Source organism: Henckelia pumila, chromosome 4, assembly GCF_033568475.1.
Source record: "Henckelia pumila isolate YLH828 chromosome 4, ASM3356847v2, whole genome shotgun sequence".
In the NCBI taxonomy this organism is placed as follows: domain Eukaryota; kingdom Viridiplantae; phylum Streptophyta; class Magnoliopsida; order Lamiales; family Gesneriaceae; genus Henckelia; species Henckelia pumila.
The window spans coordinates 140213985-140285438 of record NC_133123.1 but is presented as its reverse complement, the minus strand read 5'-3'; the positions used below and the strand labels follow the sequence as shown (position 1 = coordinate 140285438).

Below are 71454 nucleotides of genomic sequence, written 5' to 3'. Positions count from 1 at the left end.
CTTTATGCAAAGCGTGACATGATTGTGGAAAATTAATCTATTTTTTTGTGTCTTTTTTTCCGAATTTGCAGCCAAGAAAAGCAGAAGAGAAGTAGCAATAAAGAGATTCTGGGCCTTAAATCAGCTACTGAATTGGCTAGAGATTCGGATGATATATAAAGAGATGCAATTTCAAGGTCTACTCCTTCGAGTTTGAGTTTATTATTTACTTAATAAAGCTTTCATTTTTTACCTGTCATGGGCAGATTATTGGAGTCTTGCAATATGATCTTCATTTGGTCCCTATTTTCAGAGAAATGTTATCTGGTTGGAGTATTCATACTCCATATGGATTATTTCTTCTTCTTCTTCTTTTTTTCTTCTTGCTGATATGTTTTAGTGCATTGGATTCAAAAGTTTGTTCCAATGACCAAAGCAATTAAGAATATTATGATTGATGTGATGTTAATCTTGAAGACTTGAACAAATTTCTACTCTGATAACCAAGACAACGCATGCCATTATACATACTAGCTGCTGAAACAAAGGGATTTTTCATTCATTTTGTTGATGTGAAAAGTGAAATGATCTTAGTACACGACATTAATGGTTTTAAACATTATTACTTAATGTGATATCATGAATTAAAGATGGCTGTATATAGCAAGTTAGTTCTTGTAAAATGTATTTCAGTAAATTGGAAAAGAAAAAAAAAAAAAAATTGTACCAAGAGACCAAAATAAGTTATGTTGCATATTGTCGTTATAAAAATGGTAGATTTGAAGCTATATTCGATAGGTTTTAAGACAACTTCTTCGTGAGGTTCGCAGATTCGAGTGTACGTAACATAATAAACGATATTTTGATGATCCTTAATTGGAAGGCCATAAAATTGCAATGATCTATATATCAGCACAACAAATGTGCGAATGATTTATTGAATATGTGATCAAACTGAGTAGTGAGTACTATAAGTATTATTAACACAACAGTGAAAATATACACAACGCTGGATGATTATTTTTGACAACATTATCACGATCGAGAAGTTCATTCATCGTTCTTCCCTCTTGACTGCGTGAGGATTCGACATCATGTCCATCATCAACTTCTCTGGTGAATCTTCCCAGTTGGCAAATGTTTTCAGGTCCACCTGCCAAAATTTCGATCAAAGTATGGTCAAATGTCACCAAAATCTCGCACGTTGTTAATTCAGATTATTGACCTCTCTGATGTAATAGTTTACCTTCCGCCTTTGCTGTGTAAAGAGATTTTCTCTGTTTTTGTATGAATCTTGAATTTGTCTGGCTGTCGTGCCCCCTAATCCCCATACCTCTACTTCAAAAACTGTACCTTCAACCGGCAAGAACCCCTGAGCGTTCACAAATTTATATTCCACGGGTAAGTTTTCCCTCTTTAGTAATCACTAGTAGAGTAATCATAAACCATTGACCTAATTGTAAGTATATGATCGAGTGTTTGCAGCTGTATCAAAAATTATAACGGGATGTAATTCAAAACATTGTACAAAAATAAGCAACCACACAAAACAGCAGGACAACCATTACTACCAAGAAATTATATAAACATTCATTGCACAAGAACATGGGGAGGCTGCCAGCAGGGATGAACATTATTTTTTGAAACTTGTTCCATCAATCAAATTCCTGATAAATTATACCTGATCTGGAAATAGTGCACCGTGTTGATAAGTTTTATCAACAGCATGGTGGCGTATAGTAACTCTAGCAAAATCCTCATCCATGAATATTCTTTCGTTTCCAATGGATCCGCCAAATGCAATTCCCACCGGTTTTGGATGAGCATCATACATTCTACCAGTCGGATGCAAATGGCTATAGACCAAATTTTTCTCCTTTCCTGTGAAAAATAGTGATATACTTGTCTTAATCTGATGAACCCAAAGAATCTAAATTCCAAGACATGTAATAGTATCATCAAACTAATTTGCAGCTCTCTGACTCACCGGAAGATGTTAATGAATGAAAGACTGGACTTAAAGTGTACAAACTTCCAGAATTTCCATAAAATAATTCCTTGTTTTCAAAACCCTGATGAGTAAGTGCACCGATGATCCATCTCCTAGCGCTGCATGCATCCTCACAAGCAGAAATCAGCACTAGTAATGGACCATTGTAGCCTTCGACATTTGACCAAAACCGGTTCAGCCCTTTTCCATGTAGAGACGATCTGAATGTTGTTTACAAAAGACATCCATATTAAAATGTCTGGTGAACTCTGGATCACCGGCTTAAAAAATACATCAGTAATATCACAAGCCAACTAGTCAAGACATAGAGGGGTAATATTTTTATGCATATTCACATAAGAAACCAGACTTCATATATAAATACAATATCTTTTTCTGTTAAAACTGGATTTATTAATAAATTTAAGGATATGATGCACAGACCAAAAACGCATTAATTTTTTTGAAATGTTTCTACGCTAGAAGTACTGACGGAGTACTGACAGAATGTTATGCAAGATCAAAAATGATAGTGGACAAACCTATATATGGGGTTCTCGTTCTTCACATCGGTATCATCACTGGGAAAGCAAGCTTTTGATATTTCTTCATATACAGGACTTCTCACGGTAAGGGAGATTGCCCAAGCCCTTCCAGAAGTTAAAAGGCTAGTCTCGGAACTTGTTGATGACGGGTTATCTTCAGCAGAAGAGCAAGATGACTCTGATTTGTCCTACAATCGGTAAAATTACAACAAATTTATTGTCGAAAACAAAATCCCAAGTGAATGTAAAACTAGAGAAACAAATATATAATAAAGATGCCGGGATAAAAATTTCGTCCTCACAACGATTATAAAGTGCACGAATCCAATACAAGAAAGGAACCACTAATACTATTTGTTTGGGGAAGTAAATGGTGGGGTGACAAGGGATGGTCGTCCTCCTGAAGCGAAAACAAATGTCAAAATTTTACGTATACTTTTTCTATAAGTTCAAAAATCCCCCTAATCACATTAAGGAAATCCAGTCTTCCTTGATCTCACCCCCACTTACCAATTGGATCCTCTCCTAATAATAACAAACGAATAAGAAGAAACAGTTTGACATAATTAGTTGTAGGCAGGGGAATCAGAAAAAAAACTAGATTATACAAATATGTTTCTTGGAAATATCGAGAACGCTATGTAACATATCTGTAATTTAGGCAACGTGATTACCTCATGGGTGACACGGTAGCAAAGTCTTGAATGGACAAACTGTGCTAAGCAATCTGCGAGATTTGGTACAGTCTTCAAAGCCCATGCTTGAATTTTTGTAGCCATAAGCTGAATATCCAGGTCAGAAACATCGGAATCCCAAAAATCCAACTTATGATCACCCTCCACACATGATTCAACAGCTGATAATAACAAGTGAGAAATATCCGGAAGACTGCATCCCCTTTTACTCTTCCCCATATTCAACTTCAATGTCCTAGAATCCCATGAGAATATCCAACAAAGCAAAAGAAGCCTTAGAACCTCACGGGGCGATAATGAACCCCCAATCTTACAATCATCGTCGCTCTGCTCAAATTGCAAAGTCACTGGAAATCCAGCCTCGGAACATGTCTTACAAAAAATTCGTAATAAATTGTTGAAATATGTCGAAGCAACTGTTCTTCCACAACATTTTGTGTAACCTCTCAAGAAGTCAATCCAATTCACTCCATTTTCATCCGTAGGAAAAAACAAGTCAACTATTGCCGAGCCCGGATGACTAAACAGAATGGATAACTCCTTAGATGCTACCGTATAGTCAGATTCCAAGTTATCAAGACTCAACTCAAAACATTTCTGAAATAAATTTGGTAACACCTCAGTTAGGTAAATATATGAGGTGAATGAAACAAACCAGCGTTGCTTGGGCAAAGTATGAAACTTGCAAACATTCAGCATTCATGCATGATACTTGCAAACATTCAGCATTCATTGATCTTTTTACAATACACTTAATCAGTAGAATCATCTTTTCAAAATCATCCGATAATTAAACAATAAACGATCATCTTAATGTAAACTCAAAATATTCACCCTCTACCCAAAAATAATAAAAAAGATGTAAACTTTTTATTCAAGAAACACAACTTCCCATATAAAGTTTAATCAGTTTGCTAAATGGAATTTACTGTCATCCATTCCGCACAACTACGGAATGACATTCTAGAATGTCAGCAGGAAAAATAAAAAGAAAAAGTCCACCAATTAACGAGATATATCTCTTGTCGTGGAAATACCTAGTAACATAAAGAACTTTCAAGAATAAAAATCTCATCTTTGCAATAATCACCTTCAGAGAGTGAATTGGCACCAATTTAGTCTGAGGATCAGAAAGAAGAGAGAACGCCTTCCGCAGAGAAGGGAGGGCTCCAGTTGACGCAGCAAGTGATTCTGCTTCACGCAGCTCGGGCGATTCTTCTTGATCCCTTGATGACGATTGCCCCATTACTGGTTTCTAATTGCTGCAACTAAGACGTGGAAACTGGTCGAAAATCCAATATTGAACGGCTTTTACCGCGATGATAAACTTGAATTCGAATGTAACTAATAGTTAAACAAGAATTTTGAAATGGGACAATGAATTTATGATCACTCAGCCGTCAATTTCACATCTTTAGGACACGGGGCTCGCAAGATTAGAGCTGGGTCGGGCATTATCATTATCATTATCATGGTGATCTTCTTTGACTTTCTTCTTTCCTTTTCTCGATAGAACGAGCCATATATAATCTGCTTACACGTATGAACGGATGAAGAATATATAAAATTATCCAAAAATACGAAATTTGACGATATGTGGGCCTGTGGCTATCTTTGCTGGGTTTATTAAAACCAGCAAAAGGACTTATAATTTATAAATCTCAACGCAAAAGGGGTCGTGATCCAAAACTCAAGATTGCTTCGGAAGCCCATTTCACAATCCCTTTCAAGTTCATTAAAGCTCGCAGAATGGGCCGAGTTGGTGGTGCTGGACAAATAACTGATAATTTCCTCAAAAGCAGCCTCATCGCATGGAATGGATAAAGGCCCAATATTAGCGAACCCGTACTCTTCCTCGGCCTGGGCCAATAGCCTTTTAAACCCTGGCTGGTTTAAATACGTGGCCTGCACTATAAATCGTTTACAACTTGAGCCCACCTTCACTGCCACGTGGCCTGGTGGCACGTCGGATGGCGTCCGGCCGGCCACCGTCGCAGTGTTCTTTTGCCACCGCCGAAGTATCTGCCGGAGCCAAACAATGCGGCCAATTCTACTACACGCCAACATTTTTTTTTTAATTTTTGGGGGCAAATATGATTTGATTGAGCTGATAAAACTTGGGATCCAATAGTTGGAGAAAATTGAGGTTATATAGGATTGGAGGTAGAGGTATGCCTCTGGTTTTGGTGAAAATTAAAATACAAGGACAGTTGGCGGGGCTTTCATTTTAATCTATATAATATGACATAATTAATTAATAAAACAAATGTATGATAACTATTAAAAAATAATACTTGAAAGCTACCTAATTCATTATTGGGAATAAATTAAAAAAAAAAAAAAAAAAGTACCATAGTGTTACGGGGTACTGTTATGTTCAAATTTAAATAATCCAATCCAATTTTGTTTTCTTTGTGGAGGTTGATAGTTGTGTTGACCCAATGCAAAAATTACAATCCTAAAATGTAAAATAAAATAAAATAAAATAATATAATATGTTGCTTACATTTGAAAAAACATTTTTTCATCCGTTATTTAGGGCCATTAAGAATGAAGCATGTGATAGAGTTACTTGGGTTATAGCTAGTAAAGCTGTGAAAATAGGTTGAGTATGTTTAGTCGATCAGGGATAGTTTATGCTGCCCTTCGGGGCAGTGCTTGAAGGGCAATTCGACGGTCCGAGGTCTTTGCACATCAAATGATTTGATTTGCAAAGGAGTCCTGGACCATTGGATCTGGCAAATCGGGTAATGCTGATCTGTCAGCATAGACTTTCTTAGTCGATCCATACTATTGAGCTAAATTGTTAATTCGTTCTTACACGTTAATTATAACTACAAAATGGCTTCGTCTGTCCTGCCTCGCCAAATATGTGGATTTGGTTGGAAAATTCTCAACCTTTCCTGTCAAATGGTGGGTTATGACGGATTTCAAGTCAATCGTCCCGCATCAACCTGTTTTGATGGTTTTAGCAATCATCGGGGATTTTTTAATTCATTTTCCGACCTCTTTAGTCTTTTACCACATGTGAGATTTGAACCCAAAACCAAATGATTTTCGGGCCTCACTCTTACTTCTCTATAATGAAAGATCTTTGGCGGATTATTTGGGTATGCTATCTCATGAGATTTACATGTCGAATAACATACACATCATATATAATACATTCACGATCTCCAAATTTCATGTCAAATCAAATATATTGAATGATATAATATATATATATGACATTAATCAGCTCATCGATTTTGTCTGGCATGCATAGTATATATCGAATGTGATATTATGACACTTGGTACATGGATGAGAATAGGTTGGTTCTGGAATTTGATGCATCGTATAATGATAGTTTAAATCTTTTCTCGGTGGGAAGAGCACTTCGAAATTCATCGGGTCAGATTATACTTGCTTTTGGTAAAAAAATAAATTGCTAGATCTCATTCGGTGTGTTTGCGGAATTGGTGGCTATTAGGGATGGTATTCGAATAATTCAAGAACATGGTATGAAAATTCACGAAATCATGATTGATTCTCTTCTGACGATGCAAGCAGTCATCAATCCAATAGAGGACCTTAGTTGCATATAAGGAATTGATATGGAAGTCAAAGAATTGATTGATTCTAGCTCAATATCTAGTCTATCTCATTCTCGGCATTTCGAGAATTTTATTGTCTATTCTCTTGCTTGTTTTGCTAGTTTTTCTTCGTTCCCATTCATGTGGGAGCATGAAAATATTCTATTTTGGTTGATTAATCTTGTAATGAACTCTTTTTGCCATATATAATAAAATTACAAGTTTTACCTTAAAAAAAACACTTGATACATGGATACGTGTCTCTCTCGACTCTTGATACCATTTTAATGGCCAAAACCCTCGGGAAAAATGATCAAATTGGATTCATATCAAGAGCAAAATTTCTAACTGTTGAAGTATGCTTTTATCAGATTGAATGAGAATAGAGAAGAGATCGGATCGAATAGTACAGATCAGATGAGCTCGGTGATCAGATGAGTACATGGCCAGATCGTATACTGGGATCAGATCGATGTGATGGTCAGACGAGTCTTCGGATGAGTTCATGCAGATAGATTGCTCGAGTATTGTGACTTGGTTAGAAGTCAGATGAAGTTTCCGTAAAGCTGGAAGCTTGCAGGCAGATCAATGCAGATCTAAATACAAGGGCAGATCAAACTGATGAATGAAGACTTATCGGGTTGGACCAGTTTGACTTTATATTTGGGTCGTAAGTTACTGTTGACCTAAAGCCCAAGATGAAAGTCTGTCTAAATTCTCTGTATAAGCAGATGGAAGCTGGTCGCAACAAGAATAACAGAAAATCAAATTCTTCAGAATATATTGAGAGAGAAGAAGAAGAGATTTCGGAGGAGAAAACTAAGCGTAGATTGTGACGGAAAGATTCAAGTATCAATAGCTTGAATCATGTCTGTATCTAGCTTGATAGTTTGTCTGAGTCCATCTTTGTAATAAGCTCTGTTCTTGAGCTTGGATTGTTCTGTTGGTGATTAATAAAGTGTGTGTGTTGCTCTCCCGTGGACGTAGGCAAATCTTTGCCGAACCACGTAAATACTTGCGTTGTTTATTGCTTTCGCGTGAGTGTGTGAGTTTGATCTGTGTGCGTTGGATTCATCTGCTTTCTGAGATTATTGTTCTTATCTGTGTGATCGTTTGTCTGTGAATTCTCGGAACATCAAATTATCGGATTGATTTCTAACAAGTGGCACCGTATGTGGGAAACCAAGCAAAGATGGTGGGATCAATGAAGTTTGATATTGAGAAGTTTACGAGCAAGAACGATTTCTCGCTCTGGAGGATTAAGATGCGTGCAATCCTGAAACAACAAGGATTGGTGGAGGCTCTTAAGAAGAAGGAGGAGATGTCCGATGAAATAAAAAACAAGGATGAATTGTTCGAGAAAGCACACAGTGCAATTATTCTCTGTCTGGGAGATAGACCTCTTCGGGAGGTGGCCAGAGAAGAATCTACAGCGGCGGTGTGGCTCAAACTCAAAAATTTATACATGATGAAATCCCTGGCTAATCGTCTGTACATGAAACAGAGATTGTATTCCTTTGTGATTAAGGATGAGAAGAACCTTGAAGACCAGATCGAAGAATTCACCAAGATATTGGATGACTTGGAGAATATTGAAGTAAAGCTTGAGGATAAAGATCGAGCTTTGATACTTTTGAATGCTCTTCCTAAAGCATATGAAAATTTCAGGGATGCTTTGCTATATGGAAGAGAACAGACGATAACATTGGAAGAAGTTATGTCTGCTATTCAATCCAAGGAACTTCAGAAAAAATCAAACACAAACACTGAATCACATGGAGAAGGTCTTATGGCGAGGGGCAGAAGTGATAAGAGGACATCCAGTGGGAAATACAGGCCAAAGTCCAGATCGAAGAGTCAAGGAAGATACCAGAACAGAAACTTGGGTAATATGAATTGCTATGCCTGTCAGAAGGTTGGACATCTGCGAAGAGATTGTCCTAAAAGGAAAGGGAAGCAACAGAAAAAACCCAAGGATGATGGTACTCTGGCCATAGCTACAGATGGATATGACTCAGCAGAAGTATTGGTGGTTTCTAAAGGTGATCAAAACCACGAGTGGATACTGGATTCAGGATGCTCCTTTCACATGTGTCCTATAAGATCTTGGTTTGAAAAATTGGAGGAATCAGATCAGGGCATGGTATTGTTGGGGAATAATAAATCATGCAGGATAAAGGGCTCTGGAAATATCAGAATAAGGATGCATGATGGGATCGACAGAGTACTCACCAAGGTGAGGTATGTGCCCGAGTTGAAGAGAAACTTGATATCATTGGGAACGCTTGATGCTCAGGGATATTCATTCAAATCAGGAGCAGACAGTATCTCAGTGTCAAAATGATCTCTTGTTGTGATGAAGGCTGTCAAAAGGAACCTCTTGTATGTATTACAAGGTGATACGATTATTGAAAGTACAGCAAGTATTCAGGAATAGCAAGACAGAACCAAGCTATGACATCTGAGGCTTGGACATGTAAGTAAGAAGGGATTACATGAGCTGTCTAAACAGGGTCTGTTAGGTGGAGATAAGATCGAATCACTTGAGTTGTGTGATAGTTGTGCTCTTGGGAAATCTAAAAGAGTATCGTTTGGTCAAGGAAGTCACACAACTGAGCAACCATTGGCCTACATTCATTCAGATCTATGGGGTCCTTCTCGGACAGAAACTCATGGTGGAGGCAGATACTTCATGTCTTTGATAGATAATTACTCAAGAAGAGTATGAATATTCATCTTAAATACTAAGGATGAAGCTTATGACAATTTCAGAGAATGGTTGCTGGCAGTTGAGAACAAGAGTGATCAAAGAGTGAAACACCTGAGAACAGATAATGGGCTGAAATACTTATCAGATAAGTTTGTCAAGCTATGCAAGGAGAAAGGCATTACCAGACACAGAACAGTTGCAGGAACGCCACAGCAAAATGGCCTAACAGAGAGAATGAACAGAACTCTTGTGGAAAGGGTCAGATGTATGTTGATCAATGCTTCTCTTCCTAAGTCCTTCTGGGGAGAAGCATTATCTACTGCGTGCTATTTGGTCAATAGGTGTCCATCCAGTGCGATTGGTTTCAAGACACCAATGGAAAAGTGGAGTGGAACACCTGCAGACTACTCAAACTTGAGGGTATTCGGATGTCTAGCATATGCTCATCTGAAACGGGACAAGTTGGAAGCAAGGTCAGTCAGATGTATATTCATTGGGTATCCGGATGGTGTGAAGGGTTATAAGGTTTGGAACCTGGAGTCAAGAGGTCCAAAGTGCTTCAACACCAGGGATGTGAAGTTTGATGAATCCAAACTGGGATATAAAATGAATACAGATGGAAAGAACAGTCAGATCAGTGTGAATGATAAACTACCGATTGAGGTGGAGTCTTCTGTGCCAGATGAAGGTTCAGAAGAGATGCAAGATGAGATTGTGACAGCAAGAGATCAAACAGAGGATTTGAGCACTTACAATCTTGCAAGGGACAGAACCAAAAGGGAGATCAAAGCTCCTAAGAGGTTTGGTGAAGCTGATCTGGCTTGGTATGCACTGACAGTAGCTGAGGAGGTGGAGTATTCAGAGCCAAATACTTATGATGAAGCTATGGCGAGCAAACAAAAAAACAAGTGGATTGAAGCTATGAATGAAGAGATGAACTCACTTGAGAAGAATCAAACCTGGACGCTAGTAGACAAACCGAAGAATCAAAAGACATTGGGATGCAAGTGGATCTATAAACAGAAGGAAGGAACTCCTGGTACAGATCAGATCAAGTATAAAGCAAGATTGGTTGCAAAGGGTTTTGGTCAAGTAGAAGGGATAGATTTTAATGAGGACTATTCTCCAGTGGTCAAACATTGTTTCATCCGGATTATGTTAGCAATGGTGAACCAGCTCAACTTGGAGCTTGAACATATGGATGTGAAAACTGCGTTTCTACACGGTGACATGGAAGAAACCATTTATATGGAACAACCAAAGGGCTTCATACATCAGAAAACCCAGAACAAAGTCTGCTTATTGAGAAAATCATTGTATGGGCTAAAGCAGAGTCCGAGGTAGTGGAACAAGAGGTTTGATGAGTTCATGATTGATATTGGTTTTGTGAGAAGCCAATATGACAGATGTGTCTATCTGAAGAAGGATGATGGGTAGGTTATCTTGTACCTACTGATTTACATTGATGATATCTTGATCGCAAGTAAAAGTAGGACAGAGATATCATCCTTGAAACTAAAGCTCAACACAGAGTTTGAGATGAAAGATCTGGGTGAAACGAAGAGAATTCTGGGCATGGACATAGTGAGAAACAGAAAAAGACAGGAGATTCATCTGAGTCAGAAGAACTATTTGAAGAAGGTTGTTCTGTGGTATAATATGAATCATGCAAAATCTTTCTTGACCCCTCTGGGATAGCATTTGAAGCTATCTGCGAATCAGTCACCTGAAAGTGAGGAAGACGAGATGAAGATGGCTGGTATTCCATATGCTAGTGGAGTGGGGAGTCTCATATATGGAATGGTGTGTAGTAGGCCTGATCTGGCATACGCAATCAGTGTAGTGTCAAGATTTATGGCTAATCCGGGAACATATCATTGGAAAACTCTGAAATGGATTCTCCGATATCTCATAAACACAACTGGGTTGGGGTTGAAGTTTGAAAAACAACAAGATGGGATTGATCCGGTAGTTGGATGGTAGCGCTTAGTCATGTCACGCCCAAATTAACCCAACTCAGATTATACAATTAAACATGTAGTAGCGAGAGTAGGGATCGTTCCCACGAGAAAAGTGAAATTTATCTGTGATCTTAAAATTACTGAAATTAAATAAAAAAAAAAAGGATTTGGATTTTAAAAAATAACTACTAACAATTTAAAACAAAATAAAATACTTAAAAACAAGTCTTGGTATCAGTCGACTCCACCCTTGAAATTATTCATTTGATCATCGATTCTCTAAAAATAATTAATTCTCATTGAATATTCACCATTGGAAATTTAATTCCTGTTTCACCTTAATTTTAGTTAACTAGACAACCCATACACAAGCGGATGAATTTAGCCTAGTCAATTGTTATCCCTACAATTCCTAATCTCACAAGCGGACGATTATTAATTGTAGTTGCTTCACAAATCAGAGGTTTCAAACAATTACAGATTTGAATTCCAATTTAGCAGTAGATTGTATAGAAATCACAGGCCTATAATCTCACACACAAGCATGGAAATCAATTCAGAATAACTCTTGATACGCAATTTGAATTAAACAAATACAAACTGAATCTCACAAATTAAATAAAATCAAGGGTTTCGTCTTCCTTCAACCAAGAACAAAAACTAAAAGATTAAAATCTAAGAACAAGGAAGAAAGAGCCAAGCCGCCAGAAGATTTCTCTCTGTCTTCGGCCGTCCAAGTCTGCGTCGTTCCCTCTGATCCCTTCTATTGTGTCTTTTAAATCTCTTTTATATGTCCTCGAAGCCCGTCAAAGAAAGTCCGACAAATCGAGTGTTTTAAAGTTACAAAAATCGGTCAATTTCTCGCACAGAGCAGCGCGGGCGCGTCTAAAAATCGGGAGGGTACGCCTTAGCTTCGTATTTTTACTTCTTTTCACGTCCAGGGACGGCGCGGGCGCGCCTATAAATTGGGAGGGCGCGTCTTAGCTTCGCATGTGTTATTCTGCAGCGAGCGACAATTTTCAAAAAATCATATCTCAAAATATAACCATCGGATTGAGCTGAAAGTTTGACAGCTACTTTAAAACATATTGAACTTCATTCTGAACGGTGGAGATCGGATTTGGACTTCTATAAAATTAAATATAATTTTCAGATCATTGCTGCTTTGTAATTCATTCTTGCGCAAAAGCTTTTCCATCTTTTCCTCGACAAAAAGATACGTCCTATACAATAAACACGGGAGCGCGTAATGTAGACATGATGCATGAAATACAAACTAAAACTTAATTAAAACAAATGAATGCATGCAAAAATGACAATGAAATGATATGAAAATATGCAACACAAACATGAATATCATTGAATATGTGGATTCAGATTTTGCTGGGAACTTAGACACTAGAAAGTCGTTTACTGGTTATGTGTTCACCTTTTATGGCACAGCGATCACCTGAAAGTCTAATTTACAGTCAGTGGTTGCTCTTTCTACCACTGAGGTAGAATTCATAGCTGTTACTGAGGCCATAAAAGAAGGATTGTGGTTAAAAGGAATGATAGCGTAGTTGGGTGTAAAGCAAGATCAAGTTATGGTGCACTGTGATAACCAAAGTGTAATACACTTGACGAAACACCAAGTCTATCATGAACGATCGAAACACATAGATGTGAAAATGCATTTCGTGAGAGATGTAATTGAAAAAGAAGATGTGATCCTTGTGAAAATAGCATCAGAAGAAAATCCTGCAGATGCTATGACTAAGTCACTGCCGTATGCTACGTTCAAGAAATGTTTGGACTTAGTTAATGCGGTGATTGGAAATTAGCCAAGGCGGCTAGGATGGAGAGCAGCATTCCTTCTGAAAGAATCAAGGTGGAGATTGTTGAAGTATGCTTCTATCAGATTGAATGGGAATAGAGAAGAGATCGGATCGAATAGTACAGATCAGATGAGCTCGGTGATCAGATGAGTTCATGGCCAGATCGTATACTGGGATCAGATCGATGTGATGGTCAGATGAGTCTTCGGATGAGTTCATGCAGATAGATTGCTCGAGTATTGTGACTTGGTTAGAATTCAGATGAAGTTTCCGTAAAGCTGGAAGCTTGCAGGCAGATCGATGCAGATCTAAATACAAGGGCAGATCAAACTGATGAATGAAAACTTATCGGGTTGGACCAGTTTGACTTTATATTTGGGTCGTAAGTTACTGTTGACCTAAAGCCCAAGATGAAAGTCGGTCTAAATTCTCTGTATAAGCAGATGGAAACTGGCCGCAACGAGAATAACAGAAAATCAAATTCTTCAGAATATATTGAGAGAGAAGAAGAAGAGATTTCGGAGGAGAAAACTAAGCGTAGATTGTGACGGGAAGATTCAAGTATCAATAGCTTGAATCGTGTCTGTATCTAGCTTGATAGTTTGTCTGAGTCCATCTCTGTAATAATCTCTGTTCTTGAGCTTGGATTGTTCTGTTGGTGATTAATGTGTGTGTGTTGCTCTCCCGTGAACGTAGACAAATCTTTGCCGAACCACGTAAATACTTGCGTTGTTTATTGCTTTCGCGTGAGTGTGTGAGTTTGATCTGTGTGCGTTGGATTCATCTGCTTTTTGAGATTATTGTTCTTATCTGTGTGATCGTTTGTCTGTGAATTCTCGAAACATCAAATTATCGAATTGATTCCTAACACTAACAATTGGATTCCGAATATTTCCGATGAAGTGAATTTTTCTTGAAAATACGTGAGGCTCATATGTAATTCATTAGTTTTAAGATTAATGAGATTCAATTTTTATATAGTATAGACTTTACCTTATACGTGTTATATGACTTAATATCTCAGTGCCATACAAAATCTCTGTATTATAAAATAGAATAAACAATTATTTAGGTAAAATAAATACATCATGAAAGACTGATAATTTATGGAAATCAAATTAGAAAAATTCAAAATTTTAGAAGCTGAGATTCTATTGTTTTCGTTTTCTGAAAATAATATATAAACAAAATTACGGACTTTTTTCGATCACGAAAGCTATCACTCTCCTAAGAAATGATGATATACTATTGGTATGTCCGAATTGGTAAAATAGGTTAACGTTTGAATAATGATCAAGAATTCGATGTTTGCATATTGTTCGTTAACCTGGAAGTTTTTTTTACATAATATTGAGATCTAATATAAGTTATATAACATGAAAATTAAAAGTTCTGCGTCTAGTTTGGTAACACGATGCCTACCTCACATAATTATTCTCTTATTCGAATCAATATGCCGTTTATCAACAAACTATACGCTAAAAATTGGTTAGATGGTTATAGACTTATAATGCATGATAATCAAGGGTTTGTTGCAAAGCGGGGCAAAAAAAAAAAAAAAAAGTGCTTAGCCCGAAGAATGTCCCAAATTGTGGGCCAGCCCAAATCTATATCTAAACACTTAAATGGGCTTAGCCCGAATCAATATAGTTGAATTCACGTGGGCACATGATTGTGTTGGAACTTGGGCACATGTGAGCCACTCAACACATGATTAGTCTCATTTTCATTGTCCAAAATGTGAAGGTGACACCACACACCGTGCGTGCAAAAAACCCACAATCCTCTTTCATGCAAAATACACACACATCCACTTGCAAAACAACAAACACAAAATCCCAGAATTCATGGACCATTTTTCGACTCATCATAACAAGAATATGAGAAATAAGACAAACTCCCATCAATGGATTATATTTATATGTAGGACAGATTTTGGGATTTAAATCAATGCAAATGTTGAAAAAGAACCACCCACACTAGATATTTTTTTTCAATTTAACTTATATAATATTTTATGTTGTACCTTTCCTATGCCAGCTGAATGTCTGTCAAATCTTTATTGAAATATATGATCGGTTATCCCTTTTTTTTTTTTTTTTGGGTGGGGGTGGTTGTTATTACATCTCCCGACAAAATTATATTATGTGGTGTTATTTTGCCATCAGTGCTCCCATAGTGAAATCGTGTTTCTTAGTTCAAACAATGATATATGACCAATATTTGCACACCTCCTTTTTCTTCGTTGCACAATCTCGAAGCATAAATGATTTGCGAGAAAATTCCAATTCACAATGCAATAATAAAAAAATCAAATCTAATAATTGTTTCGAGTCAAAATCATCCTTTTATTCCTTTCAGACAGTCGGCAATTAGATCGGCGGTCCGGTTCATCAGATAGGATCCAAGAACTCTACCATTGGCTTTCATTTGATTAAAAAAAATATTGCAGTTGTTTTAAGTCAAATTATTCAATTACACAAGTCTAATCTGTCATCAATTATGTTAATTAGCCGGTCTTAATCGTCTCATTTAGTTATTCATCCATTGTCAAGCTAACATCTTGTAGATTAGCTTTCAATAATTAAATTAGGAGTTTAGCACTAATTGGAGAAGATGCTTGGTTCGTAAATATTTAATTGAAGCTTGAAGAATTACCATAACTAAATAAAGTAAAGTACCTAATGATTCCCGCATATTATGGAATTACATATCTCCAAAATACTTATTGTTTCATGTATAGACTTGGGATAATAATAGCATACTAGCTAGTTGGGACCAAATTTTCCATGAGTTTGTTTGCATCCAATTATAACAAAAACAATTCCATAGAATTTTGTGAATTCACCAATAATTTAGAGGTACGAATCTAATTTCCTTTTAAGGTACAATAAGAAGAAAAGGTAATGCATAGAAATTGTGAAAATGTCATGCATTTGTGTGGTTTGGTGTTAAGTACCAAAGGCAAAGTCGAATCCAATGCAAAAACATGATGCTTTGGCATAAAAGGGCAAATGGGCAGCTAGTGGACTAAAGCTGTATCGAACTTGTGGGTTGTAGGGTCCCTAAAACAATTATTAATTATATTTTCCCTCCAAATCTTATCCCTCTTTTATGCTAATCTACATGCCATCAAAGCCTTCCGTATCCACAAAGCAAAGATTGAAACTTTCCATGTCCATGACTTCAAGAAATTGTGGAGCTTCCCCAAGATTCATGCTATATTGCTACCTATCATAAATATATCAAACTATACATATATATACATTTCTACATATCGACATATGACACTTTATACTTATTTCAGGTTCTTTGTCTTCTAACGCAAGTGTGTGATTTGATACCCCATTGGCATTTTCTTTCTTCATTGTGAACAATATGTATGCCTATTTGGATATCATTGTATGTATGTATCATATCGCTAATAACTATGTTTGGCTATGTTTGTCTTTCATTTTGATTATTCATCATTGCAAGTGAGAAGAGAAAATGGTTAATTCAGTTATAGCTGTCAAAACAGGCTGGCGAGGTGGGTCATCCCGCAATCCACCAAAACCCTCCAGTTGGCAGGGCGGGCCGGCCCCCACCATTTATGCGGATTGAAAAATTATCAATCTAATCCGCCTATTTGGTGGTGTGGGTGGGCCAATCCACCAATTTTTAGTTATATTTGACGGGTTGACCCGCAATTCACCACAACCCACCATTTGACGGGATGGGCTGACTCACTATTTAGGCGGATTGAAAATTTATCAACACAATCCACTTATTTAGCGGGGCGGCGCGGGCCAACTCAACGGGTTCAACCCACTTTGACAGCTCTAAATTGAGACACAGATTGGAGCTTTCAAATTCCATGAAAACATTGGGCAATACACACGAATTGATTGTCCAAAATTTATAAACAAGTATCACTAGCCATTTGGCTCACGGTGGCACATACACATACTATGTTGCATCATGCGCAGAACAACCCTTGAATTAAGATAAATTTCACATAAGATGATAAATCATGCATGTAGAATCCACAGGTTTCTTAGGGCTATTGTCTTCTAGGTGTACACACCCGGTGAAGCATAATATCTGTCGCTTACGGGTCGTTATTATCATAAACATGATATTGTTTCGGTTTGAGATTTCCTCACCCCATTACTTAAAAAAAATTACATGATAAATTTAATGATGGTGCTCACAATTTTGTTAATGAAACTTGTAGCAGAAGCATTATTCTAAAGCAATATCAATTTATATCTCTGGCACTTTAGGTGTACTATAAACAATATTTTCAAATTAAAATTTCATGATTCTATCACTCTAAATGGCTAGCGGAATTGAATTTTCTCTTTTGAGCTAACCCATACCAAACCTCCGCATAAATTCACAAGTTCACAATCTCTTTGTTTTTATTGGAAATTTATTAATTTATTTTTCCAGGACAATTAAATAAATCAGCTAGTGGCTAATGGGAACCTCTGTTTTTTAAAAATTTGGTGATGATAAGCCTTTGAAATGTTTAATTGATTTAGGAATGTTAACCACCCGTCTGCGTGAGGAAACTTTGTATGTGAATTAAATAGACCAATAAATTATAATGCGAATCATATTTAATATCAATGTGCAAGTAAAATTTATTAAAGAAAATTATATGAAAACTTATATTCTTCGTATTCAAAATTTTTTTCCCATAAAAAAAATATTTTGAAGCTTTGCATTTATATGAACAAGATTCAATAAACTTATTTCATAACAATGTTAATCAGCGGCCTTTTAATCATAATAGCTATTAATTTTATCATTTATGAAATATTTTTATTTATTTATTTAGTCACACCAAATCCAAAATTTACAACTTCATTCAATCATGCAATTATTTATCATGCAACTATTTTACTTTAAATGGTGGTTTGCAATTTTTATGGTAACTATTTACTTTAAATGGTGGTTTGTAATTTTTATGGCACGTCCTACTTACTACTTCCTTATTGTTGGCGTAATTGAATAAGATTAAAGTATTTAAAATGGTTAGAATTTAATAGGTTTAATTCAAGTAATTTTCACCTAAACACAACCATATATAAAAACTTTCCATTTACTACCTATGCTTAAAATTGAAAACCAAGAAAATCTAATGACTAAAAGATATGATTTTTATCCACACGAAATTTTACTTCATCCAACATGATAAATCGAGCTAATCTGTATTATATGTTTACAAGAAAATTGCAATTTCGGTATCACATGTTAGTTTATTTGTGATTTTATTTCTTTGAAGTACCGAATTTTAATCTTGATTCTATATATTAAATATTTGGTACTTCTATTTTTTTAATAATACACCTCTATATGACTAAGTTTTGAAAAGCGTATCATTTTGTAATGAATTTAAATATATATATGAAATATGATTTTGCATATAAATTTAATTTTTCAATGATTTTAAAAAATCAATGTATTTTTTTTACCAAGATTTTCAAAAATCAATGTATTAAAAAAAACAAACTTGTGTAATCGAGTATTAATTTATACACATGTATTAATTAAACTAATTAATGGTGAAGATTGAGTATATTTCTAAAATACACAAGTGGTGAGTGTCTAATTTATATAAACAATGACTAAAAATTGACTTCACTCTCTTTTTCTTTTTTTTAATTAATTGAAAAAATTGACATCTCTTTATTTCATTAAATGGTTAGTTTTATGTATTTCGGGCTATATGTATCCTCGAACTAGGCGCCGGTGACGGTGTACGATTTTTGCAGTTGTCAACGTACAATTTAATATGAATGCGACAGTGAATTCTATTTAAGTACCACCTAAACTGGTCACTCCTTTGAAAGCAAAACCACCATTTTTCCCTATTAATTAAAGTTCACCATTTATTTTATTAATTAATAATAACAATTCATCGGCTTCTTTAAACATACTATAATCTTTGCAGAAGTACTGTAAAAATTACAGTCTTTTTCAAAAAGAATCTCGTAATTTGGCCCATAAACACAACTTGAAAGGTGACCCCAACAAATCCGTATGACTTTTTAAAAAAAATAGTAAAAAAGACAGAAAAATTGACGCAATAAAAAATTAAAATTTATTTAGAAACTTTCCTCCAGAAAATTGTACGATTTTTCGCATTCTAGCTAATTTACCGAATTTGAAATTTAGTTAATTAAAGTGTGCAAGGTAACTCACACAATCAAATGGATTTCAGAACTACGGATTTGAAATTAACGTCTTCAAATCTCGCAATTCAACGCACCACGGGGTTCCGATTCCGGTGCCGTGACATTTATAGCATGTAGGGAAAACCTAATAGATGTTTCTCAAATCACGAGGAGTGTATCGTCCATTTGCAAAATAAAAAATATATAATTTTTGGTATGGTTATTACTCGAGACATTTTTTTAGACCATCTTCAACTCATATCTTCTATTTTTCATCTTCTATCTTCTGAAATAGAGATTTGTGATCTCTATTTTTCAAAACCTTCTCCAACCCATATCCTCTATATATTACCAAATACTTCTTTTTAATATTTTTTTTTCTTTTACAACACACACATATATAATTTAATAATTATATAATATAGATTTCAACTAAATTATTTCGATTAGTTGATTCAACTAAAAATCGTGTAATTTATTAATAATTATGTATTATATTATTAAGCACAAAATGTTTGTAATAAATTATGGTGGTTTGTTCTTTAATATTTTATATTTTTCCGTCTAAAAAAAATCCCATGTTTTTTAAACTAAATTAAGTCGACAATAAATGTTTGTAATAAATTGTGTTTTTAATAAAATGTTTGTACTAAAATATGTTGTGTTTTTTATCATTATTTTGTTCATTATTTTCATTTAGTGTTTTTTTTTATAAATATTAAAATAATTAATTTATGAAAAAAATATAAAAAACTTCAAATAAATTTATCATAATTAAATAAATGAAACACTAAACTAATTACAAAAATTTTAAAAAATAAAATGCAACAAAATAATAAACAAATTACATGCAAGGACTTATTTATAATTTTGGAGGATGGCATTTTCGGAATTAATGTCATCCTCCATATAATCCTTTATATGAACAATAATCCTTCATTTATGGAGGAACACTATAGCACTCTCCAAAATAGAGAGTGCTTTTAAAGGAGGGTTGGAGAGCAAACCCTCCTCTATAATGAAGGAATCCTCCATTATAGAGGAGGGTTGGAAATGCCCTTACTACTTTAACGGTTTACAAAGAAAATTTCATCCTATTTGTACAAATACTATCTTAATAGAACATTTAAAAATAAAAAAATTTCAATGCACGTTGAGTCCATAAAAAAAGACAATAAACACAAAAAAATATTGATAAATTTTAATCCTTAAAACGTCGCCGTGCTCGGTGTCTGCTGCGGTTGTTGGACTGCCGACAAACGCCTGCGTCTCACTCGCTAATTACTATAGTATAAAGGCAGAGGATGGCCTCTGCGCGCGACACGTGTCATATGGGCCCACTGTGCGGTGCAAGCGACGAAAGGGAACTCCCGGGTTAGCCGTCCCCACACAAATTAATAAGATGGGGGCTCATTTATTTATTTAAACCCCCATTAGTTCTATTATTATTATTATTATTATTATTATTATCCAATCCCATACCAGATACCTAGCTCAAAATTTGACTATTTTTCTCCCTTTAATTTAATTAAAATCCGGTGATCATCCACCACACATTGAACTGATATAATCTTCTTTCCGATATCATTGAAATCAATAATTCATGTAACGAAAGTAAAAGAATTGAATAGATCTATATATGTATCGTGGTGTATATGATATGATCATTGTGAACGAAGTAGAATCACATGAATAGTCGACATCAATAATGTATTTATGAGTTTAACCGTAACAAGGGGATATCTTGATTTATCCATTCGATGATTCGAATAATACGTTATTGCTCATAATAATCAATAAGAGTGAAGAAGATTTATTGAATATATTGAATGTAAATGATTGCCACGAAAATAAAAGATACTGTTTAAAATTGTAAATTTATTAATGACCGGAAGATGCAGGTGCTAGTTGTGGGCACCATATCACCAAATGCGAGCTCACCGCTAATTGTTCGCACATATATATAATAATAATAATAATAATAATATAATATAATTGTATGGGTGCTTCTTCTTAATTTCTGTGGTCCAACTTATGAAACTTACGCATCAACAGCTCATGAATAATTAATTACTTTTAAAATACTTAAAATGCATGTGTAAATCTATAAAAATGGTTTCTTCAAAAAAAAAATCTATAAAAATGAGATATTTTCGGGTGAATTTATTTAAAAATAAAAAGAATCCCCACCAGTCTGCTCTATTAATTGGTTTTATGGTGCTTTGCTTTCAATTCAACACATCAAGATTTCCTGATTAAATATATATTTAATTACATTTTCGAAAGACACTCTTTATTTTTTTTTGGGTCCCGAGCTTTATTTATTGGGTTGAGGGAATTTTATCCTATGTGATACAGTCAAATTCAATTTATTGAAATGAAAATAGGAGACTGCATGGGGGAAATAAATAAATTTACTTTTTAAAAAAAAAAAACAAAAAAACCACCTTTTGCTATTCAGAGTCGTTTTGTTACGTGTATTCTTTAGTGCATACGTTTGTTGGTCTATTAAAGACAGAATCAACTATATATCAAGTGTCTTTTTCAAACATCATATATTCATTCCTGTGAATTATGCGGGAGCTTTGAAAAATCTATATATTCATTCCTCCAAACATCATGAGTATTTAAATAATACATGTAAATTTTCAACTAATGAGTTAGAATATCAATTTTCTTCGGAGACATTTTGTTGTTGATGTGTTATATTTTGGGACTCATCTTTAATGAGTTGTAATTATTGAACTAATATCAACACATGAAAATATTTGAAAGCTATAGTGACTATTCATTTTATATAGCATATGGAAAAAGATATAATTAATATGAGTTATTTGCACCTAACATCTCTGTGAAATATTGAAAATGCATACTTCTCCCTTGTGAAATTTTAATAGGCATCTTCAACTCTAACCTTTTAAAAAATTAGCACACTCGCCCCTTCAAATGAGTGATTGTTTGTGCATGCGCCCCTCATGCGACTGAGCGAAGATTTTAATATTTTTTTTGCACCAAATATCCCTGTAAAATATTAAAAATGCATATTTAACTTCTGTGAAAATAATTTTTATATCTATTCAACTCATAATACACAATTTTTAATAAAGTCCAATTATAAATATTTAGCAAACATTTTTTGTTTTATTAATTTTATTTATAATTTTTAATTTATTATGATTATATAATTATTTTCTAAAAAATATTATTATTTTATTTTGTTATCATTATTTTATCAAACTTTCTTCTTGTTTTTAACTTCTCCATTAAAAATGCATTCATAAACGAGATTTAAATATCTAAAAGTACCAAAATATTAAATCAAAATAATAAGTTCATGCATATTACTTTTCAATTTAGGATTATAGATTTTTGAACTAAAATCTAAATTTTTTAAAATGCATTGCAGAATTTGCATTAAATAATAATAAACAATATTTATTAAGATCTAATTATAAAATATTTTTCTAAAATAAATTATAATTAATTTATTTCTAAAAAATTTATTACTTTATCTCGTTATCATTATTTTATCAAATCACTTTGTGTTTTCAACTTCTCCATTAAACCTGATTCATAAATAAGAATTTAAATATCTAAAAATACCAAAATATTGAACCAAATGATAAGTTTATGAATGTTACTTTTTCGATTTAGAATTATATAAGCATGTTATTTTTTTATTATTTATTACAAATTGTGCAATGCATATTCTCGAAAAATTTAAATTTTGGTTCAATAATATATAGTCCTAAATAAAAAAATCAATATGTTTGAATTTACCAGTTTAGTTCAATATTTTGGTACTTGAAATTATTTAAATACTTGTTTATGAATGCATGTTTAATGAAAAAGTTGGAAATACGAAGTGAGTTTAATAAAATAATGATAACAGGTAAAAAAAAATATTTTTTAGAAAATAATTAATTAATGATAATACATTTAAAATAAAAAATAAAAATTAATAAAACAAAAAATGTTTGCTAAATATTTATAATGGGATTTTATTAAAAATTGTATATTATATGGTTTGAATAGATTTAAAAGTATTTTCACACGGGTCAAATATGCATTTTTAATATTTCACAGGGGTATTTGGTGCAAAACAAAATATCAAAATATTTGTTCAGTCGCATGAGGGGCGCGTGCGCAACAATCACTCATTTGAAGGGGCGAGTGTGCTAATTTTTTAAAAGGTTAGGGTTGAAGATGCTTATTAAAATTTTACAGGGGAGAAATATGCATTTTCAATATTTTACAGGGGTGTTTAGTGCAAATAACTCTAATTAATATTAATGAAGTTTTATTCAATATATATATATAATAAAATAAAAAAAAGAAGCCGTAATTGTGACTTATGGGTTTCTGAAATAAGATATAACGGCAGCACACGCCGAGGGAAAGTCCGGATGCAGGCTTACCCTTAGTGACGGTGGTCCAAATACACCCGATTGCAAATTGCAATTGCATCTCCTGTACCAAGGTCAATCCTGTCATTCGACAAAATTTATTATCATTTCTTCAACAATTGTTTTTTGAGAATTATTTCTTCAACATTTTTGTTTATGTAACATTGGAAGTCCACCCATGATATATAGCTCGTCTGTCATTAAAGTTTTCAAATACATGATGAGAGTTTGTTTTAAGACTCAATTGTAACAAATATCTTACCTAATTCCAAAGAAATAATAAAAATGGAGCCTCATGTTTCAATTCATGTTCTATTAATCATTGTTTTTCAACACAATGTCGTATCATAAAAATTAACTTGTGAGATCGTCTTACAAATTAGTTATGTGAGACAAAACTTTTATTCGATCCGAAATCAAGAAAAAATATCATTTTTTATAACAAAAGTATTACTTTTCAATTTATATATTTTTTAGTGATAAATATTTATGAGATTATTTCAGAGGACATCTATCTATCTATCTTGTACAAGATGATTAAGGTTATAATATTAATTTTTTTTACCAACTATACGAAGAGCCTAAATAAAAAACCATCAGTTATTTTATATTTTTGTTAATTATTATCTATTTTATATGCTATATATTCCTTTCTTCCAAATCATAAAAACACTTTAAATACTGTTTACTAAAAAAATATAAAGAGAGGGTGATGTGTGGGAGCTTTCCTACGTCTTCTCTAGCAAGCGACTGAAAATACTTTCACCACTTCCATGGGACCCCACACCACACCCCATTCCTCCACCACTTTTTTCCTCTCTACAAAACCCGCTCAACAAACACCGAACCAACTGCATTCTCAATCCCAGATCCTCTTTTTTCCTCATTCAATCGCAAATCCACCGTTTTTGTTGGAGCCGCATTGCTGCAAGTGAACAATACTGACCAGTAGCTCGTAAGTGGTCTGAATTTGGCGCATACACAAGAAAAAGACATGCATGGGTTGCGTTTGTCTGATTGCCTTTTACATTTTTTTTTGCCTCCCCTGGGTTTTTGCTGATTTTAACCCTGAGTGGAAGGATACATTATTCAGAGGCTGGTTCCTTTTTCTTGGGTTCGCTTTGTTTTCTGTGCCGTGGAAAGCAATATTTTTCGTTCTTATATTTTAATTACAATAATTCTTTCTTTTTTTTTGCCCCTTATAAGACTTATGGGCTTCTCTTTTTCCGCTGCCACTGCATCTTATTTGCCTCCTTTTACCACATTTGTTGGGAGTTTGCTTCTGGGTTTGTGTTTTATCTGATTTTCAGCTGGACAGTTGTAGATATGGTTCTGTTTCGTTTTCTTGTGAATCCAAATCTTTGCTGATTTGTATTAAGTTGTTGTTGTCTTAATTGATTCCGTTTTTAGCTAACTGCATTATTCATTCAGGATGCATGTATATCTGTAGCATTTTGTTATTGTCCGTCCTTTACCACGAAATAAAATCTGATAGGAAAATATGTTTTTCTTCGTATTGTTGATCTATTTATGTATAGTTCTTGGTTTTGTGAGATTTTTTTATTTTTATTTTTAAAATTGTTGTTTGATATCGAGGATATGGCATTTTTAACTATTACATGTAACTGAGGTTTGACGCAAGAAAGTAGTTGCATCTTTTGATTACTTTTATTGGAATAAAGTTTAATAGCTGAAACTATTTTTCACGCCACTGAAATCGTATCCCAGTCGTTTCCTTGTAATGATGTGCCACTCCAATTTAGACCAAATTTCAGCTACAGAGTAATGAGACTTGTTTCCCGTTTAGATCTACCTCAGTGGCTTGTGGCTGAAACTAAACTCCGATTTTGATTTTTTCTGGTGGCATATCTTTTTTTTTTTGGTCCACGGTACATTTTTTTTTTTCGAGTAATATTTTTAATCAACAGTATTTGTTTCTTGCTTTCATGGATTCCACAGTTTGTAGTACAGAATATGTATTGAAGATTTGACAACGTTCTCTGTTATTTAGTCTGGCCGTCCAGTTATCTCCGGTTAATATTACCCTTAGGATCCCGAAATGTTCATCCTTCGCAGGTCCAAGCTTGTTAGTCGTTAATGGTCTTTTATACTTTTTGGATTTCACATATCAATTGTATTATATCTATTATTTGGATGCTTATCGTTGGTTGCAAGATGTTAATGGGCAGAAGTTGTGTTATAAAAAGAAAGTTTACTCCTACTTTCAATTGACTCTTTCCAACTTGTTCATGGGAAATTTGTTGACTTCGTCTCATGACTAATCATCTTAATTTAAGTGCATGTCCTGCATGAATATGCGTGACATGCTTAAACTAAGTTGTGGTTCATAGGCATTTTTGGCAGATGATGTTGGTTTGGTTGGCCATTGCTAATTTCTTGGACTTGTTTAGATAGTGGGAGCTTTCAAGAATCCATCTTCTCTTGGTAATCAGTTACATATTTGGATTGAGAAAGTTAGCAGCATTGTGGAGTCAGAAAACTTGAGATGGCATCTTTAGTTTAATGCTTCAATAGATCTCCATAAAGTTAGCAGCATTGTGGAGTCACAAACACTTGAGATGGCATCTAGTTTAGTTTTTCCATAGATATCCATAAACACGATGTTGAGTCAAAAAAATGTTTAAATGTCTTGTCTGGAAACATCTATGTTTCGTGATTCAATCGGCGTGGTAAAATGAATTGTTATTAGATGCTAGATGAACATGATGTGGTTTGTTCCCTGGGACCTGTACTTCTATTCCATGTTGTTTGTCATTGCCAGTTAACCTTTCTCTGCATTTCTCCATTCAAGTAATTTAGATCTTGACCTTCTTTTAACTTTTTGTTCTTACAACTTATTTGTATCGACAGCCTACGATGGATAAAAGAAGTTGGCCCTGGAAGAAAAAGTCATCTGAAAAGCTAGCAGCTGAAAAAACAGCAACAGACTCTTCAGCCGTGCCTTCAGATGTAGGTGCAACTCAAATCAATAATGTTGATCCATATCCTTGTAGTCGATTATTTTTTTTTTTAAAAAATACACTCAAATTAACAAGGTTGATCCATATTTGTGTGGCTGATTATTTATTTGAAGTACAATCTTTTGCTCGTTGGAATTGCAACGTGTATTGAATTTCTAACCGGAGGGATCAGTTACTGGTATTCTCAAAGAGTGTTTCTGACGGTCTCCATTTCTTGGTGTGAACAATTCATTTTTCTACAGCTTAAAAGTTGTGTAGATTAAATTGTATAATAGAAATCTATCGTATTTCATCCTCACCCCTGATTCATTTCTATAAAATATGGATTGCCTGAATAATTTCCTTAAGTCTTAACCCAGTTCTTCGTACTCTTTTTTCCCTACTAGTAATTTATTTATTTTCTTTATTTTTTTATTTTTTACAACAAATTAGAAGCTACAATTCATTTTTTGATGCGATTTCCGATAAGTTGTTAGTTTTCCATCCCCTCCTAGAATTGTTGCAAACATTTAGTGTTTACTTCGTCTGTATCTGATATACATCGTGTTGTTGGTAACCAACAGGATAAACAAGACAACAATAAAAAGCTGAAGTATGTGCAACTATCGATTGAATCATACACCCATCTAACTGGGTTGGAAGATCAAGTGAAGTCTCTTGAGGGAGAAGTGAAGGCCTTAGATGATGAAGTGAAGGCACTAAATGAAAAGTTATCTGATGCTCATACTGAAATTACCGATAAAGAGAACCTTGTGAAACAACACGTCAAAGTTGCTGAAGAGGCTGTCTCAGGTATCAGCTAAACTTCCTTTTCCTTTAAGAAAACAGAAGATCGTGGAATTAATCACCAACAACTATTTGAACAGGTTGGGAAAAGGCTGAGGCAGAAGCTGCAACTCTGAAAAATCATCTGGAATCTGTTACTTTGCTAAAGCTCACTGCAGAAGATCGGGCAACCCATTTGGATGGGGCTCTTAAGGAGTGCATGAGACAAATACGAAATTTGAAGGAAGAACATGAGAAAAAATTGAATGAAGTTGTTTTGAGCAAAGCAAAGCTGTTTGACAAGATGAAGCTTGAGTTTGAAGCTAAAATAGCTAATTTGGACCAAGAGTTATTGACCTCTGCTGCAGAAAATGCTGCATTATCGAGATCTTTGCAGGAGCGTTCTAACATTTTAATCAAGCTAAGTGAAGAAAAGTCGCAAGCTGTAAATGAGATAGAAATTTTGAAGAGCAAAATTGAGTCCTGTGAAAAAGAGGTGCATTCGCTCAAGTATGAAATCCATATTGCTAGGAAAGAAGTGGAAATTCGCAGTGAGGAAAAGAACATGAGTTTGCGATCTGCTGAAGTAGCGAACAAGCAGCATCTGGAAGGAGTAAAGAAAATTGCTAAGCTTGAAGCAGAGTGTCAAAGATTACGAGGCCTTGTTCGGAAGAAATTACCTGGTCCGGCTGCCGTAGCTCAAATGAAACTTGAAGTCGAAAGCTTGGGGAGAGATATTGGGGAATCTCCCGTAAGGAGGTCTCCAGTGAAGTCTCATTCTCCACATTTGTCCCAACTGCCTGAATTTTCATTTGACAACGCACGGATGTATCAGAAAGAAAATGAGTTGCTCACAGAACGCCTACTAGTAATGGAGGAAGAGACGAAAATGTTGAAGGAAGCATTATCGAAGCGCAACAGTGAATTGCAAGCCTCTAGGAGTTTCTGTGCTCAGACGAGCAGCAAACTTCAGTGTTTAGAAGCCCAACTGCCACATAATGGTGAACAGAAGAGTAGACCAAGATCGAATGCTCAGGCCCCATCCGAAAGTTTGTTTGACAAAAAAAGTAGTAATCCATGGAGTTTCACCTCCATGTCTGAAGAGGGAAACGACGACATTGTTAGTTGTTCTGATTCGTGGGCTCCGTTGTCAACTAAACAATGTCATCTCGAGAAGGCAAAGGATGCCGGAGGTTCATACGAGTCTGAAAACACAAATCACCTGGACCTTATGGATGACTTTTTGGAGATGGAGAAAATTGCCTGCCTGCCAGCTGAATCTCAATGTGGAGAACAATTTGTAGCGCAAGCTCTGCTGTCTCCTAAAGATGATGCCACTTTAGCAAATTCTCAACTACAGGCAGACCCACTGATCTTTGTGAAGCTTCAATCCCAAATACATACAGTACTTGAATCAATGCACAAACAAAATGACATGGAAAAGGTTGTTGAGAATGTTAGATGTATAATGCAGGATATGCTTGACACTTTGCATCGCAAGTCGGTGAGTGGTCTTTCTACTGCGGAAGGTAACTCATGTATCAACACCATTCAAACTGCAAATCAACAATTAGAAAGGGCTCTTTCTCAAATTTATGACTTTGTTATAATTCTTGGTAATGAGTCTAAGGTTGTTCCGGGAACATCTCCTGATGGAGGACTGAATCAGAAACTTGACAGCTTCTCTGCCAAGTATGGTGAAGCTATAAGCAGTGAGATTAATCTCAATGATTTTGTACTCGATGTATCTCATGTGTTAAATAGAGCGAGTGAGCTGCGCTTCAATATCCTGGGGTTGAAAAATAATGAAGTGGAAACCGGCAGTTCTGATTGTATTGACAAGATTGCGTTACCGGAGAACAAGGCTGCAGCAAACTCATCAGGAGAGAGGTATCCAAATGGCAGTGGTAACTTCTCTGATTCCACATCTGATCCTGATGTCCCACATGATGGGAATCTTGTTCCGACCTCTGAATCAACCGCCAAATCATGGAAATGCTCGTTCGAGGAGTTTCAACAGTTGAAGTTCGACAAGGATAGTCTTGCTGTGGATCTTGCTGAATGCAAAGAAAACTTTGAAAGCACGAAATCTCAGTTGCTGGAAACAGAACGGCAACTATCTGAGATTAAGTCAAATTTTTCATTAGCTCAAAAGACGAATAGCTTGGCTGAGACTCAGCTCAAGTGCATGGCTGAGTCATACAAATCACTCGAAACACGGGCAGAGGAATTACAAACTGAAGTTGATCTCCTCCAAGAGAAAATAGAAAGTTTGGATATTGAGCTCCAAGAGGAGAAAAAAAGTCATCAAGATGCACTAGCGAAATGCATAGATCTTCAGGAGCAGCTGCAAAGGTAACTTTTGTTTTCTTCTCCTCATGATACGATTCAGATTACTTGATTTTACACCAGCTGAAAACGATATTTCTTGCCTTATTTTGTAGAGCTTGATCTCAAAGTTAAAAAAGATTTTTCTTTTATAAGTTTCTATTTTTATGTCAAAGTTCTTTTCCTGATTTTTTTTTTAAATCTATCTTGTCTTTAAATATTTTTTAGCGTAAGATGGCATTGTTACATTGCAAGGTCTTAATTTATCTGTCGTCCTGACTCCTGGTCTCTATTGACTTCATGCATGTTCCATTTCAGGATCAAAAGTTTTCCATCAACTGATAATGGTGACAAGACTAGCCAGGTTAGGCTTATACCATGTTGTTTTCCAATTATTAGAGGAATACTTTTCCAATTTTTAACGTTGTATCCCTCCCGTATTAAATTCAAGTGATGTTATCTGATTTAATTGAGTCTCGCATGATTGTTGTTAAAAATTCTTGCATAACTGCTCGGCCAAAAGTACTTCATATGTGTTGTACAATTTTAATTATCTCATTTCATTTGCTTCCTTCATCAATTATCCAACCTCAGGAGAAGGATTTGGCTGCAGCAGCAGAAAAGTTAGCAGAGTGTCAAGAAACAATATTTCTTCTTGGTAAGCAGTTGCAATCATTCCGTCCCCCGGCGGAGATTGCCAGTCCAGTCAGAGATGAGAGGTCTCAAAAGTTTGAAGTCTCAAAGGACGACGAACCATCCATAAGCGGTGTGAATTTGCTAGCAACCGAAATGGATACTGTTTCTTCTTCCACTAATACTCGTAACACGGGCAAAGAGTCCCCCTTGGATCAATTCACCAACACGTTTAATCCATCAGACTCTGAAGCTAGCAACCCCACAAGGTCTCCAATCAACACGGTGCATTCAAAACATCGGCCCTCAAGATCCTCTACCCCTACACCAGAGAAACAAGGTCGCGTGTTTAGCAGATTCTTTTCGTCAAAAGAAAAAAATGGCCGCTAAGGCTTAATCGGTAATATCTGTTGCTGCTACATCTCCTCCTACACAGTCCAGTTAGCGGGTACGTAATAGAAGTTGAAAAAGATTTGAAACACCCTTGTAATTTGTTGAAGGGTAACAGTGGGATGCTTGACACCAATAATGTGTAGCTGATGCCGTTTTTACCGTTAGTATTGTAGCCGGTTTTTACCCCTATATATGTTATTATTGTACATATAAATGATTAAAATGACTCGACACGACTTTGTCCTAATTGTGTTTGGTGTCAAAGTACGAGAGATTATTTTGAATCTGGCTAAATTTGCAAAACAGTTGGTTTCTTGAAACTTTTACCCCTCGAATGCAAAAGATTAGCAAAAATGAGTTTCTTTTTTCAAGCAAAATTAATTAATTTTAACTCGACAGTTGACGGTGGAGTAGTCAAAACATGTGATATGTATAGTTTCAAGGGCAATTTGCCCAAAAATATCCAAACGCAAACACGTTTTGCTTTGGGCTCCCTAGTCATAAAATGTGGTACAATATCATATATCATGTGGTACAAAATCATATAAAATGTGGTACAAATTAACAAAAATTGTGGTACAAAAAAGTGGCTAAGAAGTGCAGAACAAAACATGTTTGCATTGAAAATTTTTCAGCAATTTACCATAGTTTCAACACCCATTTGTCAACATGCATATATGATATATGAGAGGAGCATGAATAATGTAATATATATTACGTCTATAAGTTTTGATACAATGAGCATTTATTTGTGGATTTTTACGTGAGGAGCATGTATGTCTCCTAATTAATATACGTCAAAATTACCCAGAACCCCAGTAGAGCCTACTTTTCCAAGGCTACAAGAGGAGGCAAAGCATTGGTAAGGAAAATTGCTGTTTGGTTTCAAATAATTAATAATTTTTGGAACTATATGTGTTTTTAACAATTCTCTTGGTTTTCTTACTTTCTTTCTTTTTTTTTTTTTTTTTTTTTTATTTTAAAAGAAACTATTCTCTTGGTTTCTACCATTCAGTGTTAACGTTAAATTGTCACGTGACCTAATAAATTTGTCCGGAAATGTGTTTTTATCCCACGTGAAAAATTGGCCCATATGTTGGCAAACTCAATAGTAGTACTTTTCATGTTGCGTGCCTACAATTCCAAAATTAGGTGCGACGTCACGGTCTTTAAGTTGTAGGAATTTTATTTTTTTGGCATCACATGGAAAAATATAGATTAATTTTTTTTTAAAAAGAGTTCAAATATATATTTTAAAACAAGTGAGACACTCTTAAATAAAATATATGAACGTTAACGTGTTCAAAATTATATAATGTAAATCATCAACATAGAAAATGAAATATAAAACCAAGAGATTAAAATTTTCCTGATATATGCACCATTTTTTCTATTTTCCATTAATAACATGAGAATTCGTAGTCATTATCCTTTGAGATGCATTCGGTAAATTCAATATATAGTAGCTTACAAACTACGTACGGTACTCAATTATAAACCTGAATAAGACTTTGTTAAAATATTTATTTTTAACATACCCCATAAAAAGCTCCTCACAATTTTTTTTTAAAACCAGAATATTATAACCTAAAAATATTAATACAACAATAAATGTGCCCCGCATGTAAATTTTTTGAAAAAAATACTTGAATATATGAATGAAAAGTTAAGTACAAATATTTTTGGAGGAATAATGGTAGATATACACTTTAGGTTGTATCCAATATTGACATTCTCATTTTCAAAAATAAAAAATAAAAAATATAAGTAGATTCAAGGATATATTTGTAATTTATTACATAAAATATAAGGCTAAATCTGTTCCAGAAATTTTCAATTTGGAAAATAGAAAATCCACAAAAATTTCATAATTTATGTATTATTATGAAGGATGAAATGGATGCGGATCGACTACGTGGCGAAGGGACAACAGCCTGTACAACATCGTACCCTATTTGAACTTAAAAGGCTCATTTGCAGCATCCACCGTTCGTTGGCCCGGGCCTCACATAATTTGTGTGTGGGGCCCGGGCCAATGAATGGCCCAGATCCACTGGGTGAATTTCACTCAGTGAATCATAGAAGCACCCAACTTAAAAGCTCAATTTCTTTTATTAAATACTATTAACTATTAAGCCCACATGATGAAAAGTTTTAGTTGTACTTACCACAATCTAAAAGGAATATATATATATCAAATATGTTTATTTTTTTGAGTGATTTTTCTGTTATTTATATCGTCAAATTTCAGTTTTATTTTCTTATTTTTGTTTTGTTTTTTTTTGTAATTTTAGTTTTTTTTTTCGACTTAAAGTTGACGCCGTACGTCACGTACCTGATGACATTGTCATGCACACCTATCACTTCAAATGAAAATAAATAAAATTGAAAAAATTCATAAGATAGTTGAATAACTAAGACAAAAAAATTAATAATATAGAGAACCAAAATCGTAAGAATTAATATGTTACCAAAAATACATATTGTTTCTCATTTTTAATTTGACATTGTTTGATTTGATGTATTATTAATCTATGTATAACTTTTTTCAATCAATTTTGCTTTATTTTCGTCATATTATTTATTTATTTATTGATTAATAATTTTACATCAATTTAATCAAATAAATTATAATCTATCCGTCAAATCAAATAATGTATTAACTAATTTTTCTTATTTATTTTTAATTTACATTATATTATTTATCAATGAATTACTTATCATATCACTCAAACCAAACAGTGCCAAAAATTCACAATTATCCCAATCAATTTCCCGGCATCTCGCCTTTTCGCATGCAGCCACCAGACAAACTATTGTGTGATGCGTATTGAAAGGCACTTAGTTAATTAGTTGTGTTGTATGAGCAAACATCTTCTTACACAATTTAGGAAAATAAATACTAAAACTAGTTTGGAGTAATGGGTGTGAAATTCGTAACTTTTAATTTCTTACATAATGTACATCCCACCACATGATATGTTCTGCACACTAAATTTAAATTGTCCACCACGTAGCTAGCGTTACTTTCCAGCTAGCGTACATTTCCCCAACCGTAAAATTACAAGAAAAATTAAGAACCTTTTATGATATATTGGATATATGCTCAGAATTTATTGTATTTTACTCTCTATTTTATTTTATTGAAAATATTCAAGTGGAGAAGAAAAAGTTCCGATCCGGAGAGAGGAGAGACTCGAACACGAGCCTCCGACGTCTACAAAATGACATCAATGGCGTCACTTGGGCTAATGCCCTCCGGCTATTTTGATTTACTCTCCATAATAGTGATGAATAGTATTTGGCATATATTGTAAAAAAAATATATAAAGACTATTCGTTAAAAATAATTCACAAATCAAAAGTGACTGACGACGTTAAATTTTCAATATTTTTCTAGCATAGCAATTAATTATACGAAAAACTAGACCGAAATGAGAACCTCAATCTTTCCAAATCAGATATTAATGTATAATTGTTTTATATCAGATAAAATTATATTTTTACATACACAAAATTAATCAGATTGATTGATTGAGTTTTATGTGTGGTACCATTGTCTGATCAAACGGATTAAAAATGATTTTACAATCAATTATATTAGAATGACTCCCATACTAGTAATTGTTACAAGAGCTCATTGTACAATCACGTTTCGTAGATCCAAAGCTTGAACATATCTGTATTTTATAAATTGTTATTTCATTTTATTTATTTTTTTATAACAAAACTTATATATACATGAACATTTAAAAAATGAAAAATTGTTTTTTAGGTTATGTATGTTTGTCACTTTACGATTTTGGTCCTCCATATTTTCAGATTTCAGTTTTAGTCCGCTATATTTATTTTTTTTGGCAATTTTAGTAATTTTTCCGATGTGTCACTGATGTGGCATCGATATAGTACTGATGTGGAGCTGTCGTGTATAGTACCACGTAAGCATTTTCGAAGAAAAAATACTGAAATTACAAGAAAAATTAAAACATGCAGTGCTAATTAAAACTGAAATATGAAAACATAAATGACCGAAATCTCAAAGTGACAAACATATATGACCAAAATTGCATTTTCCCGGCCCTTAAAAAAAATAATTGAGGGGGGCTTCTATGTCGTCATTTTAAGTTAATAAAAAAAAAACTGTAAAATAAAACAGAAAGATTTGTTGGAACTTTGGAAGAATTTGACGAAGTGATATATACTTCGTCCATCAATATCACCAAGTAAATAATAAAAATGAGCTGGACAAATTCGAAATCGCTCATAACTTTTGTCTCCAAGGAATACAAACACATAATCTGCAATCGGGTTTATAATTCAATACAGCTACGTCTCTTATTATAATTTTCCCCAACATTTTTTGTCATTATTTAATCTCTCAACACGTTTCTTCCAAAATAACATCCGCCGGTAATCAAGCAATTAGGTGATCGCTCTTGTTGACCCGTCTTCGTGCGAATAACGAGGAATTAGTTGATTACACATTTTTGTTTCGTCCAATATTTGACTCAAATTAGAAAGTAGAGAGAAATCGATGATAATCTAGAATAAAGCAACGTTAATTGACTTCATGTCTGGCTAATTAATTGAACCTGGTACTTATGTCACAAGATTCATGCATGGTTTGTTCTCCACTTGACAAAAAGAGTTATGTATAAAGCTTATAAGTTTGCGTAATGAATTTCATGCAAGGATATATATATATATAAATATCTGCCAAGTAGACTAGTCTTGTTATGTAGTTAGATGGATAATTTCAAAGATGTTACGTTAGGGATGTCCGGTTGGTACACAAAATTTATGAAACAAATCAAATCGATGTTTCACATATTTGCTTATCACTGCGTCGAAAATAACAGAAACTTTTAACAAACATTTATGAGGAAACTAGCTATACATGTAACACCGGTTTCCCGAAAAATGTTTCCTTTATCTAACAAAAATATTTAAGATAAATATAATATTAAATTGATTAAACTTGTCAATATTATTATTGTTCACCACCAAATGCATGCATGCACTCATCTTTCTAATTTATTCACTGATCAACGTTAGCTGCAAAATTATTAAATAACATCTCTCGTGTTGTTTCTCATTTTTGTAGCTAGCTATATATGAAATATTTTCTGCCAAAAAAAAAAACCAAAATAAAAATTTTATCAAAAATTTTATATATAAACAAGAATATATATTATCTAGCTAGTTTCAATAAAACTATTAAATTTTATTTAAGTAGGTTTGTTATTGAATCCGACAAACAAAATTGACCGTAAAACGATATCCTATGAGTTTTTGTGTATCTGTACGTAAATGAAAGAAGACTATTTGTATCTCCAAAATCAAATAAAATAAGATCACATTTGTTGGTGAATTTTATATAATAGAACGTTAGAAATAAGATTGAATTTTTCGAAATAATATAATATGGGATGCTGTTAATTTTCTTCGGTAATAAAAAAATATGGTGATGGTGGTGTTTCGGGATTAATATATATAGTCCTACTCCTACTCCTAGTCCTACGGATGGAAGGACCACTTTTATACTTTTGGAGATCCCACTCCATTTACGACTTATCCAAGTGCCAACCTATATATGCGTATGCACGATGTTCTACTTTAAATCGAGTGTACGTGAGGTTTACGCGTATATCAAATAAACGATGGATGCTGCTACAGTTCGACGCACGTATGATAAATGGTAAATGAAGGAATATAAAAGTTGACGACTTATTAGAACCTTATCGGTAAACGCATGCGAGCGAGCGAGCGAGCGAGCAAGTCACGTCTAGTATAATTAATTACACATGCATTGGTGATCAAGATGATGTAAATGGCACTTTCGATGTAAAAATGGAGTGGTACGGAAAAGCGCGTTATGCTAAATTTGTCAAAAGGAATCTTTCTGTCCAATCCATCCAATATTGTCATAATTCGGAGACCGAGTACAACAATTAATTAATTAAGTTATCTAGTTTGGTCAAAACTTTGGTCAATTAAACAAAAATCCCCAAGATCAAAGGTTCTATTTGATACTAATCAGAATTATGAATTCATTCATTAAATATCCGTTTACTATAATAATTATATATGCCTAATCTATAAAATATAATATTTCCATTTCATGAAAATAAAAAATTCTACCTAAGCGAAGAGATCAAAGACTCGAAAACCTCTTCTTCACAGGGAAGAGTGAGCCCCATGTTGTGCTCAAACCCGAACTCTTCCTCTGCAAGCTGCAGCAGATTTTGGAACTCGGCTCTGTTCAAGAACGAAATCGGGACTATATATCTGCTTCTGTTATCCCCTACATACACCACGAAATGCCCTTTCGGCACATCCAATGGTAGCCCTTCTTCGGTTTCCAACCCATGCTTCTTCGCCATGTTGGAACATCGCTTCACTATCTGTTTGATCACTGCTTTTTGCGAGAGTTTGCTTGAATTCTTGATTCCCATTTCTCGTTAATTATATGTATGTGTGAATCTCTAATGAGTTGTGGAATATTTTATATAATAATTCGATGGAGAAGAATGAAAGTCATTATGCTATATATATAATGGGGGGAATATTCTATATTTATTTATTTATTTATAAGTTAAAAAGGGCATGTGGTATTGTGGGGGCAAAGAAGAAGGCACAGGTGTTTTTGGGCTATGTGTATTTAGGCTTCGTTACATTTTTTTGGGGGAGCCAAAGTCATCTGGTTTAATAATTTTTGTAGCTTTCGATCAGGACATTTGGGTCCCTCGATCTTTTGGTTAATTTTAATTACTCCTCTTTCTTCTTTCCCATCTCAGGTAATTAAACTGAATTTGATCCCGCAAAAGGTTGAATTACTAACATTTGATTTGATCATGAAATACATGTATCGATGATAGGAAATACAACCTTTTTTTTAAAAAAAAAAATCATCGTGTCTGAAATGTCTGATTATATGTCCTCAACAATTAGGCTCTACTGATATGATATGAATTCATGATTGGTATATATATTAAGTAAAAAATTGTGGCGACAGGATCATCGTGTTGGAAAAATACATACATACATATAATATATATATATACATATATATTACATCTTTCGTTTAATTGAAAAAAGTTAATTACTAAAAATGCTCAAGCTATTTGTCGGTCATTACTTGCCTACTATTACATGAAATTGTTCTCGATGAATTAAATCGTGACCATCATGTCGTGTCGAGACATAAATTCGACAAATCACCTAACATTGAATTTGTTTGCATGTGTATGTGTGTATATATGACAACTCGTAAACATGAAAATGAATCGTCAAGTGAGTAGGAAGTGCGCCTGTTTGTTATCATCAATGTTAGTGTAACGTTGTTACAATTTACAAATGCGTACGTACGTGGTACGTACGTACGTAGACGCTTCATGAACATAGGTTTTTATACATAAAAATCCTTAGTACGTACCAACATTTATTCACTTGTTAGTTGTTACACAACTTTTATATATAATATACAAGCATATATATAGTATATATATATATATATATGTACGGAGTAATACTACTTTGATACCCATTTTTTAAGAATGTAAGATTCTTAGCTAGCATGATATAGTTTCTTGAAACTTTAAACTGGGCATGAGCTATATATATAGCGTTTGATCAAGAATTATGATTAGATATATTATCGCGCATGCGCCGACTACTCGAAACATATAAAAGATGAGAATTTGAACTAATTAAAACTCATGATGACCCCGAAAGAAAACAACAAAATTGGGTTTGAAGATGAAGTAGATATATAATTAGGCAAATGTGAGTGGGGGCAATGGAAAGGACCCATATTGAATGCCATCCCATGTTCTGTGAATGAAATTTGTTGCCGTCTTGTACCGATTTGTGACCATCTATATATCTATACACAAAACAAAGGGAGGCCCCCACCATTTCTTGCCGAAAGTCATTAGATTCTAGTAAAAATTCCATGCAATATTTGTCAAAACCCAATTTAGGGGTAACCTTTCACTTCAAATTCACAATCACCAATCACTCGTTATTTGATTTGAAATTGGTTGTGTTGCTAGTGGACTTTTTCACATGATCATTATTTGATTGACACGCTTGCTTTGATTTTGACTTGGGATTACTATTTAATTAATTATTTCATCATGAGTCAATCAACCAATTAAAAAATAAAACTTGATGTTGGATATTTCGAGTGCAACGTACAGTTTTCAACGAGTCACATTTAATGGTCTATAATTAATCATTATATATTCTTTAGACGTCGTTAATGTGAGGCTAAAACCTCGCAACTGGAGAGGATTTGAATCTTGAATTCTAAAAGTTAGAGTTACTTGAGGGTTTGATTAACAATATATATATGTATATAATATTTTGTTAATCAATATATTTGTTTATTTATTTATTTATTATTTTGGGTACATGTCAGTTAACGACTCATAAAACCATGTTACTTTTGCTTCCCTCTACTCCCCAAGGACAAGAAGGCAAAGACATTGTCGTCTCAGCAAGTAAACTCCTCGCCTTATAAGTTATAACTATGGCAATACATACATACATACATACATATGTAACACGATAAATATATATAAATTTTTGCTGGTCAATGTTATACCTTAATCTCTTTTAACAAATCAAAATCATTCTTTCATTATTTTATTTCATTCTGAAAATTATTTGATTTGGTTTTTATTTTGACATTTTTTAAAGGTTAACTTTAACCCGAGGGATTTTTGTTGTTGCCACTTATATATACTATGAGAGTGTTTGATAGAGCTTCTACAAAGTACTTCTTAGCTTCTAGCTGCATAAAAATGTTTTTGAGTGTTTGTTAATGATAAATTATGCTTTAGAATCTACAATTTTTATTCAAAAACAAGAAGCTAAAATTTGATGTTTTCTTTGGCTTCTGCTTTTTTGTTTAAAGTATAAAATTACAAGTTGACATATATACCCTCAATAAACTTATCATATTACATATGTTTTTATTATTTATTTAAATATTTTTTTAATTTTACATTATTATTACAAGTATTTTAAAAAATATTTTTTTAATTTTACATTATTATTATTACAAGTATTTTAAAAAATATTTTTTTTAATTTTACATTATTATTACAAACATTTTTTAAAAAAATATTTTTTAAAATTTTACATTATTATTACAAACATTTATTTAAATATACATATATCGCATTTTCATACATTTTTGTACATATCTTGTATATTTATACAATTTTTTTCATTTTTTATATTTTATTTTTATTAATCTTATATATTTTTTCAAGTATTCATCTTATAAAAAATAAAATATTTTTGATACAAAATTCATAATATAAAATAATATATAAACTCATTTTTTATAGTGTGAGTATCAAAAATTAAATAATCAAATACGGGTATGATTGTCATTTAGTTAAAAAAAATTAAGTTTGGAAGCAATTATTCTCCAAACACAAAACTTTAACATGTATTAGCTTTCAACTTCTATTTCCAAACACTCCCTACTTTAGCTTCTCATCAACTTCAAAATAATCTCTACAAGAATCACTTTTAAATAAGTAAAAGCTCTTCAAAACACTCCCATAAAATAAGAGTATCTTATAAGTAGGCATATCATGATACTATTTAAGGGTGAGAAAAAATAAAAAAATATTCGGTATACGGTGTTTTTTGTATCGAAAAATATCGAATTTATCAAAAAAATTTATATACCGAAGATTTTGGCACGATATGATAACAATATCGAAAATTTTTTGTATAAAACGTAACTTTTTTTTTTTGTATTCAATTTTAATTTTGTTACATAAAAAAATTTGCTGTCATTACATATAAAAGGAGGTTGATCTAATTTTGAAACAATTTTGCAAGTATTAATCCAATCTAGCTATGTACAACCTGCAATTTTATATGATTTTCCAATTGTGATGTGTATGGATTATTTATTGTTGAATCCTGCATAGTACACATTATATTTTGAAAGGAATATTTTATTTCTTAAAAGCATCCTATTTTGAAAAAGAGTTTATTAAATATCTTTTGTCTTTTTTGGACATGAAGTAATCTTTATTTATGTGATTTATTTCCTATTTGCGATATTGATAAGCTGATTAGAATATTTAACATATCATATCTAATATTTATCTTTCTTTATTTGTATAGATTTGATATGATCAAATCAAAGGAATCCTACGCCTACAAGGAAATATATTGAAGAAGGATTTTTGGTCTATTTATTTGAGATAGGTGTTCACAAGAAAGATGAGATAGAGAGAGACCGTGAGATTTTCCAAGAGCTTCATACACGTACATTGACAGAAGGATTGAAGATCTTTGAAAGCTCAAATCGATCAAGGTTACTTGATGCTTGAAAAACACTTGAAGATCATTGATTGGAGAGTCTTTCGACTATGCAAGTTTTTGGCATCAAGATTTTTAACTCCTTACTCTATTTTATTTATTCTATTTTGAATAGAATTTTTATGATTTATTTTTATGGTTTATTTTCTCAATTGTTTTGAGAAATTGAATTTTACAATAATCACTAGTGTTAGGGTTTGTAAAACTCTTTGATTTGTTTTCTAGTGAAGTTTTGCCCTGAGGCGCTGCAAGAGTATTTTATACTCTTGCTTAAATCATATTGAGTCTATTTATTTGGTTGCTTGTTTATTTTATTTTTGCTTTAATTTTATTCCGCTGCAAGTTACTCAAGGTGTTATTGCAGGTGTTGTCAACATCTTGTGACAACACCTCAAACAGTTTATGTGCAACCCCTATTCCCTAACAAGTGGCATCAGAGCCATATTCTTGATACACTAAGAACTGATTTTGGTTTGTTTATTTTATTACAGGGAATAAGATGGACTCATCGTCTGTTGCGAACTCGTTCCTGAAACCTCCGGTCCTTGATGGCACGAATTACGCACTATGGAAGAATAGGATGCGATATACTATTAAGGCTATGGATGTTCGTGCTTGGCAAAGTATTCTGACTGGTTGGACTCCTCCAAAGACGCTAGATAAATATGGAGACTACATCATCAAGCAAGAAGAAACTTGGAATGCCGACGAAACACAAAGTTCAAGCTACAATGCTAAAGCACTCAATGCAATTTTTGCAACTGTTGATATGAGGATGTATGAAATTATAGCTGATTGCACTGTTGCTAAGGATGCATGGGATGCTCTTCAAGAACACTGTGAAGGGACTGATAGCGTGAGAAGAACAAGATTGAGATTGTTAAACGCAAGATTTGAAAATATTAGGATGGATGAGAATGAATCTATTGCTGATTATGATAAGAAACTTAGGAAGATAGCTACAGAGGCACATGCTCTTGGAGGACCTATTGCTAGTGAAACTATGGTGAACAAGGTTCTTCGATCCTTGCCTAAAAGATTTAATGGGAAGATTTGGGCGCTTGAAGAAATTAAAGACACTTCAAAGATGAAGATGACTGAACTGATTAGCATCCTTCAAGTTTTTGAGATGAACAATTCAGAACAAGAGACGGATAAAGGAAAATTAATAGCCCTTCAAGCCTCGAAACCCTCATACGAGGAGCATGTTTAATTTCATCAAGAAGTTCATCAATATGACTTGGAAGATGATTCGATCTCTCTTATGACTAGGAAATTCAATGATTATCTGAAGAAGATGAAAGAGTCAAGAAGGACGGATCAAAAACTCAAGGCTCCAATGTTCTCTAACAAGCCTTTAAGGATTACTGGACCAGAACAATTACCAAGGAAATCTGTTGATACTCCTAAGCCTCGACTGATGTTGGAAGGGAAGAAGAAGTTTGTGTCAAAGAAGTTGGACACTGTTCAATGTCATGCTTGTCAAGGTTTTGGACACTATGCAAATGAGTGTGCCAATACGCTTAGGAAAGGGATGAACACGTCCTTGAGTGATGAAGAGTCTGAAGAAAAAGAACAAGAAGATGAAGAAAGCCATACTGCCTTATCTACCCTACTGAAGAGCAAGAAAAAGTTTCAAGTCAATCCTTTAGGTGTTGTAGCAGGTGTTGCCACACCTGGCCGCAACATCTCCCAAAGGTCAGTTTGTTTGAATTCCTCCATTACTGATAACATGTGTGATAATGATACAGGTGAAGAGACAATGCCCATGGAAGAAGCTCGGATGATGTTTGAAGAACTTCATACTGATTGGGTTAAAAGGAATAAGATGAATACTATTCTTTCGAAGGAAAATTCTGATCTAAAGGCTGATGTGTCAAGACTGGAAGTCATGCTGAGTAAGAAAGACATGAAACTAAGCCAAGTGAAGAAAGAACTCGGAAAAGCAAATGCTACATTGGCCAAGTTTAATTCAAGCACTTCCAAGCTTGATTCGTTACTCATGATAGGAAGAGATGGTACGGCTGATTTAGGTTTTGAAAATAGCATATTTGAGGTTGGTGAAAGTTCAAAAGGCCCTGTGTTTGTCAAGGAAAGTAGCAGTGCAAAAATCTCAAGCAAAAAGGCCTCACCAAGTGATCCTCCAAAACCAAAGCCACAGCCTGCTGCCCCTTCAAAATCTAGAAGGAAACGTAAGTACATATGTCATTACTGTCATAGATCAGGTCATATCAAACCATACTGTTTTAAGCTGCAGGAAGACTACATGTATAGATCTGCATCGAAGGTGCTGCCAACACCTCCCCACAACATCCCTAGAAACAGATCTTATGTAAGAAAGATTTGGGTACCAAAAGCTGATATTCAATGCCATATGATTTATACTGCTTTGAGAACTAATGTTTTAGGTGCATAGTATTTTGATAGCGGTAGCTCTCGTCACATGACAGATTCCAAAAAGTTTCTCACTGACTATATTGAATAGAAAAGTGGAAAAGTAACCTATGGTGGAGGTTCAAAGGGAAACATTGTTGGAAAAGGAACTCTGGATGTTGCTGGTCTACCCAAGCTTCGCAATGTGCTTCATGTTGAAGGATTAACCGCAAATCTAATAAGCATAAGCCAACTTTGTGATGATAATTTGCATGTGCAATTTGATAAGAAATTATGCAAAATTTTTGATGATTCAAATTTGTGCGTCATGACAGGTACAAGATCATCAGATAACTGTTATCAACTCGGAGAAGAGATGGCTCGTAGGCACACAAAATTGAATGAGTTTGATCTATGGCATCAAAAATTGGGTCATGCAAACTTCAAGACTTTAAAAAACTTAAGTAAGTTAGATGCTGTCAGAGGTATGTCTAACTTAAAATCTGGTATTCCATTTGTGTGTGAAGCGTGTCAGAAAGGGAAGCAGACTAGGGTGTCATACGAGGTGTTGCCAACATCTGTGACAACACGCTGCCTTGAGCTTTTACATATGGACTTGATGGGTCCAATGGATGTTGAAAGCTTTGGAGGTAAGAATATTCTTTTGTTTGTGTGGATGATTTCTCACAATATACTTGGGTAAATTTTCTGAGAGAAAAATCGGACACATTTGATGCCTTCAAGAAATTGCTCACTAATATTACGAATCTACATAATCTGAAGGTAATCCGTATTCGCACCGATCATGGTAAGGAGTTCGAAAACTCTTTTTTTGCTAGTCTGTGTGATAAGAAGGGTATTTCTCATGAAAATCCTAAAACTACACAACAAAATGGAATTGCTGAAAGGAAAAATAGGACTTTGCAATAAATGGCAAGAGTGATGTTGAGTTCGAAAAATATTTCAAAACGTTTTTGGGCTGAAGCCTTGAATATTGCATGTCATATTTCAAATAGAGTTTATTTGAGGAATTATACTACTATGACATCCTACGAAATTCTCATGGAAAAGAGGCCAAACCTTAAATATTTTCATATTTTTGGATGTGTATGTCACGTTTTGAATGATAGGGATCATCTTGCTAAATTTGATGCAAAAAGTGATAAGTGTATGTTCTTGGGATATTCATCAAATAGCCGAGCCTATAGGATGTACAACTTGAGAACACGGACTATTTTTTAGTCAATTAATGTTTTTTTTATGACTTTTCAGATCTAAAGAAGAAAATAGCTGAGGATGAATTTAATGATCTGCTTGAAAATTCTGGAAATTTAGATGCTGTCAAAAGAGTGTTGCCAACACCTCTGACAAAACCTCCTATAGAAAATCCATAATCAAAAGTTGAAAAGCCTACTGATGAGAATATTGATGAGAACAATGAGGTAAATTAAGCTGGAAAGAATGTTCCAAGCAGAATTCAGAAGAATCACCCAACCTCACAGGTCATTGGAGATGTGCATGAAGAATTGAAAACTCGAAGGAAAGAGAAAGTGGATTATCGAAAGATGGCAGGTTTATTGTGCATGGGTTCTACATATTCTCAGGTAAGATTCTCTTGTTTTGTGTCAAACATCGAACCCAAAAAGGTAGAAGAAGCTTTAAAAGATGAATTTTGGGTCAATGCTATGCATGAAGAGTTAGAACAATTTGTTAGGAATGATGTTTGGTACTTGGTACCGTGTCCTGCTCATGGTAATGTCATAGGAACTAAATGGATTTTTAAAAATAAAACTGATGAGTCGGGAAACATCATTAGCAATAAAGCTAGGTTGGTAGCTCAAGGGTATACACAGGTTGAAGGGGTGGACTTTGATGAAACCTTTGCTCCTGTAGCCCGCATTGAGTCAGTCCGACTTTTGCTTGCTGTTTCATGTTATATGGGAATGAAACTGTTTTAAATGGATGTAAAGAGTGCCTTTTTGAATGAGATCCTAAATGAAGAATTTTTTGTGAAACAGCCTAAGGGTTTTGAGTATCCAAATCATCTTGACTATGTGTATAAGTTGAAAAAGGCATTGTATGGATTGAAGCAAGCACCACGTGCATGGTATGGGAGACTTACTGAGTACTTGCTCAATATTGGCTTCAAAAGTGGTAAAGTTGATAAGACTTTGTTTGTGCAAAAATCTCAAGATAATATATTAATTTGCCAAATTTATGTGGATGATATAATTTTTTGTGCTTTAAATGATAAACTTGTTGATGATTTTGTGAAGTGCATGTCGTCTACATTTGAGATGAGCATGGTTGGTGAGTTAACATATTTCTTGGGCTTGCAAGTGAAACAAATGCATGATGGTATATTTTTGTGTCAAAGCAAGTATGCTAAAAATCTTGTAAAGAAGTTTCTGAATGACAACACTAAACACATGCGCACACCTATGGGGTCTAATGAAAAACTGTCTAGGGAGGATGTTGCCGAAGGTGTTGACAACACCCTCTACAGAAGCATGATTGGTAGTCTTTTATATTTAAGTGCTACTAGACCTGATATCATGTATAGTTTTTGTCTATGTGCTAGATACCAGTCTAACCCAAAAATTACTCACTTGAAGGCCGTAAAAAGTATACTGAAATATGTGGCTGGAACTTTGAATTTGGGTTTGTGGTACACTAAAGAAACCAATTCTAATTTGGTAGGATTTAGTGATGCTGATTGGGCTGGGGATTTAGATGAGAGAAAGAGCACTTCGGGAGGATGTTTCTACTTGAGGAATAACTTAGTATCTTGGTATAGTAAGAAACAAAATTGTATCTCACTGTCTACTGCCGAGTCTGAGTATGTTGCTGTTAGTAGTTGCTGTTCACAACTCCTTTAGATGAATAAAATGCTAAATGATTATGGTGTTAAGAGTGATACTCCTATTATGTACTGTGATAATTCAAGTGTCATTGATATATCCAAAAATCCAGTACAACACTCTCGAACCAAACACATTGACATTAGATATCACTTCATTCGAGATTTGGTCGAGAAAAGAATGATCTTAATTGAGTTTGTTGGAACTAATAACCAATTAGCTGATATATTCACAAAAGCTTTGAATTTCGAGAGATTTTCCAGTCTAAGGAAGTCTCTCAGTATGTGTGCATTATAGACAGAACCGAGATATTGTCAGGAGTGTTGCCAACACCCTGTGACAATACCTTTTCATGCATGTGCATTTTTAGGATCTTAGGCATACTGCATTCATGCATTCATTCTGTTTTGTGATGTGGTTGATACTTTGTAACCATTGACTAGTTTTCACTCAGGATTCTCATCAAAATATTTTACAGTTTAATGTGGATTAATCAAAGAAGAGTTCTGACTTTGTCACGAAGTAGTGAAGGAACGTTCGTGTATTTCATGATCTTGTCCCAAGTGAAAAGTGACTTTGTAAATTCAGAATAACAAAAGAAAAAAATGATGAAGCTTGAATTGAATCAATCATCAAATTTGATTGATAATCAGAAGCAAATGAAAAAAGCTACCTAAAGGGGTCCATTTGAAGATCGTTCCTTTAGTGTGCAGGCTACCACTTTTGCAAAAATAATGAATTAGATATAATAATTTTTCTGAATCCTGAAGTGTTGCTGGGAGATGTTGCCAACATCGTGGATAACACCTCACTTGTCAACATTTATTTGTGCATAAAATTGCATTTTATTTTTTATGTCACACTCTGTTTTTAGACATAATTAGGGTATGCATATTTGTGAATATACTAAAGCCAAAAGGTTAAAAATTCTGATCGAACAAAATTTGTGATTTTTGCCCTATTCTCTGAATTTTTGAATTTGAATGTGATTGGATTTTGTTTCAGTGGTGTTATATTCTGACGAGGAGTTAAATTTGGAAATATTTGGGCCGAAATTATCGGAGAAAATCGAAGAGATTTATTGCCAAATTAAATCGGATTTGTTACCGTTCTCCTCATAGTTACCGTTGGGGCCTACTCAGAATCCGAGTTAGAATAGAAAAAGATTTGGTGCCTTATATGTTTGTGTGCTTATTTATTTAAGGAAAGATATTATCTCCTTGCTTTGTTTCGCACCATTGTATCCTCTGTACTCCGTGTTTTTCCATTGCCTAAAATTTCTTATTTGTTCACTCTTTCACATTCTAATGGCAGAAAAATGTTTTGATTCACATGATATTCGTTCTGAGATGGGATATACGGAAGATGCTGCGGAAGGTGTCACGACACCTACATCACCACACCCTGTGGTTGAGCAAGCAATCATTCCTGTTGCCGAGGAACCTGTGCCTCTGGACTGCATCGCTCCAGAAGAGCCTGGCAATGCCATCGATGTAGAGAATTTACCAGACATGAGCGTGGTGAATAAGGTGTTTCCCACGAAATCCTTAACTCGCCGATCCAAGAGACAAGCTGGATACAACCCAGATTACACTGCCTCCAAACGATTCCGTGGAAAAGGACAATCATCAAGACCATCTCTGGTGGACACTGAATTCACCTTTGGGGATGAGAGCTCTGATGAAGACTTCAAGCTTGTACGCCAAAAAAGGGGAAATTCAAGTACCCAGGAACCGTCTGGAGAAGCTATTCCGGTTCTTTTTGCCGCTGAAAGTAAATCATCAAGTGATTCCTCTGAGAGTGAGTCCACTGAATCAGGAACTCCACTTGTTGTTGCTACTGTTGTTGAGACAGATGCACCTGCATCTGTACCTACTGTTGTGTGGACATCTACTGTTCCTCCTGTTCTGTTCGATGAAGAAGAAATGTCAATAGCCCAGTTCATGGCTAAAATAAAGAAGTCTAAAGGCAAGAAGCCTACATCCACTGGTACTGCTCCTGTCCCAGAATCTGAAGATGAACCAGACGAGGAGATGCTCACAGAATTTGCTGACAACCGCCCTCAACCTTCTGATAGTTCCAGCTCTGATTCGAGTGAAGATTCAGATGCTGAGAAGGAGTTGGAAGAAGAGTCCAATTCTGATGACTCTGAGCAAGAAGAGGAAGGTGCTGAGGAAGGTGTTGCCGACACCCTGGACAACACCTTAGGCGAAAAATATCAGGTAAACTCGTCCTATTCATCTGCTTTTTACTCCAAGGATATTGCAGATTGCTGGGAGAACTATGCTGATCGAGATTTTCTGGAGGAGCATAACATTGATGTTGAGAGCTATGGAGCTCAGAACATGGTGAGATTTTTCGAGGTAATGAACATACTGTCTACTGTTACTACTGTTGGTCCTTATTGCAGAGAACTGGTGCGTGAGTCCTACTGCAATCTCACTGAAGCTGTGAAGGATCCTAGATACATGAAGTATGAGAAAGTTTATGTACGTGGGCAGATCTTCTCTTTCAGCCCTGCCATTATAAATGGATTTCTTCAAACTCCTGCCTCTGATGATGCTGCTCTGCCTACCATGGATGAGATGACATCTGTCATCACTGGAGGACATGTCACTGTTTACCCAGCTCATCCTAAGAAATTGTCAGCAGCCAAGCTCACTTCTTTGTACTCTGTCCTCCATAAAACTGCTGTGAAGACTTGGACTCCATCCGAAAATTCCAGTGTGATTACCAAGCATCAAGCCCCTGTCTTGTATGCTACTGGCACTGGAATTGCATTCAACTACGGCCAACTTGTGTTTGACACAGTCATAGCTTTTGCAGATGGTGCTCAACCTACATTGAAGCTGTCTTATCCATCACCCATCTATTCTATGCTGCTATCTCAAGAGATTGAGAAGGATGATGATGAAGCACTTATTGCTCCATGAGAGTTGCTAAAGATCTCACCTGCTTTGCTCAAAGAAAATCGGAAGATAGACCTTCCTTGGTCTGAGTCTGCTGATGCCGCAGGTGTTGTGGCAGGTGCTGCCAACACCTCCTCTGCCACTGCTGTTTTTGTACCCCCCCTCTACTGCTCATGACATTGATCCTGCATTCATACAAGCTCAATTGGTGCATGCTGAGCAGAAGATTGCACAAGCAAAGGCTGACCTAGCCTATTATGAAGGGTTAAAGGCTCACTATGAATCACTACTAAGCGGAGCTGGCCCTTCTGAACAAAAAGGGGAAGAAAAAAGTTAAGCTGAATCTGAGAGCAATCAATTTTAATCTTCGTTTTTAGTTTTTTTGTTGGTTTTGCTAGTTTAGATTTTTGTTTAGTTTTTTCCTGATCATAATCAAATCTGTCTTTTATGTGTTGTTAACTCTGATATGATTTCTTGATTGTGTTTCTCCTTGCTCTTACGATTTCTGATTTAAGGTGTCATAAGCTAGATGTTGCCAACATCTTGCGACAACACCCCTGGATATACTTAAGGGGAGAATCTATTCAGGGGGAGTTTTGATTAAGGGGGAGTTTAGTTGATATGTTTGTGAATTAAATATGTTTTGTCCAGAAAGGCAAAAAGGGGGAGATTGAAAGGAATATTTTATTCCTTAAAATCATCCTATTTTGAAAAAGAGTTTATTAAATATCTTTTGTCTTTCTTGGACATGAAGTAATCTTTATTTATGTGATTTATTTCCTATTTGCGATATTGATAAGCTGATTAGAATATTTAACATATCATATCTAATATTTATCTTTTTTTATTTGTGTAGATTTGATATGATCAAATCAAAGGAATCCTACGCCTACAAGGAAATATATTGAAGAAGGATTCTTGGTCTATGTATTTGAGATAGGCGTTCACAAGAAAGATGAGATAGAGAGAGACCGTGAGATTTTCCAAGAGCTTCATACACGTACATTGACAGAAGGATTGAAGATCTTTGAAAGCTCAAATCGGTCAAGGTTACTTGATGCTTGAAGAACACTTGAAGATCATTGATTGAAGAGTATTTCGACTATACAAGTTTTTGGCATCAAGATTTTTAACTCCTTACTCTATTTTATTTATTCTATTTTGAATAGAATTTTTAGGAGTTATTTTTATGGTTTATTTTCTCAATTATTTTGAGAAATTGAATTTTACAATAATCACTAGTGTTAGGGTTTGTAAAACTCTTTGATTTGTTTTCTAGTGAAGTTTTGCCCTGAGGCGCTGCAAGAGTATTTTATACTCTTGGTTAAATCATATTGAGTCTATTTATTTGGTTGCTTGTTTATTTTATTTTCGCTTTAATTTTATTCCGCTGCAAGTTACTCAAAGTGTTATTGTAGGTGTTGTCAACATCTTATAACAATACCTCAAACAGTTTATGTTCAATCCCTATTCGCTAACATATTTAATGTACGTATTGTGTCTATCCAAATTGTCCCTTTCAAGAAATAAATTTACCCGGCCTCCGCTAACTATTCAATGATCAAGATTCCCTTCTTTTTTCTTTTTCTATCTTTTTCAAACGACCAAAATGTGATGTCTGATCATTTTCAAGTTGACTACTAGCAGTAGAATCCCAATCGAGATCAAGCACTCTTTCAATTTCAAAGATAAGTATATTTCCACGAAAATATATCACTCATGAAGTCAAAAGATATAATTGTTCGACTATGTAGACCCTAGTCTAAAATTCAACTACGTAATCTGGTAGTCGTAGAGGACTGAATATAATAGGAAGATCCCGTAGTTGTAGACCGGTAAACAACAATTTAGTGGGGTCATCAATTGCATCACGACACTCTTTAGAAGTATCTGAACTGCAGGGGCCCTAAGGTAGGGCGGGCCGGGGTGACCGCCCAGCGCTCCACCTTGAGACGGACCCCCGATTATTTTTAAAAAATTAGTATTTAAATTAATATCCAAATAAATTTAATTAATAAATAGTGTTATAACAAAATAACGAAATCGTGTATAGATTTTTATGACAAAAATCTTGCTCCAAATGAGTTAATGGTTCACTAACTATGTTCAACTTCTATCTCTTTTCCTCATGCAACCCTCCAACAATTTAATCCATGCACGAAAATGTTTTGCAGACCTCCGTTGCATCATAGGTAGACATACCGTCAAGTTTTTCTTACTTATTATTCAATTAAATCATGTTGAATACTCAGATTGCAGGTTATGAAAATTGAGTAATTTTACAAAAGGTGGAATTTTTCTTGAAAATAGAGAACTCAAATAAGAATATACCTTGAATATGGAGGAAATTCTTGCATTTATGGATGTTTCGCTTAGTGGTTTTGAGCTTGGTTTGCATTTAGTTCTGATCAAATAACCCAATTAAACAATCAAATAAATTAAATTGGGCTTATAACTCATCAATCAGAAAGAATGTATCAATTAAATTAAAATTGTTTGCTTCAGCATCACCAAATAACATAGTTTTGGGTTCGTCTCCATCGAATTCATTTTCAAATATTTTAAGTTGAAATTTTCGAAGCAAGTTTGGTTAAGGAAACGTACGGCTTGTGATCTGCGAGGAGGATTTGGGCCTTTCAGCCCACAAAGATTCCATACATTAAGACAGTCAAGTCCAATAACATAGTTTAGCACGACATGGCATAATTAGTTGTTATTGGGCTACACTCATTCAATTAGTGACACATTTTTTCTGAGCCCATATATATATGATCTTAAAAGAAGTGTTGGGCCTCCAACGTATTGTCATACCTAAACAGCGAACATAAATTTTTTTTCTTCGTTTATTTTTTAAGATTAAAATTTATTCGATCATTTATTTAACAAGTATCGACTATTGGAAAGTTGAAACCCATTATTGGATATCCAATCTTTCACAATGATTTAAAATAACTAAAGTTCAAGTTGGAGTCCGAGGGAATTGAGATAAACTAGATAGTCATAAGTTTCTAGCAAAAAATAAACATAGGAATGAATGAGATATATCTAACTCCATTAGGGATGGCAATGGGGCGGGTCTCAACCCGCCCTCACATCAAACTCGCCACGACGGGGCAGGTCTAGTCCCGCCTAAGCGGGTCCGGACACAAGCGGGTTCGGGTTTGGCCAAACCCGCCCCGGACCCACCTCGCCAAAGTATTATATATATATATAAATTTAAAATATTCATGTATATATATACATATAAAATATATATGTAATATTAATAATATATAATTATATTATTATACTAAATAATTAATATTTTATCCATAATTTGGATGTGTAATATTATTGGATTGAAATTAATTTATTTTATTATGATATGTTTAGTATAAAAATAAATCATTATAATATTTTTTAGCTAATAAATATTAATTAATTACAAGTTAATAAATTTAAACTTGTGAGAATAAATTTTTTTGTCTTAAATATTATAAATCTATATTTGAAATTAAATTTAATGATATTTGTTAATTTTTAAATTTTTTATTATTTTTATTTTAATAAATGTAAAATTATTTAATTTATGGCGGGTCCAACGGTTCTAATCCGGATTGAACCCACCGGGTTCGCGGGGCGGGCGGGGCGGGTCTTGGGTTTAGCCAAACCCGCCCCAGACCCGCCCCGTTGCCATCCCTAAACTCCATATTTACTAACCCAATAATCGAAGAACTCAATATTCTAAAAAAAAAACCACTACCACACCCGATCTAAAGACACAATTGTTAAATAAATTTTTTTTTACTATTACTATTTCTTGTAATTGAACCATAATAAAATTTCGACCCACGAATGAAATTTTCTAACTCCATCACTGCTTACAACAGTACATGAAAGCGCACCAACACGGCAACACCATGAAAGACCATTGCAAACATGTCGAGTTTTCTTTTGAATGGAAAACCTATTCGATCTCTCAAATTGGAGAAAAAGCACCAATGAATAAGGAAGTGAAAACAAGAAAGAAAATGACAAAAAATGACCATGTTCCAGGTTCATTTAACGAAGATATTGCATGTTGTGCAGGATTGACAATAGTCAAATGGGATGGAGCCCGTATCCCATCATCCAACCGTGTGCATGCAATTACACTACTTGTATTGGTCGGATGGTGAGATAATATAGTGTCCCTATTCCTAATATTTTATTGATATATGCTTTATTTTGATGTGAAATAACTTGTCTTGTCGAGACTACGTTTTGTCACAACTTAAATATCGGGGTTTTTTTTCTTATTAATTATGAGTGTTAAACATGCTTTGATCATTGTGATTTGAACTAATTATAAGTTTAGTGAAAGACTTTTCGTAATGATGCTTTTCAAAAAAGTTGTAATCTCAGCCGCCTCGGATATATAGTCGGATTTGATCAGTTTAATTTAGAGCACGATTAGATCGTGCTCGGTTAATGATTCTTGAAGACAAGCACTAGGGATTGAAAATTTTGATGAGATCGAGTCAGCAGAATTGGGAGGAAAATTAATGTCATTTTATTACTGTTGAATAAAAATCAAGCCATCTTAAAGAAGATAAAATTACAACTCATATCTTAGCTAGGAGCGCTGGTTATATGGCTGGTCTTGTAGGCTCTCCGCCGCTTACTTTGTTTCTGAAATAATTGATCTTGATCTAGTTTAATAATAAGCTTTGGTTTTATCTAAAAAAGAAAGAAAAGAAAAGAAAAAAAATTCTAAATTTGAATTTGTTAACACTCCATCCAACATGTATCATAATATAATTTATTTGATTGGAATATGATGTGTCAGCCATATCCATTTAGTCTAAATGGCTATGGAGCTTTCTTTATACATAGTCGAAAAACTTTTAGAACAGGGGGAACCAGGTTTTAATAAAATGACTTGATTCACACGAGAGAGTAACCAAAACTTTGACTTATAAAAAAAGTATGATGAAAGAGATAATGCATTTGTTAGGAATCAATCCGATAATTTGATGTTCCGAGAATTCACAGACAAACGATCACACAGATAAGAACAATAATCCAGAAAGCAGATGAACCCAACGCACACAAATCAATCAACCAACTCACGCGAAAGCGATTAAACAACACAAGTATTTACGTGGTTCGGCTAAGATTTGCCTACGTCCACGGGAGAGCAACACACACACTTTTATTAATCACCAACAGAACAATCCAAGCTCAAGAACAGAGCTTATTACAGAGATGGACAACGAAAAACTCTCAAGCTAGATACAGACTCAATTCAGGCTTTTGATACTTGAATTCTTTCCGTCACAATCTTCGCTTGTTTTTCTCCACCGAAATCTCTCTTTTCTTCTCTCAATATATTCTGAAGAATTTGATTTTCTGTTCTTCTCTACCCTTCGTTGCGACCATCTTCCATCTGCTTATATAGAGAATTAAACCGACTTTCATCTTGGGCTTTAGGTCAACAGTAACTTATGACCCAATTATAAAGTCAACATGGTCCAGCCCGATAAGTCTTCATTCATCAGTTTGATCTGCCCTTGTATTTCGATCTGCCTGCAAGCGTATAGCTTCTTGGACACTTCATCTGACTTCTAACCAAGTTACAATACTCGAGCAATCTATCTGCATGAACTCATCCGAAGACTCGTCTGACCATCACATCGATCTGATCCCAGTATACGATCTGACCATGAACTCATCTGATCACCGAACTCATCTGATCTGTACTATTCGATCCGATCTCTTATCTATTCCCATTCAATCTGATAGAAGCATACTTCAACAATCTCCACCTTGATTCTTTCAGAAGGAATGCTGCTCTCCATCCTAGCCGCCTTGGCTAATTTCCAATCACCACATTAACTAAGTCCAAACAATTCTTGAACTTAGCATACGACAGTGACTTAGTCATAGCATCTGCAGGATTTTCTTCTGATGCTATTTTCACAAGGATCGCATATTCTTTTTCAATTACATCTCTCACGAAATGCATTTTCACATCTATGTGTTTCGATCGTTCATGATAGACTTGGTGTTTTGTAGTGACCCTGCATGAAATCACCTACTAACTGGCAACTAATAGCATGCATTAAACTTAATACAGCAAAATACTTAACAGAGTAAAAACGTGCGGTAACTTAACCATAATTTACATATCAGCTTAGTAATATAATCCAGGCTTAAATCTGTAGTGATACAACCATATCGAAATTCTTAAAAGTAAACATTATACAGCTAATAAATCATGCTGTATAAAAACTTTCAAAGCTCCTGCTCCCTAGTCCTGCCTTGAACTATCAGCTCCGTCCATCCTGCGACCTGCCCCATGGAATAGGGTGTCCAATATAACAACTAGGACGTGAGCGCTACGCCAGTACATAGACATGAGTAAAAATATGTATATAATGCATGCAACATGATGACTGGTAAAAGATCATCTGAAAAGTCATGCTCAGAACCGGCGCCATATGAGTGCTGCCACCGCACGGATCAACCTCTGGGTGCAACCACACTCGTCTAGTACACCAGACATAAATGTCCCCGCCGTCGCGGTACTCTCAGTGACAAACTATCGAGTATAGAGTTGAGCGGCTCTATAATCAGGTATAACAGGGAATAGGCTCAACGTGTATATGCACATGACATATGAGTATAAAAAAAGGGTAAATCATACATCATGCCATATAATAATGCCAAATAAATGCAACATATAAACATGTATACTCGCTGGCAATCTCAGTCAATGTGTACGTACCTCTAGGCTAGTTCAAGTATAATAGGATCCTAGGTTCCAAGCCTATATTCAAAAGTTCACCGTATCACTACATAAATTCTATAAGCCTTAACTAAGCTAATAAGTACTCCCAAAACTTAAATAGATTTCCGAACCATACCTTCGTCCGTAGTTAGCCCTTTGAAGTCGCTAGTCCCGGATGACTATAACCACACCTTGGTTATTCCAGAACCTCTATTATAACCGATAGGGCCCTCAAGTGTATATCTCACACTATATAACTGAAGAAGGAAACTCGGGTATTCGTAATTGAAAATGAACTCTGAACGGCCCTATTTATAGCCAAATTTCTCGGCCAGGATCGGAACTTCCGATTTCGGGATCGGAGCTTCCGATCCAGCTCATTGCATGCATGTCTGCCACGCCAGGATCGGAACTTCCGATCTACGATCGGAGCTTCCGATCTGCTCTATGATCGACACTTGTCAAAACTCGCGACTGAGTCATCGATCATTGCTGGCAGCTGGGGATCGGAACTTCCGTTCCAGGATCGGAGCTTCCGTTCCGATCGGAGCTTACTATCTAGGATCGGAGCTTACTATCTGGGATTGGAGATTACTATCCGGCCCAAAATTAAAAAGCCCAAATTTTACTTCTGAAGTCCAATAACACTCCGAAATTGGTTAAATACCAACCCTTAATCATGTTTAACATATTATTATCTTAAAATAGTTTCTGGGTTACTACATTCTCCCCACCTTTAGATATTTCGTCCGCGAAATAACATCTAAAGACAAATCAAGATAACAATATGAAACATCAAACCATGTCTTATTACAACAACGATAATTACATCTTACATGGTAATAAAAAATACAAAGCAAACAACTCAGGATATTCTGCTCGCATACGACTCTCAGTTTCCCAAGTTGCTTCTTCAATGCCTCGGCGCTGCCACTGTACCATCACAAGTGGTATAGTCTTGTTCCGAAGAACTTTCTCCTTCCTGTCTAGGATAAAGATTGGTCGTTCAACAAAAGACAGATCTGGTTCTAGCTGAATATCAGTAGACTGAATCACATGAGATTCATCAGCTATGTACTGTCGAAGCAACGACACATGAAAAACATTGTGTATACTGGAAAGAGATGGCGGTAAAGCCAAACAATAAGCAACATCTCCGATCTTCTCCAGTATCTGGAAAGGCCCAATGTAACGAGGAGACAACTTGCCTTTCACACCGAATCTCATCACCTTCCTGAAAGGTGATACTCGCAGAAAAACATATTCACCAGGCTCAAACTGAAGTGGCCTGCGACGAATATTCGCATAACTGTCTTGTCTATCTTGAGCAACTTTGATCCTATGCTTGATCAAATCTACCTTGTCTACAATCTGCTGCACCAATTCAAGACCCTCGACTTGCCGTTCCCCGACTTCATCCCAGAATAACGGAGTACGACACCGTCGACCATACAATGCCTCGAAAGGTGCCATATCAATATTACGATGATAACTGTTATTGTAGGCAAATTCAATCAAAGGTAACTGATCCTGCCAAGATAAACCAAAGTCCATGACAGAAGAACGTAGCATATCCTCCAGCGTACGAATAGTGCGCTCTGATTGCCCATCAGTCTCCGGATGATACGCAGTGCTCAAACTCAGAGTGGTACCCAACGCCTGCTGAAAACTACCCCAAAAACGTGAAGTAAATCGCGGATCTCTATCACTGACAATACTCACTGGAATCCCATGTAATCGCACAATCTCCTGGATATATAAGCGTGTCATGCAATCATAAGAATACTCCCGGTTATAAGGAATGAAATGTGCTGATTTTGTCAAACGGTCAACGACAACCCAGATAGCATCACACTGACGTGAAGTCATAGGCAAGTGGGTAACAAAATCCATAGTCACGTGCTCCCACTTCCATTCAGGAATCTCAAGATTCTGCAGTAATCCACCTGGTCGTCGATGTTCAGCCTTGACCTGTTGACAAACCAAACATCTCGAAACAAACTGATAAACACTTCGCTTCATTCCCTTCCACCAGAATCTAGTTCGCAAGTCCTTATACATTTTCATACTTCCAGGATGAACTGATAATCGACTCCTGTGAGCTTGAGATAGAATATCATTCCTGAGCTCCGCAACATTAGGTACAACCACTCTATTGGATAGGCACAATAAACCATCTGCCTGAAAATGGAATCCAGATGTATTAACTCCATTGGCTAGACGTGCCAATCGCTGAGTCTTAACATCAGATATCTGAGCATTTCTGATCCGAGAATACAATGTTGGCTCAGATAGAATAGTATACAAACGAATCCCATTCCTCCCTTTCTTGTGCTTGAGCGTAAAACTCAATGAACAACACTCTTGAATCATATGAGATATTTCATTAGTCTGAAGTGCAGACAGTCTCACCTGCCGACTCAAGGCATCAGCAGTAAGATTAGCAGAACCTGGATGATATTTGATTTCACAATCATAATCCTTCAGGAGATCCATCCAGCGTCTCTGTCGCATATTCAACTCTGCCTGAGTGAATAAATACTTCAAACTCTTGTGATCCGTAAATATCTCAAATTTCTCGCCATAAAGATAATGTCTCCAAATCTTGAGTGCAAATACAATGGCGGCTAACTCGAGATCATGCACTGGATAGTTATTCTCATGCGTCTTCAACTGTCGAGAAGCATAGGCAATAACATGTACATGCTGTGTCAACACACATCTCAACCCCTGACCAGAGGCATCAGTATAAACAACATAACCTCCTGATCCAGAAGGTAGAGCTAGCACAGGTGCAGTAGTAAGACGTCTACGCAGCTCGTGAAACGACTCCTCACAATCCGAGGACCAAATGAAGGTAACATCTTTCCGAGTAAGCTGAGTCAAAGGCCTAGCCAACTGTTAAAAATTCTCGATGAACCGACGGTAATATCCCGCTAGACCCAAGAAACTACGAATTTCAGCAACCGTTGTCGGACGAGACCAGTTCAGCACTGCCTCTATCTTACTAGGATCAACAGATATCCCTTCACTAGAAATCACATGACCGAGAAATACTACCCGATCAAGCCAGAATTCACACTTGCTCAATTTTGCATATAGCTGCTTATCTCGTAACGTCTGTAGAACAATCCTCAAATGTTGTGCATGCTCATTCTTGTCATGAGAATAGACAAGAATATCATCTATGAAGACGATGACAAATCTATTCAGATATTCTCGAAATACTTGATTCATCAGATTCATAAAGACTGCTGGTGCATTCGTCAAACCGAATGGCATCACCAGAAACTCATAATGCCCGTATCTGGTCCTGAAAGCAGTCGTAGATATAACTGAGTCTCGTAACCGCATTTGATGGTATCCAGATCTAAGATCTATCTTCGAATAAACAGAAGTACCCTATAGTTGATCGAACATATCATCAATCCGCGGCAAAGGATACTTATTCTTGATGGTGACACGATTCAACTGCCTGTAATCAATACATAATCGCATCGATCCATCCTTCTTCTTGACAAACAAAACAGGTGCTCCCCACGGAGAAACACTCGGACGAATATATCCCTTATCAAGCATATCTTGCAACTGTTGTTTCAATTCCCTCATCTCTGACGGTGCCAGACGATAAGGTGCTCGGGATATAGGCGTAGTTCCTGGTACTAGATCAATACCAAATTCAACCTCTCGAACCGGAGGAAAACCAGGAATCTCATCAGGGAATACGTCAGGAAACTCGCTAACAATCGGTAGCTGATTAATACCCAGACTACTCGCAGACATATCAACCGCATAGATGAGGTAGCCCTCCCCACCTGACTCCAAGACATGACATGCCTTCAGAGCCGAAACAAGTGGCATCGGAGGTCGCGCACCTGCACCATAAAAGTACCAGCTATCACCCTCAACGGGATGAAACTGTACCAGAAGCTGATAACAATCCACAGTAGCGTGATACAAAGTCAGCATATCTATTCCCAAAATACAAACAAAATCCGTCATCGCTAATATCATCAAATTAGCCGATAACACATTACCCTCAAATTCCAGAAGGCAACCCATCACTAGACGCTTAGTTACTACCTCCTGCTCTAACGGAGTAGATACAACTAAATCCATATCTAATGATACGTAAGGTAATCTATGTCTCTTAACGAAGCGACTAGAAATAAAGGAATGCGATGCTTCAGTATCAATTAATACAAGTGCAGGAATACCACATAACAAGAAGTTACCTGCCAACATGCGATCGCTTCCCTCAGTAGCCTGCTCCTGAGACAGAGCAAACACCTGCCCTTGAGTCTGGGGACGATAACCAGAAGAACTCTGTGGTGCTGGCTGCTGACGTGGAAAAGTAGAAGCCTGAGATCCAACCTGGGATCCCGATCCACTAGCAGAACCCATGCGCTGAGGACAATCTCTCCGCAGATGTCCCTGCTGACCACAAATATAACAAGCCCCAGTAGCTCTCCGACATGAAGCTGCATGATGCTTCCCACCACAGTGGCTACAAAACTCCTCCTTCTTCTTCTTCTTCCCAAAGAGGAATGTACCTCGTGAACCACGAGAACCAGACGAAGTAGTAGGAGTAGAAGAAGACGTAGGTACAGATGGCACAACAGATTGAGATCGAGGCTCAACAAATCCACTAGGCTGTGCTGGCATCATCAACTGTCCACGCCTGTTGCTGGTCTCCACAAAACGGCAACGGTTCACCAAAGTCTCATAAGACACCGGGTCATCACAGACGACAACCTGTGCGTAGATATCTTGGTTCAGGCCTTGCAGAAAGATATCATACTTCGACGCATCACTCACATTGATATGAGGACTGAAAGGTAGCAGATCAAGAAATCGCTGCTGATACTGATCAATAGTCATTGATCCTTGCCTCAAAGTAAGCAACTCCTAGATCGTTCTTGGCGAACAGCCGGAGGAAAATATAATTCTGAAACTCCCGATAGAAATCCCCCCAAGTCACCTGTCCTCTCTCAGTACGTGCCTGAGCAACCTTGGCATCCCACCAAAAACGTGCTCTATCCTATAGAACGAATTCTAGAACTTCCAGTTTCTGCTCCTCAGTACACTCGAAAGCTCGGAACGTGCTCTCAAGTTTAGACATTCAGCTTCTAGCTTGTTCAGGATTCTCGCCTTCCACTAAGGGTTTCGGTCCTACCTGCATGAACTTATTAATAGTATAGCGACGTCGACCCTCATGAGGACGATGTTGATCATCCTGATGATGATGGCGACGATGATGATGACCACCTCCCTGGCCAACACTACCGTGACTCTCGTCAGCCATATCCTGAAAAAAATTACACATTAAAATCCCAAATGCGCAAGAATTACTCAAGACTAAACTAAATCCAAAGTACTAATCCCAAAATCTATGCATGCTCTGATACCAAAAAAATGTAGTGACCCTGCATGGAATCACCTACTAACTGGCAACTAATAACATGCATTAAACTTAATATAGCAAAATACTTAATAGAGTAAAATCGTGCGGAAAATTAACCATAATTTACATATCAGCTTAGTAATATAATCCAGGCTTAAATCTGTAGTGATACAACCATATCAAAATTCTTAAAAGTAAACATTATACAGCTAATAAATCATGCTGTATAAAAACTTTCAAAGCTCCTGCTCCCTAGTCCTGCCTTGAACTACCAGCTCCGTCCATCCTGCGACCTACCCCATGGAATAGGGTGTCCAAGATAACAATTAGGACGTGAGCGCTACGCCCAGTACATAGACATGAGTAAACATATGTATATAATGCATGCAACACGATGACTGGTAAAAGATCATCTGAAAATTCATGCTCAGAACCGGCGCCATATGAGTGCTGCCACCGCACGGATCAACCTCTGGGTGCAACCACACTCGTCTAGTACACCAGAGTAGACAGACATAAATGCCACCGTCGTCGCGGTACTCTCAGTGATAGACTATCGAGTATAGAGCTGAGCGGCTCTATAATCAGGTATAACAGGGAATAGGCTCAACGTGTATATGCACATGACATATGAGTATAAAAAAAGGGTAAATCATACATCATGCCATATAATAATGCCAAATAAATGCAACATATAAACATGTATACTCGCTGGTAATCTCAGTCAATGTGTACGTACCTCTAGGCTAGTTCAAGTATAATAGGATCCTAGGTTCCAAGCCTATATTCAAAAGTTCACCGTATCACTACATAAATTCTATAAGCCTTAACTAAGCTAATAAGTACTTCCAAATCTTAAATAGATTCCCGAACCATACCTTCGTCCGTAGTTAGCCCTTTGAAGTCTCTAGTCCCGGATGACTATAACCACACCTTGGTTATTCCAGAACCTCTATTATAACCGATAGGGCCCTCAAGTGTATATCTCACACTATATAACTGAAGAAGGAAACTCGGGTATTCGTAATTGAAAATGAACTCTGAACGGCCCTATTTATAGCCAAATTTCTCGGCAGGATCGGAACTTCCGATTTCGGGATCGGAGCTTCCGATCCAGCTCATTGCGTGCATGTCTGCCACGCCAGGATCGGAACTTCCGATCTACGATCGGAGCTTCCGATCTGCTCTATGATCGACACTTGTCAAAACTCGCGACTGAGTCATCGATCATTGCTAGCAGCTGGGGATCGGAACTTCCGTTCCAGGATCGGAGCTTCCGTTCCGATCGGAGCTTACTATCTAGGATCGGAGCTTACTATCTGGGATCGGAGCTTACTATCCGGCCCAAAATTAAAAAGCCCAAATTTTACTTCTGAAGTCCAATAACACTCCGAAATTGGTTAAATACCAACCCTTAATCATGTTTAACATATTATTATCTTAAATGGTTTCTGGGTTACTACATGTTTCGTCAAGTGTATTGCACTTTGGTTATCACAGTGCACCATAACTTGATCTTGTTTTACACCCAACTCCGCTATCATTCCTTTTAACCACAATCCTTCCTTTATGGCCTCAGTCACAACTATGAATTTTGCCTCAGTGGTACAAAGAGCAACCACTGACTGTAAATTAGACTTCCAGGTGATCGTTGTGCCATAAAAGGTGAACACATAATCAGTCAACGACTTTTTCGTGTTTAAGTTCCCAGCAAAATCTGAATCCACATATCCAACTACCGGATCAATCCCATCTTGCTGTTTTTAAAACTTCAACCCCAACCCAGTTGTGTTTATGAGATATCGAAGAATTCATTTCAGAGCTTCCCAATGATATGTTCCCGGATTAGCCATAAATCTTGACACTACACTGATTGCGTATGCCAGATCAGGCCTACTACACACCATTCCATATATGAGACTCCCCACTCCACTAGCATATGGAATACCAGCCATCTTCATCTTGTCTTCCTCACTTTCAGGTGACTGATTCGCAGATAGCTTCAAATGCTGTCCCAGGGGGGTCAAGACAGATTTTGCATGATTCATATTATACCGCAGAACAATCTTCTTCAAATAGTTCTTCTGACTCAGATGAATCTCCTGTCTTTTTCTGTTTCTCACTATGTCCATGCCCAGAATTCTCTTTGCTTCACCCAGATCTTTCATCTCAAACTCTGTGTTGAGCTGTTGTTTCAAGGATGATATCTCTGTCCTACTTTTACTTGCGATCAAGATATCATCAACGTAAATCAGTAGGTGCAAGATAACCTGCCCATCATCCTTCTTCAGATATACACATCTGTCATATTGGCTTCTCACAAAATCAATATCAATCATGAACTCATCAAACCTCTTGTTCCACTGCCTCGGACTCTGCTTTAGCCCATACAATGATTTTCTCAGTAAGCAGACTTTGTTCTGGGTTTTTTGATGTATGAAGCCCTTTGGTTGTTCCATATAAATGGTTTCTTCCAGGTTACCGTGTAGAAACGCAGTTTTCACATCCATCTGTTCAAGCTCCAAGTTGAGCTGGTTCACCAGTGCTAACATAATCCGGATGGAACAATGTTTGGCCACTGGAGAATAGACCTTATTAAAATCTATCCCTTCTACTTGACCAAAACCCTTTGCAACCAATCTTGCTTTATACTTGATCTGATCTGTACCAGGAGTTCCTTCCTTCTGTTTATAGATCCACTTGCATCCCAATGTCTTTTGATGCTTCGGTCTGTCTACTAGCGTCCAGGTTTGATTCTTCTCAAGTGAGTTTATCTCTTCATTCATAGCTTCAATCCACTTATTTTTCTGTTTACTCGCCATAGCTTCATCATAAGTATTTGGCTCTGAATACTCCTCAGCTACTGTCAGTGCATACCAAGCCAGATCAGCTTCACCAAACCTCTTAGGAGCTCTGATCTCCCTTCTGGTTCTGTTCCTTGCAAGATTATAAGTACTTAAGTCCTCTTTTGGATCACTCGCTGTCATATCATTATCTTGCATCTCATCTGCCTCTTCATCTGGCACAGAAGACTCCACCTCAATCGGTAGTTTATCATTCACACTGATCTGACTGTCCTTTCCATCTATATTCATTTTATATCCTAGTTTGGATTCATCAAACTTCACATCCATGGTGTTGAAGCACTTTGGACCTCTTGACTCCAGGTTTCAAACCTTATAACCCTTCACACCATCCGGATACCCAATGAATATACATCTGACTGCCCTTGCTTCTAACTTGTCCTGTTTCAGATGAGCATATGTTAGATATCCGAATACACTCAAGTTTGAGTAGTCTGCAAGTGTTCCACTCCACTTTTCCATTGGTGTCTTGAAACCAATCGCACTGAATAGACACCTATTGACCAAATAGCACGCAGTAGATATTGTTTCTCCCTAGAAGGACTTAGGAAGAGAAGCATTGATCAACATACATCTGACCCTTTCCAGAAGAGTTCTGTTCATTCTCTCTGCCAGGCCATTTTGCTATGACATTCCTGCCACTGTTCTGTGTCTGGTAATGTCTTTCTCCTTGCATAGCTTGACAAACTTATCTGATAAGTATTCCAGCCCATTATCTATTCTCAGGTTTTTCACTCTTTGATCACTCTTGTTCTCAACTGCCAGCAGCCATTCTTTGAACTTGTCATAAGCTTCATCCTTAGTCTTTAAGATGAATATCCATTCTCTCCTTGAGTAATCATCTATCAAAGACATGAAGTATCTGCCTCCATCATGAGTTTCTGTCCGAGAAGGACCCCGTAGATCTGAATGAATGTAGGTCAATGGTTGCTCAGTTGTGTGACTTCCTTGATCAAACGATACTCTTTTAGATTTCCCAAGAGCACAAATATCACACAGCTCAAGTGATTCGATCTTATCTCCACCTAACAGACTCTGTTTAGACAGCTCATGTAATCCCTTCTCACTTACATGTCCAAGCCTCAGATGCCATAGCTTGGTTCTGTCTTGCTGTTCCTGAATACTTGCTGTACTTCCAATAATTGTATCACCTTGTAGTACATACAGGAGGTTCATTTTGACAGCCTTCATCACAACAAGAGATCCTTTTGACACTGAGATACCGCCTGCTCCTGATTTGAATGAATATCCCTGAGCATCAAGCGTTTCCAATGATATCAAGTTTCTATTCAACTCGGGCACATACCTCACCTTGGTGAGTACTCTGTCGATCCCATCATGCATCCTTATTCTGATATTTCCAGAGCCCTTTATCCTGCATGATTGATTATTCCCCAATAGTACCATGCCCTGATCTGATTCCTCCAATTTTTCAAACCAAGATCTTATAGGACACATGTGAAAGGAGCATCCTGAATCCATATCCACTCGTGGTTTTGATCACCTTTAGAAACTACCAATACTTCTGCTGAGTCATATCCATCTGTAGCTATGGCCAGAGTACCATCATCCTTGGGTTTTTCCTGTTGCTTCCCTTTCCTTTCAGGACAATCTCTTCGCAGGTGTCCAACCTTCTGACAGGCATAACACTTCATATTACCCAAGTTTCTGTTCTGGTATCTTCCTTGGCTCTTCGATCTGGAATTTGGCCTGTATTTTCCAATGGATGTCCTCTTATCACTTCTGCCCCTCGCCGTAAGACCTTCTCCATGTGATTCAGTGTTTGTGTTCGATTTTCTCTGAAGTTCCTTGGATTGAATAGCAGACATAACTTCTTCCAATGTTATCGTCTGTTCTCTTCCATATAGCAAAACATCCCTGAAATTTTCATATGCTTTAGGAAGAGCATTCAGAAGTATCAAAGCTCAATCTTCATCCTCAAGCTTTACTTCAATATTCTCCAAGTCATCCAATATCTTGGTGAATTCTTCGATCTGGTCTTCAAGGTTCTTCTCATCCTTAATCACAAAGGAATACAATCTCTGTTTCATGTACAGACGATTATCCAGGGATTTTTTCATGTATAAATTTTTGAGTTTGAGCCACACCGCCGCTGCAGATTCTTCTTTGACCACCTCCCGAAGAGGTCTATCTCCCAGACAGAGAATAATTGCACTGTGTGCTTTCTCGAACAATTCATCCTTGTTCTTTATCTCATCGGACATCTCCTGCTTCTTCTTAAGAGCCTCCACCAATCCTTGTTGTATCAGGATTGCACGCATCTTAATCCTCCAGAGCGAGAAATCGTTCTTGCCCGTAAAATTCTCAATATCAAACTTCATTGATCCCACCATCTTTGCTTGGTTTCCCACAGACGGCGCCACTTGTTAGGAATCAATCCAATAATTTGATGTTTCGAGAATTCACAGATAAACGATCACACAGATAAGAACAATAATCCCAAAAAGCAGATGAACTCAATGCACACAAATCAATCAACCAACTCACGCGAAAGCGATTAAACAACACAAGTATTTACGTGGTTCGGCTAAGATTTGCCTACGTCCACGGGAGAGCAACACACACACTTTTATTAATCACCAACAGAACAATCCAAGCTCAAGAACAGAGCTTATTACAGAGATGGACAACGAAAAACTCTCAAGCTAGATACAGACTCAATTCAAGCTTTTGATACTTGAATTCTTTCCGTCACAATCTTCGCTTGTTTCTCTCCTCCGAAATCTCTCTTTTCTTCTCTCAATATATTCTGAAAAATTTGATTTTCTGTTCTTCTCTACCCTTCGTTGCGGCCATCTTCCATCTGCTTATATAGAGAATTAAACCGACTTTCATCTTGGGCTTTAGATCAACAGTAACTTATGACCCAATTATAAAGTCAACATGGTCCAGCCCGATAAGTCTTCATTCATCAGTTTGATCTGCCCTTGTATTTCGATCTGCATCGATCTGCCTGCAAGCGTATAGCTTCTTGGACACTAATCTGACTTCTAACCAAGTCATAATACTCGAGCAATCTATCTGCATGAACTCATCCGAAGACTCGTCTGACCATCACATCGATCTGATCCCAGTATACGATCTGGTCATGAACTCATCTGATCACCGAGCTCATCTGATTTGTACTATTCGATCCGATCTCTTCTCTATTCTCATTCAATCTAATAGAAGCATACTTCAACAGCATCCATTACATATTGTACTGGTCTTGTTTTCACTAATTTGATGCCAATATGGTAATCGGGTTTTAAATATTCATATTGATTAATTTTCAATATAATCTACAAATAATTGATTTAAATATATATCATTGATTGATGTCATAGAGCAACAGTACTTATAAGCATCGCTTGGCCGTGGATGAGATGACGAAGAAATCAACATACTTGATTGATGTATAACACTAATTTTTATAAAACTTGAGCAAAAAATTGAACAAATAAAAATGAATAATCAGTCAATATTTTATCTTCTAAATTGAACGATTCCTGGATTGCTTGATCGTACCTAATCCATACACGCTTAATTTCATTTATTCCTTGGATATTGGAATGCACACGACTCTATTGTGTAGTGCTTCACAATTGACTGAATTGAGACATCATCGTGATTCACACGTGAGTATTATTACGTCGACAGCTATGTATGGCCAGCAACCAATATGCGAATCACTGGCGTCTTAAAAATACATGTAATAACACAAATTTAAACCTCGTTAATGTATTCTGTATTTTCACTTTAAATTTACTAGATATTATTTATAATTAATAGACATGTTGAAATTTTTTATAAAATATTTTGAGAGAATTGCTTGTTTCAGCAGCTCGCATCACGCGATCAGCGTGTAGCACAAATGAAAAAATATAAATCCCAATTGGGAAATATATAAAGTTTGATGCTTCCTCTTTCCACGTTGATAAGCATTGTTGATCAAGTCGGCAGCCATTGGAGGAAGTACTAGTGGGTTGATCTATGATTACAATCCATTTTTAAATTGAATATTTTGTTTATTTTGTTTTGAATTTTTTTTTTTGGGGGGGGGGGGGGGGGGGGGGGGGGGGGGATATTTATTATAACTTGTGTCATTTTCAAGTGTATCATAGAACTCGAGTTTTGCATAAAAAATTGTGTGAAATGGAGATTACTTCATGTTTTGTATTTCTGCGTTGAAATATCGATGTTGCATATATAAACTAAACATTAAATTAGTGATTAGTTTATTACATTAGAATCAATTTATTTAAAGTGGGGGGAAAACACGGCAGAAACGCGAACCATCCTATTCACATTTGAATAACTAAAATTATAAGATGTTATCGAATTAAATAATAAACTTGGCGGTATAGCTTTTCTTAAGTTATACACATAAATATTAAATTAAATTAAATATTATATATTTTTTAAATCAAGAAGCTGAATTGTATTGCTAATATATATATATATATATATATATATATATATATATATATATATATATATATATATATATGATCGTATGATTCATGCAGTACCAATTTTCTTAAATTTTAGACGATTAGACGATTTCGAAATCATTGTTATTTGCTATAGAAACTCGTTGAGCAGTTATGCTTCGGTGACATGAAAACAAACAAATTAACATTAATTGTTTATTTAATTGGTTAAAATATTTAGTGTTATCAAGAAAGGTAACATGTTGGATCATACACAGCCTGAAAATTTAAATTTAGAGGGGATACATGATGCAATTTGATTTAAAATATTTTATTTGAAAGGAGGCAATCAAGCAAATAGCTGATATTTTGAAGATTGTAAATTGATGCAAACACGAATTAAGGCTTAATTAATGTCGTAATTGCTATATTTCACTTGATATATCTATCTATCTTCCGGCACGTTGGCGAAACAAGACAAATTTGTCGGCTCACCTTTTTATCACAAATTAAAACGATGTAGTTTAGGCTGTTTAATTAGCATAAATCAAGCTTTTGTTGAACAAATCTTAACTCTAATTTTCACTTGCTTTCTGGACAATACATCGTAACATATTACATATATAAATGCTTTAAACTATTACATATTGCCGTGATTTACCCACTTTGAATATATATTTTCTTCAAATTTTTAATTTACATCGTTTTCTTGCAGAAACAATTTTTTATTCGAGACATATAATTAAAATTAAAATCGATCGTGAGAATTTTATATTATATTTATATTTTTTTACAAGTGTTATTAATTATTCATTATAATTTCTAGCCAACGTCCTCACAAACTCAAGAACTTTGGGGAGCAATTAAATACCAAAACTGTATCATAAATTAACATTCGCTTCTGAAACTGACCCTTTTATAAGAAAAATAAAATAAAATGATCACGGAACAGATTTTAAATTATAGAAAGAAGATTATTCTTGTAATATTTTTCTATGAGCAAAAGCTATTAATATATATGTTAATTAGTTCGAGCAAATAACTTATACGTTTGATGTCAACTTCATGACACTTAATTAATCGGTCATACAAATCGGCGATCGACAAAAATGTCTATGCAATTTCTCTATCTCCTTTTTAAAAGTAACAATATATATTACGACCGATCGAATAATTGTGAATAATTTTATATATATGAAAAGAAAGGATGATGCACGTAAGTTTTTGGACCGAAAAAAACGTCACAAAAATTCCAAAAAATACATTGTCCAAAAATTCCCTTAATCACCAATACAATCGATTTCAATAGTCCAAATTTAATTTCCTTTTTCGTAGGGGGTGGTTAGGCTCTTTTTTTTTTTTTCCCTTCTCCTACCTTCTAAAAGATGTGTTCTTTTCCTAACCACAATCCGATTACATTTTTTTACGAAAATAAAATCGTCATTATAATTATATGGATTTTTAGTTAGTCAAAAGACACAAAACCCAACCAATTGTTTTGTTTTTTTAATCGGCATTGATTGATATTTTTGCAAGTATAATAAAATATTATGAATTATTTATTTCGGAAACAGATGGATTGTGCGAGAGTAAATGGGTACATGCTCATGTGCATCACTTTTAGGCCACAGGATCCAAACCAACTTTACTTGACAAGCAAACGTTGGAGGGACGTATTAATTAATGAAGCTGTTCTAATATTATAATTTATTATGCATGTATCTAATAAAATAAATCGGTATCATGTGATATGATGTGTTTGCGTGGCGTAACGTAATTATTGAACGAATTAATGAGTTAAATATTTGTGAATAAATTCATTCACTCTTTGGATATTTTTGCGTCGAGAAAAAATCACTTGTTTTATATGCTGAGCACTCGTAAAATGAGATGGATATTTTGTACACGCTTCATATACAAGAAAAATCATCAATAACAATATAATAATTTGTTTGGCTACTCGCCATCCTCCAGTGCGATTTTATTTATATAATTAATATTGCAAGAGGAATATTCCATGAATATCATGTCGTGATCGAGTCATTTGCTTGCATTTGAAATAATATACATACATACATACATACATACATACATACATACATACATATATATATATATATTAAAAATATAAATGTAAATTAATTTTGATTTTTTTTATTTTGATTTTGATTTTGATTTTTTTTGCATTTAACTTGTCGTCTCCAACTGTATGTACTTTATTTTCTGACTATTTTACATATACATACTAGAAAAAAATATATATAAACTTTCCCCCAGAACATTTATAATTATATTTTTAGATTTGGATTTGTAATTGGCAGTTCAAACCATTTAGTTTAGTCAAATTTAATGACTGCATCAATACAAAACTAAACTTTTAAATTAAATAGCAGGGAAATGAATATTCTATTTATGCGAAATGCAAGTTGAAATATACTATTATTAACATGAGGTTTTGCGAAACACGGTGGAATATTAATCAACCACCATATATGTTATTATATATTATTAAGTGTAAAGCTTGTGCGATTGGATAAGAAGCATTGAATTCAAAAAAAAATAAA

The 71454-nt window shown here is 35.4% G+C and overlaps 5 protein-coding genes across 11 annotated transcripts in view; 2 read left to right on the top strand and 3 right to left on the bottom strand.

Moving 5' to 3' along the window:
• Positions 1-475, top strand: part of LOC140867233 (uncharacterized) — a 1080-nt gene extending 605 nt beyond the window's left edge. The window contains exon 2 of the mRNA XM_073272308.1: positions 72-475. Within this exon, the coding sequence (XP_073128409.1) occupies positions 72-95 (24 nt within the window). The 3' untranslated portion in view covers positions 96-475. The remainder of the gene's footprint in view (positions 1-71) is intronic.
• Positions 476-886: 411 nt separating this feature from the next.
• Positions 887-4722, bottom strand: LOC140865484 (uncharacterized). Its single transcript, XM_073270145.1, has 7 exons — positions 4300-4722; positions 3189-3806; positions 2512-2702; positions 1967-2190; positions 1661-1860; positions 1226-1351; positions 887-1132 (listed from the first exon to the last, which is right to left on the bottom strand). The coding sequence occupies exons 1-7, from the start codon at positions 4453-4455 to the stop codon at positions 1034-1036; spliced, it is 1614 nt and encodes a 537-aa protein (XP_073126246.1). The 5' UTR covers positions 4456-4722; the 3' UTR covers positions 887-1033.
• A 113-nt stretch (positions 4723-4835) lies between these two features.
• LOC140861897 (auxin-induced protein 6B-like) lies at positions 4836-5276 on the bottom strand. The gene has a single exon (XM_073264900.1). The coding sequence runs from the start codon at positions 5274-5276 to the stop codon at positions 4836-4838; it is 441 nt and encodes a 146-aa protein (XP_073121001.1).
• A 19290-nt stretch (positions 5277-24566) lies between these two features.
• LOC140864272 (filament-like plant protein 4) lies at positions 24567-31165 on the top strand. Of its 7 annotated transcripts, none has more exons than XM_073268348.1 (6): positions 24567-24797; positions 26714-26812; positions 27387-27615; positions 27690-29943; positions 30235-30280; positions 30511-31165. In XM_073268348.1, exons 2-6 carry the CDS (start codon positions 26720-26722, stop codon positions 30937-30939), a joined length of 3051 nt encoding a protein of 1016 aa, XP_073124449.1. In that variant the 5' UTR covers positions 24567-24797; positions 26714-26719; the 3' UTR covers positions 30940-31165. The 7 variants fall into 7 exon arrangements, with proteins under 7 accessions (XP_073124449.1, XP_073124454.1, XP_073124450.1 ...); XM_073268353.1 differs by lacking the exon at positions 24567-24797 and adding an exon at positions 24837-24956; XM_073268349.1 differs by lacking the exon at positions 24567-24797 and adding an exon at positions 24990-25128.
• Positions 31166-37028: 5863 nt separating this feature from the next.
• On the bottom strand, positions 37029-37524 carry LOC140866604 (protein SMALL AUXIN UP-REGULATED RNA 51-like). The gene has a single exon (XM_073271631.1). It carries the CDS (start codon positions 37395-37397, stop codon positions 37080-37082), a length of 318 nt encoding a protein of 105 aa, XP_073127732.1. The 5' UTR covers positions 37398-37524; the 3' UTR covers positions 37029-37079.
• Between the last annotated feature and the right edge of the window lie 33930 nt (positions 37525-71454).

Coding starts and splice junctions, on each gene's coding strand:
- LOC140866604 (XM_073271631.1), bottom strand. CDS start 37,397: ATGGGAATCAAGAATTCAAGCAAACTCTCGCAAAAAGCAGTGATCAAA.
- LOC140861897 (XM_073264900.1), bottom strand. CDS start 5,276: ATGTTGGCGTGTAGTAGAATTGGCCGCATTGTTTGGCTCCGGCAGATA.
- LOC140865484 (XM_073270145.1), bottom strand. CDS start 4,455: ATGGGGCAATCGTCATCAAGGGATCAAGAAGAATCGCCCGAGCTGCGT. Junction 2,703..3,188: donor GCTACCGTGTCACCCATGAG/GTAATCACGTTG, acceptor TACCGATTGTAG/GACAAATCAGAGTCATCTTG. Junction 1,352..1,660: donor GTGCACTATTTCCAGATCAG/GTATAATTTATC, acceptor GTGAACGCTCAG/GGGTTCTTGCCGGTTGAAGG.
- LOC140864272 (XM_073268347.1), top strand. Junction 27,616..27,689: donor TGCTGAAGAGGCTGTCTCAG/GTATCAGCTAAA, acceptor CTATTTGAACAG/GTTGGGAAAAGGCTGAGGCA. Junction 29,944..30,234: donor CTTCAGGAGCAGCTGCAAAG/GTAACTTTTGTT, acceptor GTTCCATTTCAG/GATCAAAAGTTTTCCATCAA.